Genomic DNA, 71,107 nt, shown 5'->3' with positions numbered 1-71,107 from the left:
AGTGAATTCCTCCCTCAGCTGAGTTTGCAGCTCAGAGTCCAAGGAAGGAGGAAATAAAAACCCCTGATTAGGAGGAAATGATCTCTATGCTGCTTGAACGCTCTAACGGGCAACATTTTCTAGATCTAAACAAAAGCCCTAAAGGACATATTGAGCTTGCTTATTATAAAGCTTCTGTTACCTATAGAATCTTAAGATTGGAACTCATTTGTGTGTGTGTGTATATGTTCACCTGCCAGGCCGGCTCTAGTCATTTCGCTGCCCCAAGCACGGTGGTACACTGCGGGGGGCGCTCTGCTGCTCACTGGTCCCGCGGCTCCGGTGGACCTCCCGCAGGCGTGCTTGCGAATGCTCCACCAGAGCCGCGGGACTAGCGGAACCTCTGCAGGGACACCTGCGGGAGGTCCACCGGAGCCTCCTGCTGCCCTCCCGGCAAGCGGCAGAGCGCCCACCGCAGCATGCCGCCCCAAGCACGCGCTTGGCATGCTGGGGCCTGGAGCCGGCCCTGTCACCTGCTTAACCTCATAAATAACTCTCTCTTGCTTCCTTTTCCTAGTTAATAAGTCTTTAGATAGCTTATTCTAGGACTGGTTGCAAGCATGGTCTTTGGTGCGAGTCCTAAAGTGCAACTGACCTGGCGTAAGTGGCTGGATCTCTACTGTACTCCATTCTAAAAGATCCATTTTAACATTACCATAAATCAGAACAAAACCCCTGAGAGAAAATACAGTAGAGATCCAGCCACTTACCGCAGTCCTCTGACTAGGAATAACCTGAATATTGCTGTGATCCTTGGTGTAAGGAATTCTCTATTACAAAGGTATTGCCTACCTCCCTGTCCCTTTTGCCTCCTCTGTCAGCAAGGCTGCCGACGGGGGCGGGAAGGGGTAGCAACATTAAAGCGCTGCCACAGCACTTTAAGGATGGTCCGTTCCTGTGGCAGCGCTTTAATGTTGCTGCCTGCCCCCCGTTGCAGGGACGCTGAGGGGCACAGCAGCTACTCTGGGCCCTTTAAATCAACATAGGAGCCCCAGGTGGCACGGGCTAGGTAGCCTGCAAGGGCTGGCTTAGGGATGCTGACCCCCCAGCCCTGCCCCCTTCTGCCTGAGGCCTCGCCCCTTCCAGGGGCCAGAGCTGCTCCCTTCCCCCTCCCATATCAGTAAGTGTCCTCAGTTACTTTCACCACTCCCTGGGTGGCAAAACAGATGGGAGAAACTGAGGGGACTGTCTGTTGTTCCATGTTAAAGCTGTTCTGGCACATAAGGTGCTTACACTTGATAGGTTGGTGAAATTTAACTCTAGAACTCAAAACCAGGTTGGGAGCATGGTTCTTAACCATCTGCCTTTGGTACTCATGCTCTTAAGCCACTGAAGGACAGCTTGACAGTGTCTGAGAACACAAGGCAGGATTCAAAACACAACTGACATTTGTATGAATGAGAACATCCAGAGTTCTTAGATATTAAAAGAGATCCTTATGCTTCAGGGCATATGCCAATCTCTACAGATGGGTTAGGAAGAAACTTTCTTCATAGGCAGGTTCTCCACTGCAGTGTTCTTACAACTGTCTCTGAAGCATTCCATATGGGACATTCCAGAGATAGGAAACTGGACTATATGGATCACTGGTCTAATCTAATTTGGCAGTTCCTGTAATCCTGCCTAGCTATAGCCTAGATGGGTGAGAAAGGCTTGGTAGGGATGCTCTCTGCATTGTGATTTTGTTTCTTACCCGGGGTATTGAAACAAGACTGGGCAGGATTTTGATACTTTCTGTTACTGTCCTTATCTGCATTACCAAGAGGCCCCAAATAATATATAGAGATATGCCTATCCCATAGACTGGAAGAGACCTTGAAAGGTCATCAAATCCAGTCCCCTACCTTCACAGCAGGACCAAGTACTGTCTCTGACAGATTTTTGCCCCAGATCCCTAAATGGCCCCCTCAAGGATTGAACTCACAACCCTCAGTTTAGCAGGCCAATGCTCAAACCACTAAGCTATCCCTCCCCCCAGAGCAGAGTGCCATGGTACTAGATTCTGTACAGACACATTGTGAAATTATCCCTCCCCTGAAAGGTTGACAGTCTAATCAGACAACAGGGGAGTGGGGAAATAACTTGCCCTAGGTCACACAGCAGGTCAGTGGCAGAGAAATGAACTGAAGCCAGGTTTTTCAGAATCCCAGACCAATGCCCTATCCTGTGGACTGCATTGTACAGCACATTCAGCAGTGTCATTACAAAAGACTATTGTTTCCTCTGACCTGAACTAGGAGCCCTATATCTGAAATCCTCCTTGGTGAGAATGCAAAGGGCTTTTCCGTTCATTTCAAACTTGCTTTCGTCTGTTCGCCGGAGTGAATATTCTTTCTCAGCCCATCTTAGCCAGTGAATCACATCATCCTTGCTCCACAGTGAGGGTTGGATTCCTGAAGGCAAGCAAGAACAATCTCTGAAATAAAGGCCCAGTGAGAACAGGGGTGGGACGAGACACTGATCTTGTCTAGCATCAAACTTCCATTCTAAAGGGACTATATTCTAATTACAATAAATCAGAACAAACCCCTGAGAGAGAAAATGCAATACAGAGGAGCTTGATGGATAATGTTTGGCTCTGGTATCATCCACTTACTCCTCCTAACATCACTGGCTTATAGTCTTAGAGGACTAGGAACTGTGTGCACAGTTACAATAGGAGTTGTGTGCCTAATTCTGAGGCCTGTTTGAAAATCCCAACCTCTGAGTATAACTAGTCCTATCTCCTCCCAAAGCACTTGACAGCCATTACTGCATCCTCACACCCTGGTGAGAGGAGTGACTGGCATTGGACCAACTTATTTACATGACAGTAGAACCTATAGCTCCAGCTGACATCCTGGTCCCATTACCCTAGGTTCTGTACAGACAGTAAGAAAAGGCGCCTAACTCAGAGTCCATGTAACCCTCTGGTCAGTGTTACTCCCCTTTGTCCTCATACACAGGCACATAAAAGGTAAGGTAGAGTTTGCACACCTGGGTCCTGGAAAGGTCAGGGACATAGGGATGTGAGGAAGGAAATCAAGGCAGCAGGAACTGATTTAAGAGTCCCATTTCTTGGGAAAATCACTTCACTGTTCTGTGCCTCAGTTTCCCCACTTGTGAAATGACGATGACTTACCCACTTCTAAGGTAACTAATGTTTGTGAAACGAATATGAGCACAGTGTGTACTATTCCCCCTTCTAGTGACTGGTCAGCTGGAGCATAACAGCCTACTAGTGCTATTTGTTAATGGAGTTACTCCTTTAACTCCAGGGGTAGAAGTCTTCAGTACAGTACTGAAGATCCAGAAGTCAGATTATGCTGGTGTCCCATGTAGTGGGCTGTAGCTTTTGCACAGTGCTTTATAAAATACCTCCTCAGTGATGTTAATTTGTAGGCCATTAAACAAGGCACCATCTACTCACTGAGCCTGCCTGGTAATTTGAAGATTTCGCCTTCACTGATTGGCTGCGAGAATGCTGCACACCTGGATTGTGATTGCAGTGGTAAAGAAGCTGCTGTTACAGGGCTCAGAGAAGAACTGACTGTCACTTCACCCTGAGGGAGAGAGGTTAACACGTCAACGGACAAAGAACAGCACCAGCTGTAAGTACCCTGCTGCTGGGCCCAAGCATGGATATTTTTTAAAGCAGTCTCAAACAGTAGCTTTATTCTGTTTAATGCAGGTATCCTCTTGTAACCTCCCCTCAAAAGCTCAGCAAACTTGAGCCTGGTATGGTAGGTGGAGGGGACACCATCAGGGAAAATCCACTGCAGGAACCAGTGCTGATACAGTTTAGGGTACTCTCCTCTGAGTCAGTCCTGAATCAGTGCTGTGTTCCTGGAAGTGCTATCTTACGCCCAAGACATAAAGCAGAAGTGCTAACTGTCTGTGGTGGTCAGATTCCCCCTCATTTGCTGCATGAACAGGCTAGGGAAGGATTTTTAACCCTCATGTACTGACCAAAAGTCACTGGGGCAATTGCACCCTCTCCTTAATTTCTCCCTAAACTTTAAAATTGGCTCTACACTTCTTAAGCACACCATGCTCACAGACCAGAGATGGAGGAATTGATCTGTGGGATGGAAGGAGCTATATATCTAGGAAGGATGGCCTAGTGCAGTGGGTCTCAAACTTTTTTTTTTACTGGTGACCCCTTTTGCATTGCAAGCCTCTGAGTGCGACACCCCACCCCCAAATAAATTAAACACTCTTTTCAATATATTTAACACCATTATAAATGCTGGAGGCAAGCAGGGTTTGGGGTGGAGGTTGACCGCTCACAGCCCTCCATGTAATGACCTTGGGACCTCCTGAGGGGTCCCAATCCCCAGTTTGAGACCCCTCTGGCCTAGTGAATAGGGTCCAAGTTCAATTCTTAGCCCAGCAGCAGGCTGCTTGAGCGCTCGTAGGCAGGTCATTTAATCTACCTTGTGCCTCAAAAAAAAAAACACAACAAAAAAACAAACAAAAAAAAAAACACAGAGCTAATATTTCCCTACCTCACTCAGGTGGCTGAAGGTTAATTCTGTTAATGACTGTGAGAGGCTCAGGATACCATGGCAATGGCAGCTATTTATTAGCTGTATTCCCTCTACCTCCCTTGTCAACTTCAGCATAAATGGCAGCTCCCACCCTTGTATGGCCTTATTTACCATAGTCTTCAAGACCTCACGTTCTTTAATGGGTTTATCCTTCCAACATCCTGTGAGGAAGGGCTACCGCCACTTAGATGGGAGAACTCACACATTGCCAGACTAAGGCCCAGATCCTCAAAGGTGCTGCCTGTGACTTTCCCAAGGTCCCACAAGGGGGCTGTGGCAAAGCCTGGAATTAACCTGGACCTGTCAGAATAGGATTTAATACCATAACCCCCAGACCATCCATCTGCTGTAAGAGTTCCCTCTGTATCCCCTGGGAACTGATTATATGGGGTATGCACACCTGATTCTAATGGATAATCCTTCTTCAGTGCTGAAGGGGGGAGGAGGATCATGAACCCCTGCCAATTTGCTGGAGGTGGGGGGGGGAAATATCCCAAACCCAGTCCGTCACTTCTGTTAATCCAGAACATGTTTTATTGGCCTTGTGGATGTGGGGGAAGTTGTAGACCTGAGATCCTGATCTTTAGTAATGCTTTTGCTAGTCTCCCATGACATCTTCATAGACAAACTAGGGGCAATGTCATCTAGATGAACGTACTTAAAGTGGGTGCAAAATTGGTCGAAAGACCATACTCTAGATAATGGTTTGCTGTCAAGCTGGAGGGACTGATAACTAGTCTCAGGGGGGCACTGCAGGGGTCTGTCCTGGTCCAGTATTAGTATTTTCATTAATGACTTGGATAATGGAGTCTAGAGTGTGAATACAAATTTTGCAGATGACACCAAGCTAGGAGGGGTTGCTAACACTTTAGAGGAGAGGATTAGAATTCAAAGCAACCTTGACAAGCTGGAGAACCAGTCTGAAATCAACCATCTGAAATTCAACTACGACAAGTGCAAAGAACTCCACTTAGGAAGAAAAAATCAAATGCACAATCCCAAAATTGGAGATAACCTGCTAGGTTATAGTGGATCACAGATTTAATGCAAGTCAAAAATGTGGTGCGGTTGCAAAAAAGCCTAATATCCTTCTCAGGTGCACTATGTCATATGTAAGACAGTGGAGGTAATTGTCCTGCTCTATTTGGCACTGATGAGATCTCAACTGGAGTATTATGTCCAGTTCTGGGTGCCACACTTCAAGATGTGGACAAATGGGAGAGAATCTAGAGGTTTAGGAAACTTAACCTATGAGAAAAGGTTACTGAGCATCTTTAGCCTTGAGAAAAGGAGGGACGGGGGGAAACTGATAATCTTCAAATATGTGAAGACCTGTTAAGAGGACTGATCAATTGTTCTCATGTCCATAAAAAGTAGCATGAAGAGTAATGGGCTTATGCATCCAATCCAATTTATATTGTGAAATGTGCAAGGAAGTAGTCTTTTCCCCTCCCCCTTTGAATCCCAGTAATGTGGTTCTAACCAATTGCTGAGCTGACTTTACACTGGAAAAGATTTCACTCCCTGGGAACTTTACTACCCATCCTGCAAAAAGATTTAGCCAAATTTTCTAAACCAGCCACTGATTCTGGGCTCCTTAATTTCTGGGAGCCTAGCTTGGGCCTGAGTGGTGGAGGTGCCGCATCCTTGCAGTTCCCAGTGACTTCATTTGGAGTTCGGGGTGCTCAGCACCTCCAAAAATCAGGTGCAAAGATACACAAATTGAGCAGCTCCAAATCAAGGCACCCAAAACCACCAGCCACTTTTTTAAAAAGTTGGCCATACACTTTTCTCACCTTTCCAAGCTGCCAAGGAACATCCAGACTCTAAAGCAAGGATCCTCAGCCACAGGCAGTTCCTTCACACAATCAGTATATGTCACTCTAGTTGAGCCTAAAGATGCGAACCTGGTATCAGCCAGAATGAACGGTGCATTCATGGGAGGGGCTACTGGCAATGTGAATATTCTAATCTACAGGCACAGGGCCATTCTCCTCCTGACCTGCTGCTTACAAACAGGGAAGAATCAGTAGGGGAAGTAGAAGTGGGTGGCAACCTGGGCAGCAGTGACCATGAAATGGTTGAGTTCAGGATCCCCACAAAAGGAAGAAAGGAGAGCAGCAAAATACAGACCCTGGACTTCAGAAAAAGAGACTTTGATTCCCTTAGGGAACTGATGGGCAGGATACCCTGGGAGGCTAATCTGAGGGGGAAAGGAGTCCAGGTAAGCTGGCTGTATTTTTAAAGACGCCTTATTGAGGGCTCAGGAACAAAACATCCCGATGTGCAGAAAGAATAGCAAATATGGCAGTTGACAAGCTTGGCTTAAGAGAGAAATCTTCAGTGAGCTTAAACACAGAAAGGATGCTTACATGAAGTGGAAACTTGGACAGATGACTAGGGAGGAGTATACAAATATTGCTCCAGCATGTAGGGGTGTAATCAGGAAGGCCAAAACACAACTGAAGTAGCAGCTAGCAAAGGATGTGAAGGGTAACCAGAAGGGTTTCTACAGGTATGTTAGCAACAAGGAAAAGGTCAGGGAAAGTGTGGGACCCTTAATGAATGGGAGAGGCAACCTAGTGACAGATGATGTGGAAAAAGATGAAGTACTCAATGTATTATTTTGCCCCTCAGTCTTCACAGACAAGGTCAGCTCCCAGACTGCTGTCCTGGGCAATACAGTATGAGGAGGAGGTGAGCAGCCCTCCATGGTGAAAGAACAGGTTAAGGACTATTTAGAAAAGCTGGACATGCACAAGTCCATGGGTCCAGATCTAATGCATCCCAGGGTGCCGAGGGAATTGGCTGAGGTGATTGCAGAGCCATTGGCCATTGTCTTTGAAAATTCATAGTGAGCAGGGGAAGACCCGACAATTGGAAAAGGGCAAATGTAGTGCCCATCTTTGAAAAAGGGAAGAACGACAACCTGGGGAACTACAGACAGGTCAGCCTCACCTCAGTCCCTGGAAAAATCATGGATCAGGTTCTCAAGGAATCCATTTTCAAGTACTTGAAAGAGAGGAAGGTGATCAGGAACAGTCAACATGGATTCACCAAGGGCAAGTCATGCCTGACCAATCTGATTGTGGTCAGGTATGGATATGGGGAAAGCAGTGAATGTGATATATCTTGACTTTAGCAAAGCTTTTGATGTGGTCTCCCATAATATTCTTGCCAGCAAGTTAAAAAAGTATGGATTGGATGAATGGACACTAAGGTGGATAGAAAGCTGGCTAGATTGTCAGGCTCAACAGGTACTGATCAACAGCCTGATGGCTAGTTGGCAGCCGGTATCAAGCCGAGTGCCCCAGGGGTCGGTCCTGGGGCCAGTTTTGTTCAACATCTTTATTAATGATCTGGATGATGGGATGGATTGTACCCTCAGCAAATTCATGGGTGACACTAAACTGAGGGGAGAGGTAGATGTGCTGGAGAGTAGGAACAGGGTCCAGAGTGACCTAGACAAATTGGAGGATTGGGCCACAAGAAATCTGAGATTCAACAAGCACTAGTGCAAAGTCCTGCACTTAGGATGGAAGAATCCCATGTATTGCTACAGACTGGGGACTGACTGCCTAAGCAGCAGTTCTGCAGAAAAGAACCTGGGGATTACAGTGGATGAGAAGCTGGATGGGAGTCAGCAGTGTGCCCTTGTTGCCAAGAAGGCTAACGGCATATTGGGCTGCATTAGTAGGAGCATTGCCAGCATATCGAGGGAAGTGATTATTCCCCTCTATTTGGCACTGGTGAGGCCACATCTGGAGTATTGCATCCAGTTTTGGGCCCCCCACTGCAGAAAGGATGTGGACAAATTGGAGAGAGCCCAAGGAAGGGCAACGAAAATGATCAGGGGGCTGGGGCACATGACTTACAAAGAAAGGCTGAGGAAACTGGGTTTGTTTAGTCAGCAGAAGGAGTGAGGAGGGATTTGATAGCTGCTTTCAACTACCTGAAGGGGGAGTTCCAAAGAGGATGGAGCTCAGCTGTTCTCCGTGGTGGCAGATGACAGAACAAGGAGCAATGGTCTCAAGTTGCAGTGGGGGAGGTCTAGGTTGGATATTAGGAAACACTATTTCACTAGGAGTGTGGTGAAGCACTGGAATGGGTTACCTAGGGAGGTGGTGAAATCTCCATCCTCAGAGGTTTTTAAGACCTGACTTGACACATCCCTGGCTGGGATGATTTAGTTGGTGTTGGTCCTGCTTTGAGCAGGGGTTTGGACTAGATGACCTCCTGAGATCTCTTCCAACCCTAATCTTTTATATTTTATGATCTCTCCTGGGCTCAATGTCTTCATAACACAGCCCAAGGTAGCCACACTATTACATTTGAGCAACAATTTATAACTGCAGCAGAAGATGCACCATTTCCATTTATGGAGTGGTTGTGTATTATGGAACTAGGAAGTCTCATACTTTATGTGGACAATGCTTTGATGCCTAGTGTTAATTGTGTCCAAACCAGGAAGATCCTTCCAAAATTCATCTCTGCACTTTTTTCAGCAGGTCTGTTATTAGCTATATTAGCAGTAGAATTGTTTATCTGCTTTTAAAACAAAACAAAACAAAAAAAACCTCTATTTACTAGGAGACAATCCAGCATGAACTTGTAACACTTTTTACAGCAACATGAGGCATGTTTCAGATTCATTCTAAGCAACAGGCTACAGGAAAAATAAAAGTGAAAGATTAGCAGGGTAAATTATATGTTTCTCTTCTGGAAAGACACTTTCCAACTTTGGTTTTTTTCCTCCCCTTGCTCAACTATATTGCAGCTAGATTTACCCTTTTGAAAAAAATCCAGGTGGTTGATATTCTGCCAATTTGCAAGAATTCTTGGGAGACCAGAAAAGCAGCCTTAATTATTTCATTTATTTTCTCCTTTTTAGAGTGTATGAGGTGCCTTCATTTCCTTAGTTCTCATGGGTTCCCTTCAAGGGATCTATGGAGGCTTGCTGCAGACTTCATAAAACTTACCTTGAAAGACAACCTAAATCATGGAGTATTCCTGCAGCTCTAAGTTAAGGTGATTTTGTAAAATTATGGGGGAGATATTAAAAAAAAATTCTCTGCATAATGCTAGTATATTGGTCCATGCGCTATATACTTAAGCATGATCTAGCCCGCTTTGCCTCCTTCCCCTTATGAGCTGTCCCTAAGGAAGGAAGGGGAATTCCAGTGTTTGTTAATTACAGGCTTGTACAGAGCAGGGAGGATCAGAAAGTTTCAAGATCTGAAGCCTCAGCAAGATTGTAACTGTCTGGGGGTGGAGGGCAGAGTAGAGGGGCTAGGAGAGCTTGGGGATTTGGGGGGAAAGCTATACTGAGGGGGCAGAGACTTCTAGCCAGGGTGTATGAGGAAGGTTGCTAGAAGTATTTGAAGGGGGGAATATTGCTGGGGAGGGGGGTGAGTTAGCCGGGCTGTTTGAGGGGATGGGGTCGGGAAGGAAGCCAGCGGGGGGGTGCTTGTGGGGACTGGGGAAGGAAGGCTGAGGGGGAGGGAGAGTGCACGGGGAGGTGGGTGGCTGTTGCATCAGCGATGTGGCTCAGCTCTTACCTGCATTGCAGGTGGAGGTGGGAGGTGCAGCTCCGGCCCTGGGGGGCTCCGCTCCCGCTGCTCCTCAAGCAGGCTTCCCCCAGATCCCCCCCACTCAGCCAGCTGGGGAGCGAGCCCTTCCCTCCGCCCCGGGCTGGCTGGTCCCCCACTCGCGAGCGCAGACACAGCAGTATGTGGTCGCTGGTCTGATCCTTCCGGGAAACGAAAACGAAACAAACCGGATCTGAGAGAAGCAGGCGCTCAGCCCCGGGGCAACAGCGGCGTCCCCCCTCCCCATGCCGCCCTGGCCTCTTGCCAGTTCCCAGCGGTGCCCCGCCCCGCCCTGCAAAGACCTGGGGGCGCAGGGTTGGGTGGATGGCGGTGGGATCAAGGTTGCAGGGCTTGTGCCAAACCCTGGCAGTTCCTAGTCCCGGCCCCTCTAGGCTTGGCAGTTCCTAGCCCTGGCACCCCAATTGCTTGATCCCTGCTGCCTCTTTCATTACAAATTAAGCACTGCAGGGTGGCCACCAGCTAAGCTGCCCGGTGCCAGGGAACTGCCATCTCAGGGCACAAGGCAGACACTTCTGGGCTAGAGGATTTTGACAGCCGGAGGCAGGGGGGTGTTTTACAGTCCCCCTCACACCTCTAAGCCCACCCGTAAATGGGTTGTAAATTTGTGTGTGGCACATGATGGCGAACGCCTGCCTATCAGATGTACTGGGTACCTTAATCATACCAGGAACTAGCCTTGCATATCTCTCTGCACCCAGCCCAAATATCCTTGTTATAACTTCCTGCAAAGTTTGCCTTTCCTATTGCAATGAGCTGGTGTCACTGCCCCCTACAGGATGAAAGCAGAAGTGCTCCATAGTGTCCTAGTGCCTATACTGCTAACACATATCCAGGATCCCCCTTTAGCTTAAGTAGTAGTGGCTTGCAGGTTCTATTTTAGCAACAGGGATTTCTAGTTCCTCCCTCAGCATAGCTCTGAATGCCCCTGCTGTGCAGCATAGGGAATGCTGTGAAATCATAGGTAATCAGGGTTGGTTAGTTCAACGTGAAATTGAAAGGCTGTGTATCCTAGCTTCTTGAGGACCAGCTTTGATTTACAAAGGGGGTGTGTAAGTAACTCTCTATTTGTACAGTACCTAGTACACTGGGGTCCTGGTCCACACCTGTAGCTCCTAGGTGCCAAGATAATACAAACAACAAATAGCTGGTTAGAGTGTATCCGCCCCTATCTAATATGGATAGCATCAGAATTAGACAACTGACATAGACCCCCTGCTGCTAGAAGTTAACTGAGATTCTCCTTTCCTTCAAGTGGAAGGGGCTTATCAAAAATCCTTCGGACAGCAGGGAAAGAACTCTGAGCTTTCTCTAAAAGTGCAGGCCCTTATCACTTCAGCTAAATGAGTAGGATCTGATTTCTAGTGACAGTTCTTGTGATGTTCTAAGTAGCCATATTATGCAGCTCAGTAACTACCGTAAAGTCCAAGGGGGTCAGAATGTGTCTCAAGGTCTTTCTAACCCTCAATAAACAATGTATCTGTATAAAAGAATCTCCCTTTATTTACCAGGTTGAGAGAGTTCTGTGTTAATCTGGTCTGTAGATTGATTCCCTGAGCATCTCTACTACTGTTTTACATTTTCAAAGCACTGAACGACCATTTGTTGGGATTCCCTCACACCTTTTCCATTCAGCTTACCTAGAACAAGCTAAGCCAGCCCTACATGGGATAAAAGGGAAGGTCCTTTCATGGATTGAGAACTGGTTAAAAGACAGGGAACAAAGGGTAGGAATTAATGGTAAATTCTCAGAATGGAGAAGGGTAACTAGTGGTGTTCCCCAAGGGTCAGTCCTAGGACTAATCCTAGTCAATTTATTCATAAATGATCTGGAGAAAGGGGTAAACAGTGAAGTGGCAAAGTTTGCAGATGATACTAAACTGCTCAAGATAGTTAAGACCAAAACAGATTGTGAAGAACTTCAAAAAGATCTCACAAAACTAAGTGATTTGGCAACAAAATGACAAATGAAATGTAATGTGGATAAACGTAAAGTAATGTACATTGGAAAAAATAACCCCAAGTATACATACAATATGATGGGGGCTAATTTAGCTACAACGAGTCAGGAAAAAGATCTTGGCGTCATCGTGGATAGTTCTCTGAAGATGTTCACGCAGTGCACAGAAGCGGTCAAAAAAGCAAATAGGATGTTAGGAATCATTAAAAAGGGGATAGAGAATAAGACTGAGAATATATTATTGCCCTTATATAAATCCATGGTATGCCCACATCTCCAATGCTGTGTACAGACGTGGTCTCCTCACCTCAAAGAAGATATTCTAGCACTAGAAAAGGTTCAGAAAAGGGCAACTAAAATGATTAGGGGTTTGGAGAGGGTCGCATACGAGGAAAGATTAAAGAGGCTAGGCCTCTTCAGCTTGGAAAAGAGGAGACTAAGGGGGGATATGCTAGAGGTATATAAAATCATGAGTGATGTTGAGAAAGTGGATAAGGAAAAGTTATTTACTTATTCCCATAATACAAGAACTAGGGGTCACCAAATGAAATTAATAGGTAGCAGGTTTAAAATAAATAAAAGGAAGTTCTTCTTCACACAGCACACAGTCAACTTGTGGAACTCCTTACCTGAGGAGGTTGTGAAGGCTAGGACTATAACAATGTTTAAAAGGGAACTGGATAAATTCATGGTGGCTAAGTCCATAAATGGCTATTAGCCAGGAAGAGAAAGGAAGGGTGTCCCTAGCCTCTGTTCATCAGAGGATGGAGAAGGATGGCAGGAGAGAGATCACTTGATCATTGTCTGTTAGCTTCACTCCCTCTGGGGCACCTGGCATTGACCACTGTCGGTAGACAGATACTGGGCTAGATGGACCTTTGGTCTCACCCGGTACAGCCGTTCTTATGTACACCATTACCTGGTTAATCATTGTAAGATAGCTGTGAGGAAGGTAAATAAGTATTACCACCTCCACCTGACAGAGGGGAAGATGAGGGTCACCATGCCCAGAAGTAGCCAGTTGATTTCGGGTACCCAACCTGAGAACTTGGGCCTGATTTTCAGAAATGCTAAGCACCTAAAATCTCGATTCTCAATGTTTGTCTTTGGCACCTGAAATCAGCAGCCAGTCCTAAAACTTGTTGCCTAAATGAGTAGCTCAAAACCACACAGCCAGTGCGTGGAAAAACTGGTACAATAGCAGAAGGCCTTGACTTAACAATACTCTGTATGAGGGGTCCTAGGCGGTAGTATGAAGACACAAAAGCAAATCTGAAACAGAAAGAGGGTCAACTTAAATGCGGTAAGAGGGAAGCTGACATCAATAGCAGATCCCTTTTGTGGGCCTTGCAGCAGTTCTTCACAAGTAAATATAGATCTGAAGTGAAAGGCACGAGGGCTGTCATTTGCTATAGGGCAAAGGGGGCAGGTGCCTCCCAATCTTATTTTTCTCCCCGTTTCATAGGTCAGTGTCATAAACAGATAAGTAAGAGTTAATAGAACAGAAGTACTTCATCTCTCTTTTGCCTGTAAAGGGTTAACAAGATCAGTGAGCCAAGCTGTCACCTGACCAGAGGACCAGTCAGGGGACAGGATACTTTAAAATCCTGAGAGAAGGAAGTTTTTGTGTGTGCTGTTGTTCACTCTGGGGGCTCAGAGGGATCAGACGTGCAACCAGATTTCTCTCCAATCTCTATGATACAGGCTCTTATAAGTTCAGAATAGTGAGTACTAGGTAGGTAAAGCGAGTTAGGCTTATGTTTGTTTTCTTTATTTGCGAATGTGTATTTGGCTGGAAGGAGTTCAAATTTATATTTTGCTGAAAGGATTTTAATTTGTTCTTGAATACTTAGGCTGGGAGGGTATTCCCAGTGTCTATAGCTGAAAGACCCTGTACATATTCCATCTTAAATTTACAAAGATAATTTTTATTGTTTTTTCTTTCTTAAATTAAAAGCTTTTCTTCTTTAAGAACCTGATTTTTTTTTATTCTGGTGAGGCCCCAGGGAACTGGGTCTGGATTCACCAGGGAATTGGTGGGGAGAAAGGAGGGAAGGGGGAGAGAGAGGCTAATTTCTCTCTGTGTTAGGATTACTGTCTCTCTCAGGGAGAATCTGGGAGGGGAAGAGAGAAGGAGGAGGGAAGGTGCATTTTCCTCTCTGTTTTAAGATTCAAGGAGTTTGAATCACAGTGATCTTCCACGGTAACCGAGGGAGGGGAAGCCTGGGAGAGGCAACGGTGAGGGAAAGGGTTTACTTTCCTTTGTGTTAAGATCCAGAGGGTCTGGGTCTTGGGGGTCCCCGGGCAAGGTTTTGGGGGGACCAGAGTGTACCAGGCTCTGGAATTCCTGGTTGGTGGCAGCGCTACAGGTTCTAACCTGGTAATTGAGCTTAGAGGAATTCATGCTGGTACCCCATCTTTTGGACGCTAAGGTTCAGAGTGGGGAATTATACCATGACAGTCAGTATGTTCCCTTTTTTTTTTTTTTTTTTGCTCCCCTCCCCCTGACTTTGCAGGATGTAATATAATCTCCTATAACATTAACACAAATTTGCCCCTCCCTATCTCTTCCCCTCCAAATTTTTCTGAAATTATGCCCCTGAAAGGCACAAGTCTTGACAGAAAGGACATAGGTGTTGCTTGCTTGCTTCTTTTTTTTTTTTTTTTTTAACCATTGATTTGTGGGTATGTTTTCTGCTGGCAGCCAATCTTTCCTCTCCTCTTGTTTTTTGAATCCGCTTTCCTTTCTGTGACAGTTAGCCCACTAGCAGTGAGCACCTCCCTTTATGTGGTTGCTATAAAAGTAGATCCTAGTCTTCTTGTCTCCTAAATGGGCTCAATTTCTGCCTTAGGAAGGGGAATACAATGAAATTTTGGGGTGACAGTGAGATTTTGGTGGATTCAATCCGAATTAAATTTTAGCCTAACCCATCCAGAAAGTAAGGCCTTGTCTACAGTGCTGAAACTTTCTCACTCAGGGGTGTGACCCCCTCCCAAGCGATGCAAGTTTCAGCACTGTAAAGTGGCAGTGTAGACAGTGCCACAGCCCTGGGAGCCATACTCCCAGCCCTGGTAGGTACTCCCCTTGTGAGGGTGGATTTTTTAACAGCACTGGGAGAGCTCTCTTCCCACTGCTGGAGCTGTGACTACACAGCCATATTGCAGTGAGGCAGCGCTTTAACAGTGGTAGTGAAGACATACCCAGACAGTGAGAAACTGGCCGGCCAGGAGCTGACTATCTTCCTATTGCCAACACCTTCCCCTGAGGGCCCAGCACCTCCTTACAGACAACTTCTCAAAGCCTGTGCCAAAAGATGATTTATACAGGCATAACTACTGTTCTGAGTTGTGCTTTGACAACCCCCCATTGCTTCTCCAGCTGTAACTAACATGTGGGATGATACATCTGAACCACATTCAGGGACAGGATTACATTTGACTTCATTAACAAAAGAAACATGAAACATTAAGTGCAAGTGGTAAATGTTTATTTTTCATAACTGAATAAACAAATAAATGTGGTTAGAAACTTCTCTATACTTAATCCTGAGCTTTTTAATAATAGAAACAACCATAAAGCACCCCAGCATAGAACAAAGAACACAATTTATGATCCAAGTAGGCATTTTTTAAATAATTGTATGAAACATTGACCTGTAATTTTTATATTCTGCCACCTTTGTTCCCTCATGACTTCTCCCATGCAGATTAAAGCTAATGCACTGTTACCACATGAAGGAATGGCCCTCACAGGCAATAATTTCAAATATGTTTACACTTTCTGACTCAAGAGCTACTTTTAGAAATTAACATTGACTCTGTAACATGTTGGTGGGTTTAGGTGATAGAACCTGTGTGCTGAAAAACACCATTATGAACATATTTGTTACCGCAACAGCTGCAATGTACTACAGTATTCTATCTGCTGCTTTAGTGTGATCATGGCTTTAAACATCAAAGTAGTTGCTACGCAGAATATACTGCCACATAACCTGGAGGTTTCTTCAAACTAACCGGAGACTGACGCTTCCTGGATACATAACAATTTAAAAAGTTCAAACTAAGATTCATAGCCAACGTTTTCCAAGCTGGGTGCCAAACATAGGCTCCCACCTCCATATCTAGGCATCTAAATGAAAGTGGCCTGATTTTCAGATGTGCTGAGCATCTGCAAATCCCAAAAAAAGCCAATGGAAGTAGGAGGTACTCCACACCTTTAACAAGTAGATCACTTTTCTTTCCATGTGTAAATAGAGGTAGGCAACAAAAATGTGTGTATTTGTGCATTGGCATTCAGATTTATTGACAAATGATTGATAAGGAAGTCTATATGCTGTGTATTACTGCATCCACCATTAATTTTTTCAGGAGTGGTATAAGGTGTGGTTAAAGGTGACTGTCTACAAGAAAAACAATTTACAGAATTTGCTTTTTAACTAAATATAGGCCCAGTCTTGTAAACATTTATGCAGGTGAGTAACTTTACTTATGTGCCTAATCCCCTGAATTCAGTAGGTCCTATGTGAGTAAAATTACTAAAATGATTGTGTTTGCAGCATCAGGCCCTTTGTTACATACATCACACTGTAAATCTAGCCCAGAAATAATGCAAAACTTCGTAAAACTTTCTAAGCAAGAACAAAATAAAGTGAGCTGTCTCCTCTCTGAAGTCTCTTGGTTCTCCCAGATGTAGGCCCTGTGAAAACACACATGCCAAGGTGTCATAAACAGATAGTTAAGGGTTAATGTCTCTTTTACCTTTAAAGGGTTAACAAACAGTTAAACCTGGAACACCTGACCAAAGGACCAATCAGAAGACAAGATACTTTCAAATCTCGGTGGAGGGAAGTCTTTGTTTGTGTGTTCTTTCTTTGTCTGTGTTCTCTCTGGGTTCTGACAGGGACCAGACATGTAAGCAGATTCCTCCAATCTTTCTGAAAAAATCTCTTCTGTTCTAATTTTAGTAAGTACCAGGAAAAAGGCGAGTTTAGTCTTTTGATTGTTTTCTGTATTTGCAAATGTGTATTTTGCTGAAAGTATTTTAAATTGGAATTTTGCTGGGGGGAGGCTTCTCTCTACTGTCTATAAGCTGAAAGACCCTGTAATATACCATCTTGAATTTACGGAGATAATCTTTACTCTTCCTTTCTTTTATTAAAAGTTTTCTTTTTAAAAGACCTGATTGATTTTCCCCTTGTTAAGGCTCAAAGGAAATTGAGTCGGTACTCACCAGGGAATTGGTGGGAGACAGGAAGAGAGAAGGGGGAGGGGAAAAGAAGAGGGGGAAAGGTGCATTCCTCTCTGTTTTAAAATTCAAGGAGTTTGAATCACAGTGATCTTCCAGGGTAACCCAGGGAGGGAAAGCCTGGGAGAGGCAACGGTGGGGGAAAGGGTTTACTTTCCTTGTAAGATCCAGAGGGTCTGGGTCTTGGGGTCCTCTGAGAAGGTTTTGGGGGGACCAGAGTATACCAGGCACTGCACGTCCTGGTTGGTGGCAGCACTACAAGATCTAAGCTGGTAATTAAGCTTAGGGGGATTCATGCTGGTACCCCATCTTTTGGACGCTAAGGTTCAGAGTGGGGATTTATACCATGACACAAGGTATTAAACAACATGCTGGGAATGCAAATGTGAGAAGTATCAAACCTTCTGCCTGTAAACAGAAAACATCAGGGGTCTAATCTTGCAACCTCTTGGCTTCAGTAGGAGCCAATCCCAGGAGGGAGGACTGCCGGGTTGGACCTCAAGAAACACCGGGTCAAGGTGTTTTTAAGGAAAATAGCAGATTCCTCTTCCTGCTGCTGCTGGGGTGTGTCCATGGATGTGACGCTGTAGTTATAGAGCGCTGTTCAATGAACATACGTGGTGCTTCTCAAGCATGACCAAGAACAGACAGTCCTTGCTCAAAGAAGTTTGCCATTTAATTCAGACAATTCTTGCATACAGAGCACAAAGGCCTGTCCCCCCAATCTCCCTCTACCTGTTCAACATCCTCGTCTCGCTCAGCACGCTGCCTAAACTCTCTGACAATCCTGTGATCAACGGCATCCCCAATGCGAGCCAGCTGAAGGGCCAACTTCTGGCACAGTTCCTCTTGGCTACTGCTCCTGGAGAGAAGAGCTGGTTGAGGAAGAAGGGTAAGGTGACCTGGACAGGGGTGAGCACAGGTTAAACAACAGAACTGTGGACACAGTCGGCTCGCATTGCCTGCATGGAACGTAATCCTGACTGAGGCACCTGCAAAGGTATAATTAACGGGCACCACACCTTCCCCTCAGGGCCAGGAACATTTCCTGGTCCCAAGGAATAAACCCTCCTCTGTGTTAGACAAGGCCACTCCACTCCACTCCCTCCCCCAATCCACTTGTGTGCCAGAGATATCACCCCTCCCCACTGAGTTCCTTCTAGGGAAATTCTCCAATAATCACTCCCCATTCTTTGGGTATCAGGGACATCCTCCCATCACTCCCCCAGTGGAGTACCAGGGACAATCCCTCCCCCACCCCCAATCCTTCCTTGGGATACCAGGGATGTCCCTCCCCGTTCTTTGGGTATCAGGGACATCCCCCCATCACTCCCCTCTTGGGGCACCAGGGACACCCTCCTACCCCCGTCACTTTCCACGCCCCACCGGAGAGCCAGGCTGCAGCCCTCTTCTTTCTCAGATCTGATTGGCTAGCGGTGTCATGCCAATGGGCCAATCAGGTTGAGGAGTGGTTTGGGGCAGTGAACCCGCCCGCTGGACATCGAACTGGAGCGGCCTGCGGCGGGGAGGAGGTAAGAGAGGGAGGGGGCGCTGTCCCCTTCCCCCGAGTGACTAGGGGCTGGGGCTGCCTCACACACTTTGGGGGGGGGTGTCTGGGGGTGTGAGGGCCTGGGGCTGCCCCCCACTCTGAGGGGGATCTCTGGGGGAGCCAGGACTGCCCCACTCACACACTCTGAGGGGAGTCTCTTGCAGAGCTAGGAGCTGGGGCTGCCTCCTCACACAATGTGACACCCCCTCGCTTTCATAGTATCATTTACTCTTCTGCAAGGGGTGCAGAATGTTACCGAATCACAATTCTGTACTTGCACTGGTGGTGGTTTATGCTCACTTGGCACAGATGTAAATAACTACACAAGGTGCAAGGCGGTCAGTTATTTAGTGTTTATCTTTAGATTTACTGTCTATGCACAGAGTTGCAATGGTTTAACTATAGGTGTGATTTTTAAACCCACTGAGGCCAGGTTTACAGGCAGTTTCTGTACGGGTATAACTATTTTGGTTAGGGATGTTATCCTTTACCATAGGAATAATTACTCAGTGCAACCTAGTGTGGATGCAGTTTTATCAGTATAAAGGCACTTTAAACTAGTATAGCTTATTTTGTGTTAAATCACTCAGGTCTGTTTCAATATATGTTAAATCAGTTAGGAACGGGTTTAAACTAAACTGAAATAAAACATGCTTAAACAAAAATAAGAATCTATGCAGGGGTGTGCACTAGCTTTGCTAAACTGGTGTAGATTTATGGATAGACAGCCCCTTGTTTTGGGTATTAAAATTATCTTTGGAAAATATGTTTTCATTTTCTTCCAACTTTGCCCCAAGCTAATAGTTCTGAAATATTTTTGCTTGGGTTGAGGTATAAAATACTGTTATATTTATATGTGGGAAATACAGCATAGATCAGGCCTGCACAACATGCGGTCCGCGTGGGCTCACTGTGTGGCCCACGGGTAAGCAGCGGGGTGGGGCTGCTGGGTTTGCCCCCTGCCCAGGGGGGCCCCACCTCACTGCCCCATGTGCGCCACGCTCCAACCGCCCTAACGGCCAGAACCGCACGTGTCTCCATCTCCCGCTCCCCCTGCCTGGTGTAGAGCAGGTATGTCACTTCTGGGGCCTGCTGAGGTGAGAAGCACTGGGCACGAGGCAGAGCGGGTAAGTGCCGAGTGAGGGGAGGGGCGTCCGGCCTGGGCTCAAGCCGCAGCTCAGGGGAGGAGGACTGGAGCTGAGACACCCCCCCCCTCCCCAAACCTCCCTTCGGTTGGGGGCAGGGTGGCTACTGCGCTGGTTGGTCCCAGGGCGGCCTCTGTAGTGATCGGGGGTGGGGTTGGGTTTGAACTGTCTGTGGGCAGCCAGAAAATCCCCAGGGGAGACGCATACACGTGTGTGTGTGTGTGTGTGTGTGTGTGTGTGTGTGTGTGTATTTTACACTTGCCCTGCCCTGCCCTGCCTGCTGCCCCCTTCCCTAGTCCAGGGACCTTCCCCCTCCCCGGCCCCTAACACATTCCCCCCCCACCCGGGCTCCTTGGGGCCCCGGTGTTTGTGTGTTGGACAGTCCCATCCAATCCCTTCACACTGCCCCCCTTTCCGCTCCCCTTAGTTCATAGCCTCAGAAATTCTCTTCAAACTGTCCCCCTTTTCCCCTCCCCTTATTTTGTGGGGGGATGACGAGCCAGGTGGGCAGGCAGCGGTGGCAAGACTTTATACTTGGGGGGGGGAGACGAGGAGGCAAGCGGCGAGTCGGTGGCTGGAGGGGATATCTATTTTCAGTATTTTAATTTTTGGGACTGCTGTGTGCAGTAATATAGTGACCCCTGGGGGGGTTGAAGAGGGGTGTGATGGTGGGGCTGAGTGGGGAGGGGGAGGGTCCTATTTTACTGCTGTGACCTGGTCACCCTATGCACACTGTTTTTCCTCCCGCCACCTAAAAAACCCTTCCTTTTCGGCCCACAGCTGTTTCAGTGGGGCAGCGCTGGGGAAGGAGGGTTTGTTTCCCTGGGGTGGGCAGCATGGGGATGGAGTGTTTCCGTGGGGCTGAGCGGCGCTAGGGTGGGGGGGGGCTGGGCGGCACTGGGGGGTGGTTTTGGCAGGGCCAGAGGGTTTCAGCCCTCAGCTGTTTTCTTTGGGGTAATATGGCTCTTGCCGCTCTATGAGTTGTGCAGGCCTGGCATAGATATTTCTAAGGCCTCTTATCTTGTGAGTGTTCTGTGCAGGCAGATGCCTGGCACCTGAGTGGAGCCCCATTGACTTCACTGGCTCCATGAGAGCACAGGGATTTGTCCACGTGGAACTCCAAAGGGCCCAACTCCCTGTCTGTGCTACAAGTTCAGCCATGTTCAGAAACTGATTTTCGCAAACACAGTTGTGTTGGACAGTGTGGTTGGTATATAACTGTGGATTATTTTTTTTTTAATCCATTGAAACTGGTCTCTGAGGAGGGGAGCAAGGAATACTGGTCTCAAACTGTTTAAATGTATGCCTAATCCACCATGTTAGTGGGAACCACTTTCAAAATAATTCTCAAAATGGCTACATTTGTAGTGGTAGATGAAGCCGAAGAGAATAGATAACTGTTTACTTTGTTTCACACTCCAAAGACTGTGGTCCTAACTTCATACCCTTTTACTGATTTATGCATTGTGCTACCCCCCTGCTACATGGCCTGTAAGTATATTTAGGGGAAAGGATTGAGAAGCAGTTTTATCTCATCTGATCTGTTTGTAAATAAATTCTTACCTGGGTTTCTTGCCATATCTGAGGCCTCTTCTTTTTGGCGTGTTCAGTCTTGCCTCTGAGAGGCATCTGAGAAAAGGGCTTCACTGCCATCAGCTTTTATTTCTGTTGCCACTTTATGATTGATACAACGTAACATTTTTGTTGGTTAGATGCAGTCTGCCATAGCTCATCAAAAACAACCATTGTATGTTTCTTTTATTGGGGTGATGGTTTATAGTCTACTAGCATAGAGAGTTCGGGGGCATGCTAGGACTTGTTGATCATTTGACCTCTCCTTAAGCCACCCAGAAGTGTCTGTTACATTTTTGTTAGTATTTCCCTACTGCTGCCCCTTTTTTCACACTGGCCTTATATCAGTGGGTGGGATTTTTCCAAAGGGTGCTAGGGATATAGATGCCCAATACCAATTTAAAGTCAGTGGGAGTTGAACACCTTTAAAAATTCCACCCAGTGAGCCTGAAGACCCTAGTGCAGAAAAAAAAAACATATATAAGTTTAAATAATATTTTGCATTTCACAGTAAATTGGATGCCAGGATCTTACAGTGCTCTGTGAAAATGAACTAAGCCTCAACACCACTGTTGCACAAACTGTAAACATTGTAATGTAACTGCAGTGTCCAAGTCCAAGGAGGTAGCAGTATCTTATTTGCGTTACACTGATGACTAGAGGCCTCAGCCAAGATTAGGGTCCCATTGTGCTAGGTGCTGCACATACACATAAGATTATGATAGTTTGAGGGGTTATGTTAGTATGCCCAGGCTGATTTTGTGAAAAAGCATATTGTATGTCAATCTCCATTTTGAGTCACCTTGATCGCATGCTGAACTGTATATTGCTAATGTTAGAATGCATCATCCCTCTTGTGCTGGGGAAAGGCGCTGCTACCTAGGTGTCTGATCGTGAATAACAGACATTAAGAACCACCAGAAATTGAATAGCTTTGCTCTAGCAAGGGAGGCTACCGTCAAAGACTTATGACTAGGGCCCTACCAAAGTCACGGCCATGAAGAAAGCATCACAGATTATGAAATCTGGTCTCCCCCCATGAAATCTGGTCTTTTGTGTGCTTTTACCCTATACTATACAGATTTCATGGGGGAGACGAGTGTTTCTCAAATTGAGGATCCTGACCCAAAAGGGAGTTGCAGACAGGTCACAAGGTTATTTCAGGGGAATCGCAGCATTGCCACCCTTTATTCTGCGCTGCCTTCAGAGCTGGGCAGCCAGAGAGCGGCGGCTGCTTACTGAGGGCCCAGCTCTGCAGGCAGCAGTGCAGAAGTAAGGGTGGCAATACTATATACCGCCATCCTTACTTCTGTGCTGCTGCTGGTGGTGGCTCTGCCTTCATAGCTGGGCTTCCGGCCAGCAGCTGCCACTCTCCAGCTGCCCAGCTCTGAAGGCACATCCTGAAAAGGGGTATTAGACAGGGGTTCAGTACCCTGGGATTATAGAGGCCAGATTTAGATGCAGTGTCTAGATGCTGATCAGACCCAGTAGGCTTGAAAATATGTGGGATCCAAAGATTGGGTGTATCTGACCACAATGAGGGAACTCAGCCAGTGCCAAAACATGTAACATTCCCATCCTGAAGATCTTAGAGTCTAAATAGATCACACAGGTGGGTGAGGCTCTGTGGCCTGCAGTGTGGAAGAAGTCCGACTAGATGATCATGATGGTTCCTTCTGACCTTAAAGTCTGTGAGATAAAGGGTAGGAGAAAGAGAGATTAAGTAACTTGCCCAAGCATGCACAAATGGTCTGTGGCAGAGCCAGGAACAAGATCTAGATCTCATGTCCCATTCCAGTGCCTTATCCACAAGACCATCTTTCCTCAGTGTGTTGCACTGTTGAGTAATTCAAGCAATTGGATTAATATCTCTGGTGTTGAAGTTGAAGCTAGCTTAGCAATGGTATGAAACTATGCATTGTTTGGTCTCAAACCCATTGTTGGTAGGAGGTGACATGGACTTGGTATAAGTTATTCCCTCCTGCGGTGGAGGGTCTGGAGACTTGTGCATATTTCTTGAAGAAAGCCAAATTGTTTGGAGGATTTTAAAAAGAGGCCTGACTAAAACTTGATCCAACGAGATCCAAGTCTCTCTCTGAAATGCAGTCTCGGAGATAGGTAGTTAAGCATTTTTAAGACCACTATTAATCACTGTTAACATGTTTTTGTACCTGGGTGTGCAACACAAGGAGAGAAGCTGTAGGACCAACCAGGAGACAAGACTTGGACAAGAGACAAGGGGTCCAGGTCCACACCTCCCATAATGAAAAATGTTGCAAGGGAACTTTGTAGATATGTGAAATAGAATAAAGAGTCAACTTTGGACTGATTTAGACTCATTGAAATTAATGGTTTTGCAGGGGTGTAAATCAGCACAGAATTAGGCACAGAGGGAATAAGTGGATTGAATGGGACCAAATTAATCTCTGGTACAAAGTGCCTGGGGCATCTCTGCAGTTTACCCCATGTGAATATCACTTTTCAGTGTACATCTTTAAGTACCAGAGTGTTGTTTAGTTCTTGGCTGTGGGAATTAAGGGAGCTAAATTTGTCCAAGATAAACTCAACTAACACTTTATACTACCCAGATTAATTTGACAGTGGAATAACCTGCCAAGGGACTATGTGGAAGTAATAGAAACAAGTTGTAGACATGTTTCAGTGGAATCCTTGTTAGTTCTCTGTGAATACTTTTCTACAGTGGCACATAAGGGGTTGGAATAAATGATCCAACAGCAGCTTTTTACTCTGGCTGGGAGTGCCAGCGTCATTCTCTTCATATCTTGATGGGGAGTAGCATTATAAGGTCCCATTTTAACAGAACTTTCTCAAAATAGACTTCTGTGATTTTTTTTTAAAGTAAATAGCTTACACATTGGACATGTTCTGGAACTTCCTCTTTCTGCATAATGCTTTATTTCGCAATTGCAAAACAGTTTATTACAAAGCCAAACCTAATAAATAAAGCTGAACTGTTCCTTTAATGAACACAAGGTGGCAGATAAAACCAACTCCAGAACAGGCTGACTTGGATCTTGGTATTCCTCTGCAGCCAATTATTTATTTCATTTGGAAATCTGTTCCCGATTTGTTGCTCTCTTCCAAATAAAACCTGTAAAAATATGCTTGTAAAATCGGCTGCCATCTGTCTAATCTGATCAAATTTGTAATGTGCCCCTTACTGTGGTCTCTGAGCTATTTTTTGCCCGATTGGAGTGACATGCTTCAGTTTAAATGGGCTATGCCATTTTGACATTTAATGTCCAATTATACCTTCATGCCTCTCTCTGTGTTTGTTTTGTTTTAGGACGGTTTGTGACTGGGATGATTTAGTCGGGGTTGGTCCTGTTGTGAGCATGGGGTTGGACTAAATGACCTTCTAGATCTCATTCAACCCTGATCTTCTATGACTTGGGAATGAATTGGGGCAAAACCAAGATCTGTAACTTGGGTCAAAGTGAGCTACCTTTTGTGTTGGTTTGAAAGAGATTGGGCAAAGAAGAGGTAAAAAGGGAAAGATTGGTAGAGGAAGAGGCAAGATTAAAAAAAAAGAGAAGAGTATACAACAGGAGATTAATTATTATTTATAAGTAGGCTTGGCAGAATTCCATTTTTTTTATCATTTTGACATTTTAAAGCTTTTCTAACTGTTAAAACACAAAGTGTTAACAACACATGTCAAAATGTTGTCCTTGCATCAAAATCTAATATGTTCTCAAGCAACAGGGTTTTTTTTACTTTGCTTATCAGTAAATTTAGATTATTATTGGTGAAAATATTTTTTCATTGGTTTGTGGGTACAGTGAAATTGATGTTTATCAACATTTACAATAAATCAAATCCTTCCAAGCCTATTTGTGTGTGTTAATTTTTCAGGAAAGCAAAGATATAGTGAAACATCAGAAGAGAAGGAAACAAAATAGTGGAAAACAAATAAAGGTGTGACAGACACAGCAATTAGGTTAATGAAATTTTGTTTTATTTATACATCTGCTTTTAACATTATTGTTGTGTTTTTCTGGAAAGTGTTCCACAGTTCTCTTCTTTAGGGGAGGGAAGTGAAGGCTAAATGTTTTTGGATGAGTCTGCAGTCATAGGTCTAAGTAACATTTCCACACTTAATACTACACAGACTTAATAATTTGATATGTACATATCCCACTCTAACTTAGGGTGCTTTGTAAAGGTTTTTTGGCTGTTGCAAGAGCGTAACGTTGAATTGAACAAGGTACAAAGTCAAATACACTGATAAAGGAGACTATCACAGAGCTAGTTGAGCGCCCCCTGCTGAATGCTCACCAAGCTGCTGCATTTGAGTCCCACCATACAGGATCCATGTGCCTGTGAGCTTTCCTTGGACTGGGTAGGCTCCAGCATTGTCTCTTTCTTTGGCTTCTCTGGCATGCTCGCTCTGCGCACACTGTTATCCCTTCACAGCACTGGGACCTCATGGACCAGCTGCTCTGGTCCCCAGAACCAGTGTGATCACCACCATCCCCAGACACCCGTGTTGCTTAAATACATCCTTTCCTGAGCTTCCAACCTTGTGGACATTCTGGATTACAGTGTACCACCTGAGGAACACGCAGTAGTTGAAACACACAACACAGAAACTTTGCAGAAGGTTCCAAAACGAATCACTCTTTAGTTTAGATGGCACAAGCAATATAGCTATCTAGATGAAATGATAAAACACCTCCGTTTCTCTCCTTGAGTTTTCTCACTGCTCTTGGGTGTTCTTTGGCATTTGGTCAGAGTTCTTGTGAATCTCTGTCCTGTACATGGTTTCTCTGAATCATGCAGCCAGCTTCCTTCTTCCTTGGCTGGTTTAGCCGTTAAAAAAGGTTGCCTCTGCTATGAAAGCATGTCCCTTTGTTCCTCTCTTGCCCCAAGTTTCCTTATAGTCTTTTAAAATCAATGCTCTGTCACCTCTGCCTCTTTGTTCTGTTGTTTGGGGATTTTTCCACTCTCCATTTCCCTGTTCCTGCCAATAAAGTTAATCAGAATTGTTTTCCAGCTCAGGCATGCTCCGTACAATTTCTTTTGTTTGTTCAGTAGCTCCTTCCAGACAGGGTACATAATACTGCGTCAGGGACCTCATCAACCTATGGCTGAGTCATTAGACATTAAGGCATTCAATGACACAGCAATTACATAAAATTAACTAAAATGCCTAAGTCATATGTAGATGCCCCAAATCGTCACAAAGACAAACAAAGGCCATGTCTACACTTACAGTTTTGCAGCGCTGGTAGTTACAGCTGTGTTAGTACAGCTGTATAGGGCCAGCGCTGCAGAGTGGCCACACTTACAGCAACCAGCGCTGCAGTATGGCCACATTTGCAGCACTTGCAGCGCTGTTGGGAGTGGTGCATTGTGGGCAGCTATCCCACAGAGCACCTCGTCCCATTTCGGCGCTGTGGCTTGTGGGAAGGGGAAGGAAGTGAGAGTGTCTTTCCGCTTCCTGTTCCAACGCCCCGTGGTGCTTTGCTACACATTCCGAGCAGTTTGGCGGCATTGTGATTCTACAGCGCTTTTTCTGCGATTTTTGTTATAAATGGAGCCTGAGCAGCTGACGACCTTATTGATGAATGTTGCCAGCACATCACGCATGGCAGTGGAGCTATTCCTTCAGTTGCAAAGTGAGAGTGACAGTAGTGACAGTGAGGAGTCAGACGATGATATTGAATTGCCTCACTGTGAAGACAGTAAATTGCTTGTGGCAGTAACAGACGTGCTCAGCTCCGTGGACCAGCGCGTTTGGGCTCGGGAAACCAGCACTCAGTGGTGGGAGCACATCATCCTGCAATCCTGGGATGACGAGCAGTGGCTGCAGAACTTTCGGATGAGAAAAGCCACTTTCATGGCACTGTGTGCTGAGCTCGCCCCTACCCTGTGGCGCAGGGACACGAGATTGAGAGCTGCCCTGCCAGTGGAGAAGCGGGTGGCTATTGCAATCTGAAATCTGGCAACTCCAGACTGCTTCAGATCGGTGGCAAACCAGTTTGGAGTGGGAAAGTCTACCGTTGGAATGGTGCTGATGCAAGTTTGCACAGCCATTAATCGCACCATGCTAAGAAGAACCGTGACTCTTGGGAACGTGCAGGACATTGTGGATGGCTTTGCAGAAATGGGGTTCCCTAACTGTGGAGGGGCAATAGATGGGACGCATATTCCTATTCTGTCACCACCCCACCTGGCATCAGAGTACGTTAATCGCAAGGGGTATTTCTCCGTGGTTCTGCAAGCGCTTGTGGATCACCGTGGGCGTTTCACTGACATTTACTCAGGATGGCCTGGAAAGGTGCACGATGCACGCATCTTTAGGAACAGTTCCCTGTTCAGGAGGCTGAGGGCCGGGACTTTTTTCCCAGACCGCAAGATCACAGTAGGGGACGTCAAAATGCCCACTGTGATCCTTGGAGACCCCACTTACCCCTTAATGCCCTGGCTCATGAAACCATATACAGGGAAGCTTGACAGGAGCAAGGACCGGTTCAGCTACAGGCTGAGCCGGTGCAGAATGACTGTGGAGTGTGCTTTTGGCCATTTGAAAGCACGCTGGCGCTGTCTTTATGGGAAGCTAGATTTGGTGGAAAGCAGCATCACCGCTGTTATATCCGCGTGCTGTATCCTCCATAATATTTGTGAAGGGAAGGGTGAAAGATTCAGTGAGGAATGGACCTCCGAGGTTCGACGCCTAGAGGATGAGTTTGCTCAGCCAGAGAGCAGGGCTAATAGGGAGGCCCAGGAAAGGGCTTCAAGGATTAGGGATGCTTTAAGGGAGCAATTTGATGCTGAGAGCCAACAGTAATGTTTGATGCATTTGATGTGCTTTGCTTTACCTTAGTGTATAATATTTACCACTTCCAGCAATAATATAACGTAGTGAAAAAGAAAAAAAACCTTTATTCAACATACAGTACATAACAGGCAAGGGGGTTGGGGTGGTGGACTGTACATTCACAGGTTTGAATATGTCCTATTTTGATCACTATTCAGTGTCTGCTGCACTTCAGGATTACTATGCTGCAGAATAATGGGGGTGGAGTGAACAGGGTAAGAATTATAGTTATCAGGGCTGGTAGGTGATCGTACAGGTGTTGGGGGCAGTTGGGGATAATAAGGAACTGGCTGCTGGAGAAAGTTGTTTTGTGAAAATACTGGGGAACAAGGAAGAGGGCTTTGGGAGGGCTGTGGGTTACCACGTTACATATTTGTCTGCATGGCTACAAGAGACTCGAAAGACTCAGTTTGGCGAGCCAGGAGGCTTATCTGCTTTGTGGTTTTTTTGGCAGTCAATTCCTTTCTCCTGCTTTCTGTTTGCCTCCATTCATGTACACTCTTTCTCCATTCATGTACACTCTCTCTCCATTCATACGTCTTCTCTCTCCATTCCTGTGTCTTCCTACTTTCTCTGTTGTAGTGGCTCATAACAGATTTGATCAATTCCTCTTTTGATTTTCTAGGATTCCGTCTCAAGTTCTGCAACCTACGTGAGGCCGGTGATCCGGCTGCAGTAGTCAAGGTCACTAGAAAAAAGAGAGAGAGAACCATGTAATACACAGAGGCTACATTGTTTATTATCACACGTTGAAGGACTTTTTAGACTTTTGGTAGCATCCTTCTCACATACCTCACATAACACAGAGAGGGCAGGCAAGCTAAGTCATGGCGAGCAATGGGGTGAGTGGTTTTGCCCCGATTTCCCCTTGGGAGTGGGAATTGACCAATGGGTCACTGAGGTTTATCAGCAATGGGTACAGGAGGTAGCTGGTGTCCTGAAGAGGGGACAGTAGTGAACAGGAAGGTGGTGAGCTGCTTGGGGGGGGGGCGTTCTTTGGTCCGCGTTCACGCCATCCTGCTGGTGGGGGGGGGGAAGCACCGCGGTGCTGGATGCCTGCTTGGAGGTGGGAGGGGGAACACAGGAGCACTCCGCGGTGCTGGATGCCTGCTTGGAGGGGAGGTGCCTTACACCGGAGCACACCGCGGTGCTGGATGCCTGCTTGGAGGGGGGGGGTGGGGAACACAGGAGCACACCGCGGTGCTGGATGCCTGCTTGAAGGGGGGGGTGCCTTACACCGGAGCGCACTGCGGTGCTGGATGCCTGCTTGGAGGGAGGGTGGGGAACACAGGAGCACACCGCGGTGCTGGATGCCTGCTTGGAGGGGGGGTGGGGAACACAGGAGCGCACCGCGTGGCTGCCTACGTGCTGGGGGGGGGGGTTAACAACAGAGCGCCTTGGGCTGGGGAAACGCGAACCTGGCGCCCTGCACTCAATTATCCCTAAACTCTCAACAGGGTTTCCTACTGCCAGACATATCACTGCTGCGTGTTACCTGGGAAGAGAGGGAGGGTCTTCTACAGGAATGTGGATACCGCCCTGGGCCCTATGCAGCTTGCCTGTGTGCAGCCATGGTCCCCACACCCCTCGCTGCACAGTGGATCGGACGAGTTAGCCTGACCGGGACAGGGACCACGGTGGCTCTCCCGATCAACTTGAGAAAGCAACTTGCAAACGCTCTTGCTGCAACTTTTCAAGAGATTACCGAGGCAGATTACAGAGACGTGATAGAGCAAATCAATGGGCTATTCCATGTTTAGGCATGCATGCAGGCAGCCATAACCAAAACCCTCCTCTCCCAAAACATAAAAATCTACTTACCCCGAGCACGATCCTCAGTTTCTTCCTCACCATCAACTTCCAGCTGCTGCGACTGGCTAGCCTCCTCCTGGCTTGAGAAGAGCTCCTGGCTGCATGTGTACTGGGACTCCGGGGTGTCTCCGTCCACGCCAGTAGCCTCACTGTCGCCGTCCTCTACAACCTCCCCCACTTCTCCCTGCTCTGAACTCTCCATCGTGCTCCTAGGATTGGCAGTGGGGTCACACCCAAGTATGGCATCCAGCTCCTGGTAAAAACGGCAGGTCGTGGGGGCAGCTCCTGAGCGGCGATTTCCCTCACGAGCTTTGCAGTAAGTACTCCTCAGCTCTTTAATTTTGACCCTGCACTGCAACGCGTCCCGTTCATGGCCCCTTCTCATCAAGGACTGCGATATCTGCCCATAGGTATCATAATTTCTCCTTCTGGAGCGCAGCTGTGCTTGCACAGCCTCCTCTCCCCAAACACTTATGAGGTCCTGCAGCTCTGCATTGGTCCATGCTGGGGCTCGTTTGGTGCGTGGAGGCATGGTCGCTGAGTGATTGATTGATTAACTGCACTCCACACCTGGCTGAGCAAACAGGAAGGGGATTTTTAAAATTCCAGGGGCATTTAAAGGAGGGGTCAGGTGAGCCCAGGGCAGAGGAGTTTGCATGATTACCAGAGAGGCTTCTAAGGTATGCTGGGATACCTGCTTATGCCACGGAGGTCAATAAAAACGCTGGTGGGTGTCTACACTTGCTGACCAGCGCTGGATCACCAGCGCTGGATCCTCTACACCCGAGGCTCGACCGGGTGTACAGCCAGCGCTGCAACCAGGGAGTTGCAGTGCTGGCCGTGCTGTGCAAGTGTGTACACATCCTAAGTTGCAGCGCTGTAACCCCCTCACCAGCGCTGCAACTCTGTAGTGTAGACAAGGCCAAAGACTGGGAAGAGAAGCACCGTTTAAGGACAGGAAGAAGTGGGAAAACAATTATGTATCTTGCACCTGGATTGTAACTGTTCTATTACTAAACAATGGTATGGAGTCAGATTTATTCATCATAACATATGAATTTGCCATTAATAGTTTAACGGAACAATAATGCAGTTTCTAATTGTCTTTCAGAAAATGAAAGACTACAATTTCAAGGCCAGATTCTGCCATTTTAATGTTGAGTGTGGTATCTTACTCCATGAATAGCCTCACTGAAATCAGTGGGGCTACTTGCAGTGTCAAGTACTGCTCTGCATGTGTAAAAGTAGCAGAATGGGCCCTTATGCTTAATTCCCATGATAGACTAGGAAAGGGCATGAAATGGTACAGTGGAAATCTGTTCTTGTGGCCACTGTCATGGGAAATGGTATATGAGCAGTACATTCTCACTGCAGTCTTGTCATCTTTCTTGTATGCAGTGATCTGGCAACATTATGCGACTGACAGATTGGATGGATGATTTGCATTTCTCATTCATGGAACTCAAAGCCCTTTAGAAAAATAGGTAAGCAATATTAACCCCATTTTACAAAGAAGATAACTGAGGCGTAAGAGTTAAATGATTTGCCCCAGCGCACGCAGCAAATAAAAACAGTGACGTTAGAAGGAGAATCCAGATCTCTCAACTCCTGGCCCAGTCCATCAGCAGCCATCATCAATTGCCCATCACATTTCCTAAACTTCAGCTACAGAAGAGCTGTGAGACCAGGACGAATTTCAAAATGGCCTATCAGCACTGCCCATATTTGAAAACCTTGGTCTTCCTTGTGTTGGTGAAAGGCTCCCTTTAACTACTGCAAAAATTTTATAGTAATAATCATTGGCTGTAGTCATCCATCTGGGATGGTTTAGACACAACGACTCCTGCATCTTGGCAAAGGGTTAGACTAGATGACCCTTGTGGTTACTTCTTACCCTGTGATTCTATGAATGTATTTTTAAAAGTGGTATTTGTACAAAAATGTTTATTCCGTATACAACATGTTTGACTGTGACTGCTATTCTTGTGCTGTATATTTAGATACCATTGTGCAACTGGAGTAAGAGATCAAATAAAAGGGGAGGAGATAGTGACAGGAAGAGAGAGACCTTGTTTCAGCTGTGAATATAAAGGCTGCAGCTTTTTGGTAGAAGTGACTAGTAGAAGAGGAAGATACAGTTTATCTGAGCAAATTTTACAACCGTCTCCCAGGTTACGCAAAAGTAATTCCATCCACGGGAACAGCTCAGCTTATGTAGGATAAATGGGGGAAGGAAAATAGAGAATGAAGAACCTTAAACCTTTATAAAAGCAGGAGGATTTGTTCTTCCCCGCTGTTCTGCCTGAGAGTGGATTAAAAGCATGTTGTTATATAACACCCTGTCACAGGAAAGGTTACTACAGTCTAGTGTTATCTACAGTAGTAGTTAATAATTATGAATGAGTGCCCCTAATCCACTGATATTAACAGTTTGGCACACATTTGAAAACTTTCTGTAGTCTAATGCTCACTGGGATGATTGGTCTTCATCAGGCGAGTGACTGTGATTGCAATACAGACCCAGGAGACAGAAGCTCACAGTATCAAAGGCATTTTAGACAGACAAGATAAAAACGCGTCATATTTTGTTACATATGTTTTGAACCACACTTTACTTTTGAAAGGGCTTGTGTCATTGATTTAATTCAGTGTATGCCTAGATCTTGTAATCCCCTGTGGTAGCTTTGTTTGTTTTATAGTGGAAACTGGATAAACTGATCATGATTTAAATTATAGTACATGTTCGTCTAATATGCTGTTGTAGCTACAGAATGTTAATGTCTCAGTTCATCTGTAGTTTCAATGTTATCAGTATATGTTTACAGTATTTGTCCCCCGAAGGGCATTTTCTAATTGCTATTCATTGCATTTTTTTTTTTTTGTCACTGCACTCATCCCCTTCCCTTCAGCAGGACCCGTGCAAGGAAGTTTTGTGCCCTAGGCGAAACTTACTTCCACCTTGCACCCCCCACCCAGCTATCCCCGCCCCCCCCCATGGCAGCTAACTCAACCCCCCACCCGGGGAGCCCCTCCACAGCAGATACCCCCCCACCATGACAGCTAACCCCTCTCCCCCCCGTCCCCCCATGGCAACTAACCCTGCCCAGGGAGACTCCCCCTGTCCCCCCACGGCAGCTAACCCTGCCTGGGGAGACTTTCCCCCTCTCCTCTCCCCCCGCCCCTGTTACGGCAGCTAACCCTGCCTGGGGAGACCTCCCCCCCACGGAAACTAATCCTGCCTGGGGAGCCTGCCCCAGCTCACCTCAGCTCTGCCTCCTCCACTGAGCACCCCGACACTGCTCTAATTCTCCTCCCTGCCCAGGCTTGCTGCACTGATTGGAGGAGACTTAGAGCGGGGACTGTGTGTTCAACGGAGGAGGCAGAGTGGAGGTAAGCTGGGGCGGGGAGCTGTTCCCCTATGCGCCCCCCCCCGTTACTGCGGGCAGCCCTCCCCGCACCCCCCCCCAGCTCATCTCCACTCCACCTCCTCGCCTGAGGGGACTTTTAGGAGCCCCCAACCACTAGGCGCCTTAGGCGGCCGCCTAGTTTGCCTAAATGGTTGCACCGGCCCTGTCCTTCAGACAGACCTAGTGACCAGTGTTGAGAATCATTAGCTGATTCAATGGTCTTCAGATCACAAATGGTTCAATATAAATTTGTTGAAAGTTTTTAGTTTTATAGTAGATGAACTGTTCAAAATTTCTCTGACAGTCAAGTGGAACAGTTTCCTTACACAAGGTCAGTTTCACTAATCCTCCAAATTTCTAATAGATCCATTCGTACGGTCTGTTAATTAGTGCAATGTTTTGGTGGATTTGAGCTAGACAGGTTTTAGGTTTTTTCCTCCTGGTACTGCATATCTGTGGTATAAGCAGATAGTACAAAAGTGCTAAAAATCTTCGTATATTGTCAGTGTGATTCAAGGCCATTCATTCTCACACTTTACCAGTGGAGCAAAATATTGACCATCTATGTATTTATGTAGGCTACCAGGCACTATATTGGGCAGATAGGGAACTGTAATAACCTTAGTCCCAGTTTTGGACCTTAGCGTCCAAAATATGGGGGTTAGCATGAAAACCTCCAAGCTTAGCCACCAGCCTGGACCTGGTACCTGCTGCCACCACCCAAAAATTAGAGTGTTTTGGGGCACTCTGGTCCCTCTGAAAAACCTTCCCTGGGGACCCCAAGACCCAAATCCCTTGAGTCTCACAACAAAGGGAATAATCCTTTTTCCCTTCCCCCCTCCAGGTGCTCCTGGAGAGATACACAGACACAAGCTCTGTGAATCCAAACAGAGTGAATCTCCCTCTCTGTTCCCACTCCTGGAAACAAAAAGTACTTTCCTATTCCCCCAGAGGGAATGCAAAATTAGGCTAGCAATCCAACACACAGATCTCCCCTTGACTTCTTCCTCCCACCAATTCCCTGGTGAGTACAGACTCAATTTCCCTGAAGTAAAGAAAAACTCCAACAGGTCTTAAAAGAAAGCTTTATATAAAAAGAAAGAAAAATACATCCAAATGTGCTCTCTGTATTAAGATGATACAACACAGGGTCAATTGCTTAAAAGAATTTTGAATAAACAGCCTTATTCAAAAAGAAGACAAATCAAAGCACTCCAGCACTTATATTCATGCAAATACCAAAGAAAAGAAACCATAGAACTTACTATCTGATCTCTTTGTCCTTACACTTAGGCCACGTCCAGACTAGGAATTAAAATCGATTTTAGATACGCAACTTCAGCTACGAGAATAACGTAGCTGAAGTCGAATTTCTAAAATCGAGGTACTCACCAGTCTGGACGGCGCGGCATCGATGTCCGCGGCTCTCCGCGTCGATTCCGGAACTCCGTTCGGATTGATGGAGTTCCGGAATCGATGTAAGCGCGCTCGGGGATCGATACACCGCGTCCAGACTAGACGCGATATATCGATCCCCGAGCAATCGATTTTAACCCGCCGATGCCGCGGGTTAGTCTGGACGAGGGCTTAGAAACAGAAGATTAGAAAGTAGAACTACTTCTCCAAAGCTCAGAGAAAGCAGGCAGGCAGAAAACAAAGACTCAGAGACTAAATTCCCTCCACCCAAAGTTGAAAAAATCCGGTTTCCTGATTGGTCCTCTGGTCAGGTGCTTCAGGTGAAAGAGACATTAACCCTTAGCTATCTGTTTATGACAGGAACATATTTAAATGGTATCCCAAACTGTCTATTGCTGCTATTATGAAATGTTGTTTGGAGAGATCAGACATGTTAAAAACCATTTTAAAAAGCTGTGTTTTGAGCCTATCGCTACCCAATCTTGACCATGGTTTCTAAAACTGATTTTAATATGGCTTAGCATTTGTATAGTCTTTTAAACCATTTTATCCCAAAATTGTTTTAAACCACTTCAGGAAGCACTGTATTAATTTATATACATAAAGGTCATCAAGTCCAGTCCCCTGCCTTCACTAGCAGTGACCAAGTACTGATTTTTGTCCCAAATCCCTAAGTGGCCCCCTCAAGGATTGAACTCATCACCCTTGGTTTAGCAGGCCAGTGCTCAAACCACTGAGTTAACCCTCCCTCAAGGCATAGGGTGTTGTGTTTTTTTTTATTCTACTGAGGTTAAACCATTGTTAATGCAGGATATATATTATTCCCCAGTCTTACAATGAGCTCCCATGCCACTTGATGTTATTTTCATTAGGATGTCTGCCACCTCTAGTAGGATGAGAAATAACTTAAAAAAAATGTTCTTGTGAATTTACTGCTGCTGCAAAACACCAGATTGACAGCTGTTGGATTGAAATCCTCCATTTATCCACAGAACAAGTGGAGCTTTGACAATTACCATGCCAACTCCATCATGTTTCTCTACCAATGCACCTCAACTCTAAATGGGAGGGACCATCCACCACTAACAGTGAGAGGGTGTTTAGGCATCTTGCCCATTTAGGCCTCAGTCTCTCTGTCGAGGCTGCCAACAAAAAGGCCAGTTAGTGATGGTGACAAATGTGGACGTTTGTCTAGTTAGTAACTGGCCTGAGAACATCAAACTGATTTCACACAAGCCACAAAACAGCCATTAGATGGCAACAATTTTTGGCATTACTAGCCTGGCCTGGATTAATATCTGTAATTGAGGAGTAAAGAGAGATTATATACATTACTAATCTCCTGAGCTATCCAGGCCCCTCAATAAAACCTATTTTAAATTAAATCTTTTACATAGGTGTCCCGGCTTATATACCAGATGTGCTTCTCAACATGTGAGCCCATCAGACTGCTGAGCAGAATGGTGCAGCTTTCCTTATAAAACAAGAGGTTTTAAAGATCAGATTTTCCTTTCATCCTTCCTCAGTGAGGTAAGAACTCACAAAACAGGCCTTAATTTGGACCTAAAAATTGGCATAAAATGAACGTTGTTAGATCAGATATTTAAACTTAGCTTAAATGGATTGTGGTGTGTTCCGGAGTACACTAGAGTTTAGCAACTTTTAGTTTCAAGAGCAACAGTATTGAGAAACCACTGTGGGCATCCACTTTGTTGTCACTTTATATAGGCACCTATTTATACGTATTGGAGTAGGTCTCATCTTGGATTTCTCAGGTTTGGTTTTTGCACAATTCTCAGTCTTTGTGCATTTCCAGCAACAGATTTCTCAACAGATTTTGCTAAAAACAGTTATGCTAACTAAATATTTTTACGTGAGAGGATATTTATTAGTCCTATAAATAAGGATGTTATGGAAATATTCCTGGAAAGTATATATTATTTATAAGTGCGCTATGTCAAATGTTCATTCAGTCACGTAAACAAAGCAAGAGGTCTGTTGCCAGTGCACTGTAGTAAAGCTTAGCTATTATGAAACAGGGAGCAAAAGACTTCCAGCTATTAAAAACAAAGGGTCAAATCCTCGGCTGTTGCAAATTGGCTTAACACCATTGGTTGGAGCCCAGCTGAGGCTGTGGCCCCAGAAAAATAAATCAGCAAAACATGTGATGTTTCCCTGTGACAGCTGAAATTGTGCTAAATAAAACGGTTGTGGTCATCTCGTACCAGAATAAACAAAATATTACTTACACTGTTTGTCAACACTACCCATACTTTTTAAAGTAGACTCTATGTTCTTTTTGCTTTTTATAACTGTGTCACTTTGCCATTCACTTGATTCAGCTGGTTATTCCTAGAGTGCCCACTCTAGTGACTGCTTTATCTTTTTACACTCAGAACTTTTCCTCTACTCATTCAGAAGCCCTTGTTTTTCAAGTTATGAAGCCTTTGATTTCAGAGACATTTTAGTTACACAATGTGGTATTTCCCTGGCTTGCTTTCAAGAAATCTAACTATGCTCCAGAGTCACAAGGGGTTTCTACAATTAATGGCCACATTAACTTTGACATAGCTTTCTAGAATCTGCCTTTTTATTTTTGTTTTTCTCACGTAGTTGGTTAAAAAACAGTGGCAGTTAGAGAGTAGCTGATGAGACAGGAATGAGTTAGCAGTTACTTATTGGGATTCCTTCCAAGGAGAGAAGGTGGAGTTTTAAACCAATCACAATCGTTTTAAAATAAGAGTCTAGGCAAGTAACTGTTGTATGCTGAATCTGTGGGGAAACCATCGAAAGACACTTCATAGGAAACCAAAAATCTCAGTGAGTGATGAGAAGAAATTAGGATTTTTTTAAGGTTGTTTTTAGAGATTTTCCTCATATGACAGATACATAAACACAATGTGGATATTAAAAATATGTTAATACATTGGTTCTGATCTGCCTTTATTTACACTGTTTCATACAGGGGTAACTCATTGACTTCAATGGAATTACTTCTGGTTATCCCTGGTGTGAGAGGAAGAGTCCTGTTTTAGTTGTACTGTGCAAATATGTGTGCATGTTACAGTTTGCGCTAAATATAGACATGTAAAAACTCTGAGAGCAGCTGTACATTAATAGTACTGTAATAGCAATGACCTGATATCAAATAGTCATGATTATAGTCCTTGCTTCTTCAGGGTGAATGTGATAATAGACATCATAAAACTTGAATTACCTAAAATAAAGTTGTACTTTTCACATTTTAAAAACTTCTCCCGATTGATTAGTCCTTTATAGGGACTGCGCAATTTGTCCCCAGAACAAAAATACTACTTAATATTTACAATGCAATTCAAAGCACATTACAAAAATGCGGTTAGTAAGTTAATGACAAGCAGCTAGATTTTACATGGCAGATGTTTTGATTCTTTAGATAAGATTTTTTTTAATTAAATTGAATAATATATCTAGTGTGTGTTTAATAGTGCATCAGATTTAAAATTTACCTGACGAATAGCCATGTGCTTTACCACTGATATGAGTCAGAGCAAAAATTTTAACTTCTTCAAATTTTATAATATTGTATTGAAATGCAAATATTTTACCATTAGTTTTAGCAGTAAAAGACCAGTCCTGTAGTTCTTGTCAATGATGCTTGCATTTGATTCTTTCTGAGAAATCCCGTAATGTGTCTTATATGAAAGTATCTAGGAACAACGGATGTTTTTTATTTAGGGCCTGATCTTCTAAAGGGTAGAATTTCAGAACCACGTGCAGGAATGCCTATGGAATTCTGTGTGCAGGTACCACTGGGGTGGGTGTGTGTGTGTGTGTGTGAGAGAGAGAGAATCGGATATTTGTAGCTCTCTTGCTGAGTGTCTAAATTGTCATTTGCACATGCAACTGTCTGATTTATCCACAGTAATTGTGCATGCATATTGGAACCATGATCCAAATCCAGTGGAGTCAATGAAAAGGCCCAGGGTGCATCATTGCATGTGTATTTATGTGTGCAACTGCATAATTCTGGCCTCTTCAAAATGTGACCCTTAATTCCTTAATATCTGGATTTAGCATTTGTAGTGGGAGTGGACTAGGGTATGCTGTAAAGTGAAATTGAAAACCTAACCCTAGGGGATCAGGAGCTGTATCTTTCCTACCCAGCTACTAGTGGAAAACCAGCACAAAACAGGTGTCCAAAAGAATGTTTTAAAACATCAGGTTTGGAAGAATGTTATTTCTTAGCTATCTGGCCATATTTAAACTAAATGTACATATTCTTGTATATGCAAACGTTTTTCTCTCTCTCTCTCTCTGGGGAGTGAGTGTGTGTGTGTGTCTCTCCCTCTCATATATATGCTGGGCAAGGACTTTTAATTTGAAATAGTAGTATGAATCAGACATCTGGCTTTTAGGGGAGGAGCATTTGTCGCTGCAGCATAAACAGTTCAAACTCTGGAGCTTTTTTATGACTTAGCTTTTTATTTTTGTTAAAGGTGGATTTCAGACTGCATAGCGCTACCAGGAACATATGAACTGACAGTAAGTAATTGGGTATATTTCATTTGTCTGTCATAATGAGTGTTTGTATGAGAGCTTTACTCCAAGGTTAGAATTAGAATCATGCATATTTCTTTCTGTTGTTTTACAATTTTAAATGTTGCAGTTAGAGGCTAGAGTACAGGACTTTTCAAAAATAGGCTGCTGCTGTTCTGGAGTTTTTCATAGAGATCATATAAAGAAGGGGTTTCGTGGAATGTTAATTTAAAAATCTCAGTCTGAATACTTAAGATATTTTTATGAACTGAAACAAAGTGAGGTGCCAGTGGTTACTAACGAAGAGAATGTAAAAGAGGAAATACCATTTTAAAATATAAAGGGATTTTAAAAAATCCTGCTTTATGCTATGTTGAAGTATAACTTGAGTTTTTCTGTAGGCTTTGTAAATAGTTCTGTTATAAAATAGGTGGATCACAGAACTCAGGATAAAACACCATGTTATTGATCCTCTCAAGATCCTTTAGTAAAAAGCTTTTATGTTAGGGTTTTTAGGTTTATCCAGTAATATAGAGGTATAGGATTGTTAATTAAAGTCCCTGGTTGTAATTCTGACCTCACTTAGGTCTATGACTATATCTGAAAGCAAAAATTGTTTTCTTGTAGCAAAATGTGGACAAAACTCTTATATTTGGAGCAGCTCCATTTTCGCTGGTCCTTTCTCCTAATGTAGTAATAACCCAGGTACCTTTTCTGTCTGGTTGGGAAAGAGGCATCACTTTCTGAAGTGATGAGGCTAACTTTAAGTGCTAATTTATTTCAAAGATAATTCTTTCACCTAGTGATTGTTACAAGGATTTATGAAACTCCCATTCCTGTGGTATGTAGATGCTCTTTACAAGGATTAGGTTTAAGAGCAAATATTTCTCAAAGGATTAATCCCCAAGTAATTTAAACAATGGAAACAGCATTCATATGGTGGTGCCCCTGCACCTGTCCATGCATCATTGGTAACACTGTCAGTTCTTGGGCAGAGATAAATGTGTGTAGCAATATATTGACAAGGTATGTTACCGAGGCATTTTGGCTTTTTGTGGGGCATCCGGTATAGATCACTATCAATGTCTAGGTGGATATTAGTCTGTTCTAGTTTGGCAATATCTGTGATCCTGTGATCTGCTTGTTTTGGAGAAGTTTAGTAATCACAGAAATGCAGGGCTGGAAGGGACCTTGAGAGGTCATCTAGTCCATCCCCAGCACTGAGGCAGGACCAAGAAAACCTAGACCAGCCCTGACTAGTTTGTCCGTCCAACCTGTTCTTAAAAACCTCCAGAGATGGAGATTCTACAACCTCTGGTGGAAGCCTGTTCCAGGGCTTAACTATGCTCATAGTTAGAAAGTTTTTCCTAATATCTAAACTAACTCTCCCTTGCTGTCGATTAAGACACTACTCCTTGTCCCACCTTCAGTGAACATGGAGAACAATTGATCAGTGACCTCTTCCTAACAGCCCTTAACGTATTTGAAGACTGTAATCACCCCCAACTTCAGTCTTCTTTTCTCAAGACTAAACATGCCAATTTCTTTCATCCTTTCCTCATAGGTCATGTTTGAGGATAATGAGGTAGCTTTGTGGTTGTTTACTGCTTCAGCAGCATTCTGAATAGATAGCGAGCAGGGCACTGCATTTGCCAAGGCCAGAGAAAACAAGGTTGCAGTAATTGAGACAGGAGAGTTTAGCTGCATGGATGGCTAGGAAAGGCTGTTCTTTAGCCACATTATACAGAAAGAAAATGCAAGATGTAATCATAGCCTGGATGTGAGGACCTAGAGAGAAGTTGATGTTCAGGATGATGCTCAGCTTATGGACCTGAGAAACAGGCAGAATTATGGTGCTGTCCACAATGATGGAAAAAGGAGGTAGGGTGGAAGGCTTGGGGGAAATATCTACGAGGAAATGGCAGAGACACAGGCTGAGATTTTAATCTGGACATTAGGAAACAAGTCTGGAGAGGTGTGGTAGAGCTGTGACTCATCAACATAGGGAGGTAGTCGAATTCGTTTGTGGATGACATTGTCCAGAGATAAGGGGCCAAGGAAACAGTCCAATGGAACCCCCATAGAAAGTTGGAGTGAGGGTTGAGGAGGATCCTCCTAGGGACATGCTGAAGGAGTGATTAGAGAGCTAGGAGGAGAACCAGGAGAGGACAAGGGAAGACGAGATTTCAAGAACAACACAGTCAGTGGTGTCAAGGAGGAAGAGGATGGGGTACTGGTTCTGAACTTTGGCTAGGGAGAGATCACTGGAGACTTTTTGGCAAAAGCAATCTCAGTGGTGTGTCCCAAATCTCTGCCTTCCTGAAACCTTCCTTTCCCATTATTATTGGATCCTTCCTGCACTCTCCAACCTTTACCCTCCCAATATCCCCACTCCCAGGTAACCTGGATCGCCTCCCCAACCTACAGCACCGATGCTGGGCCCTCTGCCCACTTTTCCCCATTCCCAGTCTCCCACTCCCCCAGCCCACCCCACTACCAGTTCCCAGGCTCCCTCCCTCCTCTTCCTTCCACTGTACCACCTTCCCTGATTTCCTCTAGTACTAATCTTCCATGCACCCTCCCCTTCCTCCCACTGCTTTCAGCCCTCTCTGCTTTGTGACATGCCAGGAGTACCAGCTCCCCATCATTTTCTCCCTTCACACTGCTCTCTGCTCATTCTTTTCCCAAGCACTTCTGAAAGCATAATTAGTTACATACAATTAGATACGTCCCAGTTAATTTTCATTGTGTGTTAAGTTCTCCTGCTGATCATGTGTTGCCAAGAAAATGCTGAAGAATCTGTTCCCTCTGTTTCTGTAGAGAATTGATGTAACTGCCATTAATAGTAATAATAGTTTTGTGTTTAAATTATCCAACCATCCGTGGGAGAACGGGGTGTTTCAGTATTAAAGGTAAAACTGGCAAAGCATGGCCCTTAAATCATGGTGTGGCTGTCCTGTGTTGAACCACTAAAGCCATATTCCAGACCATAGTTTCAGATTACATTTGTAGAAACAGCGAATTTCTATTAGGACTCAAATAAATGAGAAATGCAATAAACCTTGCTAACAGTAAAGTACTATACGCAGAATAGAGGGAAACAATCAGGCATTTCATCAGACTTTAAAATGTAAAGTCTGTTGCCGGAATTTTGGGGATTTACTGAATTGCATCAATCCTGGTGGACATTCTTTCCTTCTATAATTCTAACACTGTTGGCAAAATGAATCCACTGTGTATTAATAGAGCTCTTTCATAAATAAGGAAAGTCAATTTTTATTATGTGTGCGTGCTGCTTCATACTGTAGAAGTGCCCTTTTATTACCTGGCTGTGATTGTGACTGTAGTAAAAGAGAAATTTCAATGTGCCATCTAGTGTGTATCCAAAAAAAATCTGTAGAAAGAACCATTGTAATATCAAGATATATTTGAGATGTATCTTTTTTGGTTGCTTTGGATCTGATTGCATGAATTATGAGAGAAGAGGAGGATGTGCAATGTTTTGTATGTAAAAATGTGCTCCAGATAATTTTTGGCTGTCATGATCACGGTCATAACTAATAATTTGCAGTTTGTACATATGTTGGATCTACTGTATATATCTGTATATATGTCTTTAGTTCAAAAGAGAAGGAATTAAGAAGCAAGGGCTATGTCACTGCTATTCTGCTTGTGTGTAGAGATCTTAATGTGAAGTACTGTACCATTACAGTGTTCCACAAAAATGTGAAAAATCCTCTATTTAAAGAAAAAAATCCACCAACCCCAACAATCCTGGCAGTATGCCTGAATCTGAATCCTTCTCATGCTGTCAGATATTGCTTATGGCACAAACAGGGCTCTGCCATCACTGTCTATCCTGGCTGCTCATTGCATGTTCTCTATTAAGTCACATAAGTTTTCCCTCTCTGTGTAGCATTTGACAGAGGGATTCTTTTCATAGAATCATAGAATATCAGAATTGGAAGGGACATCAGGAGGTCATCTAGTCCAACCCCCTGCTCAAAGCAGGACTAATCCCCAGACAGATTTTTACCCCAGATCCCTAAATGGCCTCCTCAAGGATTGAACTCACAAGCCTGGGTTTAGAAGGCCAATGCTCAGACTTTTGACTGGCCCCTTTTGGGTGTTCCTCCAACTGCCCAATGGCACACCTGCAGATGCTTTGGCCTTATTCTTAACACATGTCCCAAATATTTCCATCATCTTTTTTGGTTAATTTTAATTTTGAATCCCCATACTGTTAAAGTATGTAGTATTAACAAAGCTTTTTGTCTGAGAATTTCCTAAACGTGTATAAACATTTTAACAATTGTTTAGTGACAGGAGACCCTGTGGATCTGAGAAACTGTTCAGACTGTGGAACTTAGCTGAAAATAAGGAATATGGTTTGAAAGCAGAAGTCAAAGGTGTTATAGGTCACAAAGCAAAATAAAATTCCTTCACATAGCTCACGTGTAAGGATTTGTTGTCCAGTATTACGAAGCATCCTAGAGAGGGTATTGTGCAATTTATGATTGTGTAATGTTCATAACAAGGCTAAAAATGGAAAAGCGCAGCATTACAGGGCGGACATATTGAAGGCAAAAGTTATGTAGTGGCTCTGCAATTTTTTGTAATTTATTGAAAGAAGTTACTTTTAAATAATGAATATTTGAAGTAATTACATATTAAATATTGGGAATGACAGTTGGCAATAAAAATATGGGATTGAAAATATAAAAGATCAAATATCAATGTTATTGTGTGCATGAATTATGTAGAAATTTCAGTAACAGTAGCTTCAGATTTGTAACAAGTCACTTTTTTGCTGTATGTATTTGAGAGGCAATTAGTTTTTTCTGTTTAATGATAGCTCCACTTACTGACTGTAGGCAGAGAATCAGTGTGATTTACACACTGCATAATATGGTATTACTGCAAGACAAAAACCTCCCTCCTCTATTTAAAAACCATATATTATTGGCACTGAACATGAAACCCTGGACTCACTTTTACGCTTGAGTGGATAAAGAATGCTAGGTTCATGTTTATTCTGACTAGCCTTTATGTATAACAAATAGAAAAGCAGCCATTTCTCCCTCTTTATTAGTTTGATACAATTTACTGTGAAGATTTGTTTTGCTGATGTAGTTTTAATACGTATGACGTATTTATTATTATTATTTATTATTAGAAAGGCCCTCCATCATGGAACACAGAAAGGAGCAAAGCAGACCAAAAAGAGGGAAGTTCAGAAAAGGCAAGGAGCAGAAACAATATAGCAGGTTTCGATTTCTCCCAAGCCCACTGAAACCCCTCTGCACCAACTCTGTTTTGTTTGTTATGACACCAGGGGCATCCAAAGTGCAGCCAGAGAACCAGTGCAGTCTGGTGGTACCTCCAGTTTCCTATATTTTAGCTACTAGATATGATATGAGAGATGATATGATTTGGGGAGCCTAATAACTTTAACTGGCCAAAACGCCAGAAGTTTGATTCTGATCTAATTTATATCAGTTAAACTCCATTGGTTTCAGCGGAGTTCTGTCTTTCTGACATTGGTGTGAGATCAGAACCAGGCCCCTGATCTGCTATTCCCCTCTAATGGAGCTTTGTGTGTGTGTAAATTTTTTTTTTTTTAGATCATATTATGATTTTATTCTGTACAACGATCTGGAATTATTTCCCTATAACTGCAGGCTCAGAAGACAAAGTTAATGAACTCAGTTGAGAAGCAATTTTTATCTCCCTCTCAAGGAAGATATGAGCATATATTGTGGTTGTGATGTGCTCATTTTTTGACTAACAGTTTTGTGAAAATGAGTGCAGAGATTGGGCTGCTGACAGGTTGCCAAGATGGCCTTTTAAATAGCAAATTTTAGGTCCCCCTGTATTAATTCCACGTTCCTGGTTTTTCATCACACTTTTCTGAATCCCATCATTCTCCAAGAAAAATCTGTTTCTGCAGTACAGCCAAATAATCCGTATCAAAAAGGCGTTGTCGGGCTAGCAGTTTATTGAAACACAGATCAGCACAACTGGGGGCAGGGCTGATGTGGGTGATGACCTATTCACCACTGTCAAATGGGGGAGGAACGTGTAACCTCAGGCCACACCGCACCACACTTCTCTGTAACCCACTGAAATCAGAGATAGGGCACTTACAATCAGCCAGCAGGGCTTGTTCCCCCATTCTTGGCCCTCTCCTGAGTGGTCCATAAATTTCACCATTCCTCACTGAGACTCCTCGCCATTCATGAGGTTCTGCTATACACAGTGGAATTGTCTACTTTGTCCTGCTGTCAGACCCTGGGTTTGGAGTTCCATCTTATCCTCTCCTTCCGAGCCAGGTCTTTCTCAGGCCTGTTGTTTTGTCACTTGAGGATATATTCCTTCTTGTTCTCTTGCCTTTCTCTCCTATGAGTTACAGAAATTATTTATCTGCCACATCCCCTCACTCTTAAGTGATGCTAAGTGTTATCACCCTCTTCCCTTTGATCCCAATTGTGCTATATATAGGAATAGCCTTGTGCTGAAGCCACACTGACCTCTGGAGACCTCAGGGAAGAATTTCTTGCCATAGTTCTCCAACACACAGAGGGAGCATTGCTACACCCCTTCAGAGGGTGCACTATACACCAAGGGCTTGTCTACATCACAAAGTTGCAGCGCTGGTGAGGGGGTTACAGCGCTGCAACTTAGGAGGTGTACACATCTGCAGGGCACCACCAGCGCTGCAACTCCCTGTTTGCAGCGCTGGCCGTACTCCCGTTTTGTCTCGGGTGTAGAGGATCCAGCGCTGGTGATCCAGCGCTGGTAATCAAGTATAGACACTTACCAGCGCTTTTCTTGACCTCCGTGGAATAAGCAGGTATCCCAGCATACCTGAGGAAGCCTCTGGTAATCAAGCTGGTCTCCTTCCCCGGCTTGCTCTCGCGTTCCCCGAACCCCGAGCAAGCAGGTCTCCTTCCCTGAGGTTTGCTGGGTGGTTCCGGGAATGCGAGAGCAAACCACAGCGAAGCTGGTCTCCTTCCCCGGTTTGCTCTCGCGTTCCCCGAACAAGCAGGTCTCCTTCCCTACGGTTGTGCAGGGTGGTTCAGGGAACGCGAGAGCAAACCGCGGCGAAGCTGGTCTCCTTCCCCGGTTTGCTCTCGCGTTCCCCGAACCCCCGAGCAAGCAGGTCTCCTTCCCTGCGGTTTGCAGGGTGGTTCGGGGAACGTGAGAGCAAACCGCGGCGAAGCTGGTCTCCTTCCCCGGTTTGCTCTCGCGTTCTCCGAACCCCCGAGCAAGCAGGTCTCCTTCCCTGCGGTTTGCTGGGTGGTTCGGGGAACGCGAGAGCAAACCGGGAAAGGAGACCAGCTTCGCCGCGGTTTGCTCTCGCGTTCCCCGAACAAGCAGGTCTCCTTCCCTGCGGTTTGCAGGGTGGTTCGGGGAACGCGAGAGCAAACCGCGGCGAAGCTGGTCTCCTTTCCCGGTTTGCTCTCTCGTTCCCCGAACCCCCGAGCAAGCAGGTCTCCTTCCCTGCGGTTTGCAGGGTGGTTCGGGGAACGCGAGAGCAAACCACGGCGAAGCTGGTCTCCTTTCCCGGTTTGCTCTCGCGTTCCCCGAACCCCCCTTGAAGCCGCCCAACAGCGCTGCAGTGTGGCCACATCTAACACCATTTGCAGCGCTGGTTGCTGTAAGTGTGGCCACTCTGCAGCGCTGGCCCTATACAGCTGTACTAATACAGCTGTAACAACCAGCGCTGCAAAATTGTAGATGTAGACATACCCCAAATCTCTACCCACCTCTCACTGTGTAGTCAGCCAGCTGTGCTCACCACTGCTTCAGGGACTGCAGTTGTGCCTGGCTGCTGAGCAGAGGCCCAAGGTGCACGGGCTTCCCCCAGTGTCACATCAGAAACCAATTCCGTCGTGTTTACTGCTTCCTCCCTAGGTATAGATACAAAATACACAAAAGTGGCCCCAGTACCAATTATTGCAACATGCTATTCCTTCTATATTTTTTTCCTCATTCATCTTAACCTCTTGTGCAATCTCCCTTTTACTCTCCAAACTAGGAATTGTAAAGGCATATCCAAATGTGCAGCTTCCTTTCATTTTGGCATGTTCTCAGGATGTATCTTAGGAAATTACAGCAAGGATAAACCTTTAGAAAGACGTGCAATTAGAGTACACATATATTCCTGTTCTAAATTGTTATGTAGCATAGAATTAGGTCAGGCACACCCATTCTAAGTGTGTATTTCCTGCTTAACTCATGTTTCTCAGCCTACTTCCATATGGAAATTTCTTTGCGAATTTAAAGGGACATTGCCACCTTAAAACTAAGATTTTTTTTTTTATTCTTCTTTTTTACACTTTAAATTATTACGGTTGGAAGAATTCTAAATGAGATTGTTTGTTTGTTTTTTTGCCTTTAGCATCTTGAATGGCGAATTAAACTAGTCACTTTTGCTGTTTTTATTCAGTTTTACATTTACTTTTCCTGCTGTCATGCAAAAAGCACAGTGCTGGGGCGGGATTGCCAACATCCACAAACATGATGCAAATATCCATGGATATAAAGCAGATATCTTCAGATTTGCCGGGCTCTAAATACAGATGAACTTTTGTTGCTGGATATTTATTTTTGTGAACATACTTTAACTATTTTCCATTGCCACATTCTCTGTTTACCATTATTTTTTATTTTGCTCTGTAATAGGTGGCCCAGTCAACCCCTCTAATATCTGTGTAAGGGGACTATGTGCTGTGAGGGGTGATCCCTAATATCACAAAGACAGAGAAGAATAGTGTAGTAGAGGCAGCTAGCCACCCTTCCCCCCAGTCCAATGCACAAAAGGGAAGATCCAAATGGAGGGTGTGACAGGTTTGGTCACAGAGACCCCCTTGGGACTGTCAGCTGACGTGCTGGAATTACCTCTGAGCCCATTTTCTCTGCCAGCCTGGGACTCCAGAATCCTGTCTTGTTGAGCCAGACACGCTAGCCTGCTGTAACACAGACCCAGATCTGGTCCACGCCCCCAAAGCTGCAGACTTTAACCAAAAACTGCTCTGCAGGTCACCTATCTCCAGCGCCCAGACACCCAGCTTCCAATGGGATCCAAACCCCAAATAAATCCGTTTTACTCTGTATAAAGCTTATACAGGGTAAACTCATAAATTGTTTGCCCTCTATATCAGTGATAGAGAGATTTGCACAGCTGTTTGCTCCCCCAGGTATTAATCACTTACTCTGGGTTCAAAAATGATTTTATTAAGAATAAAAAGTAGGATTTAAGTGGTTTCAAGTAATAACAGACAGAACAAAGTAAGTCATCAAGCAAAATAAAGCAAAAAAATGCCTAATACATTAAGGAACTATTTACAGGTAAAATCTCACCCTCAGATGTTCCAATAAGCTTCTTTCACAGACGAGACTTCTTCATAGTCTGGGCCCAATCCTTTCCCCTGGCACAGTCCTTGTTAGTTCCAGCAGACATCTTAGGTGGAAACTAGGGCTGTTCTCATGACTGGCAGCCCCCTTTGTTCTGTTCCACCCCCTTTTATAGCTTTGGCACAAGGTGGGAATCTTTTGTCCCCACCCCTCCTTCTGAATGGAAAAGTACCAGATTTAAGATGGATTCCAGTATCATGTGACATGGTCACATGTCACTGTAAAACCTTATTCTTTATTACCCACGGGCTGACCCACACCTCCACAGGAAGGCTTGCAGGTAAATAAATTATCTACAACCAATTGTCCTAGTCAATGGGAGCCATCAAGATTCTAAACCACTATTAATGGCCCACACTTTACGTAGTGACACGAAGGACCTCAGAGTTGTACTTCATATTTCTAGCTTCAGATACAAGAATGATACATGCATACAAATAGGATGAACACACTCAGCAGATTATAAGCTTTATAATGATACGAGAGACCTTTTGCATAAAGTATATTCCAGTTACATCATATTCACACTCATAAGCATATTTCCGTAAAACATTATGGAGTGCAACGTCACAGAGGGTCCTATCTTATTGAGAATCATGTGGAACAAGCATCAATCTGATTGTTATTTAATTCTGCAGAGTGTTTTGCAGGCTGTCTGAAAGATGCTGTACCAAATGAAGCTGTGTCAGTTTTCACTTTAAAATGTAAAAACTGTACTTCCTTATTCCCTGCCAGACTGCCTTTGTAGCTTCTTACAACCACATTCCTCAATGAATCACTACAGATAACCCTGCACCTTCCAGTTTTGTAACCAACACAATTTTTCTCTCAATCTCTTGACTATTGAGAAATGTTTTAATTTTCTAAGTTATTTTAAAATGGAGATTTCCTTTTCCAGGAAATGGGCAAATGTCCCAAGCCAAGTATACCAGCCCTGTAAATCTCCCCTTGCAGGATATTCAGTAGGCTGCTGTGTGGGGGCCTCACTACGTAGGACCCATGTGCTCTTAAACTTCCCTTGAACTGAGTAGGCTCCAGCACTTTCTTTGACCGCTGACACACTTCCTGGGTACAGACTCTGTTACCCCTTCCTGGAAGTAGAACCTCATGGTTCAGCAGCCCGAGGCCCCCAGGAGCAGTGCTGACCTGTTTTCTCCCTCTCCGTGAAGAAATCCCAGTCGTTTAAGCACACTCTTTCCCAGAGCTCCAGCCTTGCAGGCCCTCTGGTTTACAGTTTATCTCTTCAGTAACGCATGATAGTTGAAGCACATAATGCACAGGCTTTGTAAAGGTTTCTAACAGAATCACTGTTTACTTTGGATGGCACAAGATACACAAATCTAGACAAAATCATAAACCACTTATATGCCTTTCCCTGCCTCAGTTTCCTCACCACTCTTGAGCATTCTTTGGGATTTGAACAGAGTCCAGGACCCCACTCCTGTATATAGCTTCTAGAACTAATAGAGTGAGTTTGTCTCCTGCAGCCAACTTCTTTATTTCTCAGCAGATATCTCAATCAAAAACGGTCCCCTCTGCTCTGAAAACATGCCCCTCTGTACCTCTCTCTTGCCCCACATTTTCTTTAGTCTTTTTTAGCCCCTGCTCTATCACCTCTGTCCCTTTGTTCTCCTGTTTGGGGATTTTCCATTCTGCACTCCCTGCAGATAAACCTGATCAAAGTGGTTTTCCAGCTCTGATACCCTTCTTTGCATATTTTTTGGCCAGAGCCTAATGGTTTTCTTTTTTCTGAAGCTTCTTCCAAACAGGATGGCTGACACCAGGGACCTCACCAGCCCATGACTAACTCTCTGTGCATTGAGACATTCATTGATACAACAATTCCATATAACTAAACAGATTTCATAACATGCTCATAGGCAGGTTCCCCAAATTGTCACACCAAGTAAAATCAAATGCTAGGTACCAGACCTGAGTTTTAATTTTGGCTCTGGCACTAACTCCCTTGCAAGGTCACAGCCTTGATGCCCAAAAACTTGTTTTGGGTGCTGAACTTGAGACATGATGGGCCTGATTTTTAGAGGTGCTCAGTACCCAAAAGTCCAGTTAAAGGCTGAAGGCCCTCAACACCTCTGAAAATCAAGCCCAAGCTGTTTCAGGTTGGGCACTCAGAATCCATGGCCACTTTTGGAAAAGTCCTTGTCTTCCCTGTGCCCCTGTTTTCTATAATTAAAACACATTCTGACAGTGTCTCACATGCGTGTTGAAAGGATTAATTAGTTAATGTTTGTGAAGAGCTTTGAAGATGAAAAGTGCTAATTATTGTGTATATATGCTTGTTCCTGTCATGGCAAGGATTAAGGTAATGTACCTTTACCCCAGTCAGGACATTTAATGAACTGAGAGGACTTCAATATAGGCTTGTTATATGGCCTTAAGAGTCATCCATGTGTGGTCATGGTTTAAAATGCTGGCTCAATAACACCCATTTTGTTAATCCACCAAAACTGGAGTTCCGTCACGTCTATAAGATACAGACTCTTGTTGGGGGAAGAGTGGAGCCATGCTGCCGCAGTGGAAACACAACTGGCATTATTCACATTTTGCCAGATTTTCAGAAGGGCCAAGCACTCACAATTTCAGTTGAAATCAATGGGGAACACCAGCCACATTTCCTCTAAGAACTCGCGGGATTGATAGTGGTGTGCACCTGCTGCTACATCTTGAGGGCCATTGGTCTGGTACCTTTCACCAGCACTAAATTCACTTACTTGTGTGGGAGGAAGAGGATGAGAAATAAGGTGTCTGAAAACCAACTTCTTATAAAAAGCACATTCATCATGATAACTAGAAAGTAAAAAAGCTATCTTAGTCATCTTAAATTCATTGCAACTTACAGGTGTCGGGTACATCTAGCTTTCTCTTTCATAACACTGGTTTATAAGAAATTATGAGAAAGGATTGGGTTATTTCAATGCAGGCTCCTACAGAGTGATGGAGATCATGGAATCTCTGACGTATATGTGTATTTAATCTGGAGCAAAACTGACGGCAAGATTTGTTGGTTGACTGACAAAAATTCAGTTGAGATTTGATCACAGCAGCTATTTGATAGTTAAATGATTATGATCAATAGGTACCAGTATTTCCTTGTCACCTGTCATTGCTTAAATGTAGCGTATTTGGAAGGTTTGATGTAGATTTATAGAGTGTGAGGTCTTGTCTACGCTAGAAACGTTTTGCTGTGGTATAGCTATACCAGCAAACCCTCCTAGTGTAGACACATCTTATATCAGCAAAAATGTGGTTCTGCTGTCACAGCTCACACCAGTTCCCCAAGAGACATTACGCTATGCTGGCAAAGTCATTTTTATGCCAGTCTAAGTGTGTCTACAGTCGAGCTTATACTGCCATAGGTATGCTGGTGTAAAAACCCGAACAAACTGCACTCCTAACCAGCTGCTATGCCAGTATAGGTTTTACATGTGGAACAGGCCTAAAAAATATCTGATAAAGCTTTTGTAATCTTCAATGATTTATTTTTAAACATATGCTATAGATTTGTATCAAAACGAGTTACAAGACTTGCTGTGAATTTTTATGTAGTTTGAAATTAAATGAAAGTTTTGCAATGGCGTTGGCAGGTTTATAGTGTGCTTTGCTGCACTTTGTGGAGATACATATTCCGTCTTACTCCAGGCAGTAAGTTGCTAGAAACAGAATTGTGTTCATTTTAAATGTGTTCATTACTTGGAGATTAATTTTGTAATGTGTTCATTACTTGGAGATTAATTTTGTCATGCAGCAGTATGAGTCTAGACAAATTCTAGTAATTGGTGATAGGAGTTCTGTACTGTGATCTGTTAAATTTCCTCAAACTAAAATGTCCTTGTGATGGGTTGGATCACAGAAACCCCTCTGGGAGCTGCCAACTGATGTGCCAAGACTACCTCTGCTCCTGTTTTCCCTGCCAGCTCAGGACTCCAGCACCCTGTCTTGCTGAGCCAGACACTCCCGTCTGCTCCAACAAAGACCCAGGGTCTGAATTACTTGCCCCAAAGCTGCAGGTTTACCTGAAAACAGCTCACAGAAGTGTGCTTGCCTTTAGCATTCAGATGCCCAACTCCCAATGGGGTCTAAACCCAGATAAATCCGTTTTACCCTGTATAAAGCTTATGCAGGGTAAACTCATAAATTGTTCGCCCTCTATAACACTGATAGAGAGATGCACTGTTGTTTGCTCCCCCAGCTATTAATACATACTCTGGGTTAATTAATAAATAAAAAGTGATTTTATTAAATACAGAAAGAAGGATTTAAGTGGTTCCAAGTAGTAACAGACAGAACAAAGTAAATCACCAAGCAAAATAAAATAAAATGCGCAAATCTGTCTAATCAAACTTAATACAGATAAGATCCTCACCAGTTCCAGAATGCTCCCTTTTACAGACTAATCTCCTTTTAGCCTGGGTCCAGAAATCACTCACGCCCCTTTGTTCCAGTTTCTTCCAAGTATCCTGGAGGGGTGGAAGCTGAAGACCACATGAAGGGGTCTTCCAAGGGTTTAAATTGACTTTCTCTTCTGCCTAGACACCCTTCCCTCCCCCTGTGTAGAATCCAGTCACAAAATGGAGATTCGGAATCATGTGGGCAAGTCACATGCCCATGCATGACTCAGGACTTGCAGATAGCAGCCATTACCCACATGCTACCTTGAACATCCTCAGGTAGACTTCTTATGTGGATTGGAGTCTTTTGAGCTCTTTTGTCTGTAAGTGCTTCCTGACTGAGCACTTAACTTGCACATTCCTTTCCCAAGAAATGACCAAATGTTCTAACTAAGGGCTTGTCTACATCAGAAAGTTGCAGCGCTGGTGAGGGAGTTACAGCGCTGCAACTTAGGAGGTGTACACATCTGCAGGGCACCACCAGCGCTGCAACTCCCTGTTTGCAGCGCTGGCCGTACTCCCGTTTTGTCTCGGGTGTAGAGGATCCAGCGCTGGTGATCCAGCGCTGGTAATCAAGTATAGTCACTTACCAGCGCTTTTCTTGACCTCCGTGGAATAAGCAGGTATCCCAGCATACCTGAGGAAGCCTCTGGTAATCAAGCTGGTCTCCTTCCCCGGCTTGCTCTCGCGTTCCCCGAACCCCGAGCAAGCAGGTCTCCTTCCCTGAGGTTTGCTGGGGGGTTCCGGGAAGACGAGAGCAAACCGGGGAAGGAGACCAGCTTCGCCGCGGTTTGCTCTCGCGTTCCCCGAACCACCCTGCAAACCGCAGGGAAGGAGACCTGCTTGCTCGAGGGTTCGGGGAACGCGAGAGCAAACCGGGGAAGGAGACCAGCTTCGCCGCGGTTTGCTCTCGCGTTCCGCGAACCACCCTGCAAACCGCAGGGAAGGAGACCTGCTTGCTCGGGGGTTCGGCGAACGCGAGAGCAAACCGGGGAAGGAGACCAGCTTCGCCGCGGTTTGCTCTCGCGTTCCCCGAACAAGCAGGTCTCCTTCCCTGCGGTTTGCACGGTGGTTCGCGGAACGCGAGAGCAAACCGCAGCGAAGCTGGTCTCCTTCCCCGGTTTGCTCTCGCGTTCGCCGAACCCCCGAGCAAGCAGGTCTCCTTCCCTGCGGTTTGCAGGGTGGTTCGCGGAACGCGAGAGCAAACCGCGGCGAAGCTGGTCTCCTTCCCCGGTTTGCTCTCGCCTTCCCCAAAACCCCTTGAAGCCGCCCAACAGCGCTGCAGTGTGGCCACATCTAACACCACTTGCAGCGCTGGTTGCTGTAAGTGTGGCCACTCTGCAGCGCTGGCCCTATACAGCTGTACTAATACAGCTGTAACAACCAGCGCTGCAAAATTTTAGATGTAGACATGGCCTCAGGCTACTTAGAAATCAAGCAAGTATACAGCCAATGTTCATAACATTCATAACTGAATACAAAATGATACATGCATCCAAATAGGATTAATACATTCAGTAGATCGTAACCTTTACGCCAATATGTATGGTATGTAGCATAAAATGCATTCTAAGCATATTTCCATAAAGTCTTATGGGAGATACCGTCACGGTCCTTACTAAGTCTCTCATGTTGCTGTGTATCCATTGGAGCCAGTTGTACCTATCTAAAATAGAATTGCTATTCAGAAGAAGGTGCTGTGGTTGCCAAAGAGCTATTTTTTCCTCATGAATACTACATGAAGCACAAGCAGAGTCTTTTCTAAAAATATGCAGAAATAAATATGTTGCTAAATTAGTGTTTACATTTAGAAAAAATAATTAGTTCCTGCTTTTGTTAATTTCTAATTAGGAATGAAACACTTCCATTGAGCTGCGCTAATGACAGCCCTGAAACCCTTATTTCAGTTCCGCTGTACTGCTCATTAAGACCATCCCTCTTGGTGCATTAAGACTGAAAATCTCCCTTGCTATTATTTATTAGTAGCTCGTTGTTTCATTATCTAATATATTTTATTCACTAATTCTGTAGCTTGGTACATGTTATATCCTGTTTTACAGAACAGTCTTGAAAACATTAGACTCTAACTGAGACAAAGGCAATACAACTAAATCATAGTTGAAGCTAGGAAGTGGTACACCTCATTAGTGAAATCAGCGTAGGAAACTAAGGCCTGGTCCACACTACAGCGTTAAATCGATTTAACGCTGTACCCGTCCACACTACAAGGCACTTTAAATCGATTTTAAGGGCTCTTTAAATCGATTTCTGTACTCCTCCCCAACGAGAGGAGTAATCCTAAAATCAATATTACTATATCGATTTAGGGTTAGTGTGGACGGAAATCGAAGTTATTGGTCTCATTCTTTTACTGAGCTACCCAGAGTGCACCGCTCCGGAAATTGATAGTAGCCTAGGACCATGGACACACACCACTGAATTAATGTGCCCTAGTGTGGACGCGTAAAATCGATTTTATAAAACCGGTTTTAATAATTTCGATTTTATGCTGTAGTGTAGACGTGGCCTAAAAGAGGGATTTGAAGGATCAAAGGGAGGGGAAGTTGTCTTGTATCAGGCATAGCATGAAAGAAAGTGTCAAATTGAGAATGGGAGAAAGAGGTAAAGGGGAGCAGTTGGGAGAGAATACAGTGGGATTGGGTGAAATGCTCTCAGATATATGGGTAGAGCTTTAAAGATCATGACAAACAAAGTGAACCTAATATGGAATAAGAAGAAACCAATGACTAGATACAAGGAGTAGGGGTGATGGGCTCAGAATGGTAAAAGTGGGAGAGTGTACACGGGAGGGAGGTTGCATTAATTAAAGCAAGAGCTGATGAAGGCCCGGATGAGGGTTTGGCAAACACTGTACGCGATACGATTATTGGGATAGTTACTGTCCGATTGCATTGGGTTAAATATTGGGAGGTTTAATATGTGGCAGCATTGGGTTAAATGAACAGGGTTGGGAAACCAATAGGAAGGCAACACAGTGGTTTGAGATAAGACATCTCCTGGCAAACATTTCCAAGGGGTTAGGAGACAATGCCTGAGCTATTAACTGTGAAGATCGTACCTTCTGGGCTCCAGCCAGGTTACAAAGCTTGTTTTGCCATTGCTGGGAACCAACAGATGAAAAAGACTATAAACAGTTAAAAGGACTCTGTCCAGCAGTCAGTCAGTTGTTTGAGGGCTCTTTGGGGGTGTCATAAACAGATAGCTAAGGGTTAACATCTCTTTCACCTGGAAAGAAGTAATCTGAAACACCTGACCAGAGGACCAATCAGGAAACCAGACTTTTTCAGGTCTGGGTGGAGGGAAGTTTGTGTGTGAGTCCTTTGTTCTTGGTCTTCTGCCTGTCCCTCTCGGCTATGGGAAGGATTTTTCTATTTCCTGCTTTCTAAACTTCTGTTTCCAAGTTGTGAGTACAAAGATAGGTTTTGTTTGGTTTTTTTTTGGTATTTACATGTATGTAGTTGCTGGAGTGCTTTAAATTGTATTCTTTTTGAATAAGGCTGTTTATTCATATTCCTTTTAAGCAATTGACCCTGTATTTGTCACCTTGATACAGAGAGACCATTTTTATGTATTTTTCTTTCTTTTTATATAAAGCTTTCTTTTTAAGACCTGTTGAAGTTTTTCTTTAGTGGGAAACTCCAGGAAATTGAGTCTGTGCTCACCAGGGAATTGGTGGGAGGAAGAAGTCAGGGGGAAATCTGTGTGTGTTAGATTTACTAGCCTGACTTTGCATTCCCTCTGGGTGAGGGAGGAAGAGAGATTAGCTCTCGGTACTTCTGTTTTCCAAGGCTGGAAACGGGGAGGGTGGAATCCCTCTGTTTAGATTCACGGAGTTTGCTTCTATTTATCTCTCCAGGAACCCAGGGAGGGAATACCTGGAAGGGAAATGGTTTATTCCCCTTTGTTGTGAGACTCAAGGAATTTGGGTCTTGGGGTCCCCAGGGAAGGGGTTTTGGGGGGACCAGAGTGCCCCAAAACACTCTAATTTTTTGGGTGGTGGCAGCTTTACCAGGTCCAAGCTGGTAACTAAGCTTGGAGGTTTTCATGCTAACCCCCATATTTTGGACGCTAAGGTCCAAATCTGGGACTAGGTTATGACAGGGGGACAGACTGATACACTGGGGGGGCTATCTGAGGAAGTTAGGCCTTTTAGGTTCCCTTCAGGGGGGATGATAACCCTATAGATAAGATAGACATGTATAGACCATTTATTGTTTTAAAAACCTATTTTTCTCTTGTGTTATGCTTTGTTTGTATAATTAAGATTAAACAATATGTTGGTTTAAGAAGACACGCTGATTACTATTTATCACTGGTCACAGACTCCCAAAGGGAAGAACTGCAGATGTCAAACCCAGCTGGACCTGCTGGCTTAGCATAGTTGATAGCCTGGGCCACAGTACCCTGTGTAAGAGTGAGAATTGCATGGCTCCACCCCAGGAGAGGAATGGCATGAGGCTCGTACCCGACGGGTGCACTCAGACCAGAGAGAGCACCAAGACACACTTAGCCCTGTGACTATGAGACAGGGTTTTAGTAGGAAGGATGGAGAGGAAAGGCTGGATTATTAAGATATTTTAGATGAAGAAGCGACAGGTTTAGGTATTGCATATGAGGGTTGGGAAGACCTCGTGTGCAAGAAGGTTCAAGGGGAAAGCAGGGATAAGATGGCGCTACACAAATATTGAGAGGAGATTGTGTGATGGGGGGGAGAACTTATTCAACACTGAACAAAAATGTAATGGCACTAACTCTTCAGAGAGTCAAGCTACTGAAGGAACCTCTAGAGGACACTGTGCTCAGAGGAGGGAGGGTTTGTTTGAGAGTTGCCATTAGTGAATCCCCAATGGTCCTCCCTTTTCTCTCCTTGGAACCCCATTGTTGTCCCCGGTGGCTGCAGTCAGGTATGCAGGAAGCAGAAGGCTCTCTACCTTTTGGTGCTTGGCATGGATGGGATATGAAAAGACTGCGGAGGAGAGAGGGAGCAGGCGTGAGGTGGAAGTTGGGACCCTTGCTGAGGGTCAAAAAGGTTCATCTAAAAATGGCAAGTTTAGTTTAAATGTAGGACAAGCTTCCTGATGGTAAGTGTAGTTCTGCAACAGAACATCTGCCAAGGAAAGTCACTGAGACGTTGGTGAGCCGTTCAAAATGAGATGAGATAAAACTCTCCATGGACTAGAGTAGGTCTTAAGTCAGTGGAAAGAGACCCATTGACTTGAATGGGCTTTGGATCCAGCTTTAGGTAGAGGGAGTTGAACTCAATGACCTATGAGGTCTTCTTCCTACCCTACTAGCCTGTGATCCTCTCTTATAGGACCTCTCTAAGGACCGGCAGTCAGTTTGCATTACAGAGGCCCAGCATGAATATTAACTGTGCCAGTGGGACTGACCAGTCAAGAAATCAAGAGTCTAATCACCCTGCAGAAAATATAACTCCTCCAGTCCATGATCCAGAAGAAGATAGCCTGGCCCTAGACAGCCAAACCCCTAGCATTTCTGCAGTGCCCAGGGATGATGGTAAGGATGGTGGACACATTTATTTTGTAAGAACATGTAACTAAGGGAGACATGGTTTCAAAGGTCCTTTGATTCCTGGGGAAGTGTTTCCCAGGATCCAGAAGGCAATTCAGGATACTGAAGGACACATTTTCAGCTGGGCCTTGAAATGGCCTGCACTTGTGAGTGTACAGAATTGAACGTGCACATACATGTGCCCTTACTTAGTTATTTGCACTTGCAAAATCTGTGTTAATCATGTCAGTATGAAGGTTCGCAATGGGGTCTGGGATAGTGTTGTCTTCGAAAGATGATCACTACATATATAATTCATATTAAAAGCTGTTTCTCAGTTAATATTTATCAAGTAATGGACATGATCCAGTGAGATGTTCTGTCCTCATCACCAAACTTGACTTGAGTGGGAATGGAGGGCACTCGGCATCTCACAGAATCAGACCCATTCTTTACGTTCATACCCCAAATATTTGTTACTAATGGTACATGACAGTTAGGCCCTATATATTTATACCCAAATGTCTGAGCTCTAATGATTTATTGCTTCGGTAAAACCCTTATTAAATGACGGCTGTGTCTCAGAAAGGAAATAACATATGTGTATTTAATATCTCAGCTTAGAAGCAACTCTCAATTAAAACCAGACCTATTCTATACCGTTCTTAAAAGAAGCCACCCTTGTTTCAAACTTGCCCTTGCAGAGCTGGGTCATGGAGGATTACTTGGAAGCGGTGGTACGACGGCCTTTTTACACGCCACAAAATTATAACATTTATATCCAGTTTAAACCGCACATCCATTGAGAGGGCCCCTGGAATTGCAGAGTTCACTAGTGCCAACAGCTGGCCTTGTTTAGTTCACTGGACCTTTACCACACATACCACAGGGGAAGGTAATTAAATGGAACCAGCACAAGAGGCTGCCTTGATTATTGTGCATCCTATCTCAAGTGACATCTCCAAAGTATCCTCAAACATCCAGAAATAAGAGTGTGATTCTGCTCCATCTTCAGTCCTTTGAGCAGTTGCTTAAGACAGGTATCCGTGTATTTTCTGTGTCTCATTTTAATCTTCATGCTCCCATTTTATCCACTTAAACATCCACGTTAAGCAGAGCTCCCTAGAACTGCAGGGAAGTTTGCATCCGAATATAGGTCAGATGTCAGGCCCATCTGTAGCATGAAGATGTAGTATAGTGTTACATAATATAATGTCCTGTAAAATGCTATTCCATATATTGACATCCCTTTTCAGCTCTGAGTGTTGATGTCGGTCAGCAGCTCTTCCTTCTTGCATGACCCAAAGCTTTTCTATTTAATTGTTGGGTTTTAATATTAACTGTGCTTATCCAGCAAATAGCGTTTCAGTCTCACAATATTTGTTTGTGTTGGGTTTAGATACCGAATTCAGATACGCTTCTCGCCCAGCAACTCCCCAGTTCAGTAACATGCCTGAAGATACAACTGGCACTAATCCCAAAGCTGGGAGTAAAAGACATCTAGACCATTTTACTGCTCAAGAAAGAAATGGAAGCAGCGCCATGGGCTCCACCAGTAGTTCACAATCCTCCCAGGCCCCAGAGAAAGTGACTCTTGTTGTAGATGGCACTCGATTTGTGGTAAATCCACAGATTTTCACTGCTCATCCTGACACCATGCTGGGAAGGTAGGTGATTTCAATAACTTTAAAGATGTTTAAAATGGGACAAACGCTTTCCGAAAGCGACTAGAACGTGAGATCTCAGCCCTCATAAGCTAAGCGGAATCAGACTGGTTCAGCACTTGGCTGGGAGACCTTGTAGATTAGAGCCAGCAAGAGGGAAATTGATGATTTGGTAGGTAGTGCTTCCCCCTCTGAGTCAGTACTGAATCAGCAGCAAGTATGGCAGTAGGAGACACTCCGCTGGCTCACTTCAACCCCTGCCTTTCTGCTATTTATCATGTCTTTCACTCCTCCCCAGTCCTGCTGTGAGTAATTCAGAGGCTTAGTCCCCCAACGGTCCCAGGAGCCCTCTTCCAAACCCGTATAATGTATTTTATTATGCAGATAAGTGACCTGATCGTAAACTCACTAGCTTGATTACTACTAGCCAAAGTATATATACTCTTTGCTACTTCACCATCCTTTTTCCCCCTCAAGCTGGACCTCAGTGGGAGGGCGTTGGTAGCCAAGAAGCGTTTATCTGACCCAAGGTTGAATGCCAGCCTTCACAGAACAGTGACCGCTACTTCTTCCATACAGTGGAATGGTTCAGTTATGGACACGCAACTCTGCTACAACAGGGCCTGTTTGAGATCAAATCTCTTAAAGTCACAATAAAATAAAGCATTGAATTTGGGCCTCCAACTGTAAAGAACTGGGTTTTTTTTTAATTGTTTTTAATGTCAGTGCACCATCTGGTCTACATTATGAATGTATTAAATATATTTGTATATGTGTTTTTATCTTTCAGAATGTTTGGAGCAGGTAGAGAATATAATTTCACTCGGCCAAATGAAAAGGGAGAATATGAAATTGCAGAAGGAATTAGCTCCACTGTATTTCACACAGTGCTGGTGAGGTCACATTTTTAGCTATGAAAACCGTTGTTCATCATGTCTGCAAAGCTGCGCTTCCTTCAAAGCAGCTGCATGCCCTTTTGAATTTTACGTTCCAGAACTATTTTACATTCGGATTATAAATCTTAATCTCTTTTTTCTTATGTGGATCAATCTGCCATCTTGTAACTTGTGTTGCCACTTCTTTTCCCTGCCTTTGTACCATTTCAGTTTCTGAGCGCTGCCCTCAGTCACCCTATTTCTGCATACATTAATTGCATGAATAATTCCTCTGTTGCACGGCAAAGCTGCTTTGTCTCTTTTTTTTTTTGCAAGCTAACAAAGTTGCTCGTGACTGTCTGCCAACAGAACGATAAACTAATTAACAATATTTCCAGGTTAGCCTGACATTTTTTTAAAAAAGAAACATCATCTTCCTCCTTAACAATTTATTTACAGGATTATTACAAAACTGGAATCATTAACTGCCCCAATGGAATTTCTATCCCTGATCTCAGAGATACGTGCGATTACCTCTGTATCAACTTTGATTTCAACACAATCAAATGTCAAGACCTAAGTAAGTACGGGGGAGAGGACATTAGCTAGAAGTTAGAGCTTGATCCTACAAGGTGCTGAGCACTTTGGCCCCAATCCAGCAAAGCATTTAATCATGTGATTTACTTTAAGCAGTTTTGTTCCATTTGCTCCAGTGGCACTACTCATGTGCTTAAAACTAAGCATGTGCTTAAGTGCTTTGCTGGACCAGGGCCAGAGTGCTCCACATCTTGCAAGATCCAAAGTCTTGCTCTTCTCTTTTTGTGTGTGATTGCAAATAATTGCAAGAATTTAAATACTGGAGGGCTATTGCTGGAAATGATGCTGTGATGAGGTAATATGTTTGTGACCCCGGTGTGGGCCTCAGTTTCCCTTATGCATTGCACGTTAGTGGGAGGAAGACTATTTGCTCTCAGAGCAGGCCGCGATATCGGTATAAGTGACGCCTAGCTGTCTGAGCCTGAATGAGTCATTCAAAAGGACTGGCTGACACTGACCTCATATCTATGGTGAATCTGAGAAGAAAATAGCAAATCCAATCACCAGGACATTGACCCCTACGCCACCTCTACACGAGCGAGTTTACAGCGGCACAGCTGTGCTGCTGTAAGGTCGTTCGCGTAGCTGCTCTAAGCTGACAGGAGAGAGCTCTATAAACCTTGAGCAACATAAGTTTTGCTGGCATACGTAGTCATGACTCTAGCAACCAAAGGCTCAGAGGCAGATGGATTTCCCTGCCTCCCAGCAGGGAAGCTGGGCAAACTTTCTCAGTTTGGGAACAAAGGACTGGGAAGATGTGAGGTGGCGGGTAAGAGTGGGCTGCTGGAAGGAGTCTGGGCTCTCGCCTGAGATGTCACAAAGGAGGTCAAACTAAGGGCTTGTCTACAGCAGCACTTTAGTGTAGACGCTACCTACGCCGAGGGGTGGGGTTTTCCTGTGGGCATTGGTAAGCCACCTTCCCAGGAGGTGGTAGTTAGGTCAATGGAAGAATCCTTCTGTCGACCTAGCATTGTCTACACTGGGCGTTAGGTCCGCTTGTACTGCTTTGGGAGGCGTGGATTTTTCACACCTCTCACTGATGTAGCTGGGTCAATCTAATGTTTAGTGTAGACCAGGCCTCAGAGCTAGAATAATGGGGTTCACTACAGCTTGGCTGAGCTCTGGGCTAACCAGAATGGGCAATGCTTTAACCTTCAGCTCTCTGAGGTAGCCTGAAGACTTCCTGTGCTGTGTTCCAATTAACTAACTAAGTTGAGTGTCACTGCCAATGCTTGGTGAGGTGCATTAATCCCTGAAGAGTGTACAAGTCTCTGCCAGGCATCTGTCTCTGCTGGACTTGCTGTGAAACAGGAGTGCTGGTGCCCCATAGGTTCAGGCTAAGGAGGCAGTTGAAATAGCATGATCTACCCTGTGCACAAAGCGTGAGACCCCTTTGGGTTTGGCAGGCACACCAAAGGGCTTCCTCCTACAGACTGTTCGAAACCTGGGGTGCCTACCACTGATCCTGTGGATCTGCGACAGATGCATACATTTAAATTCACTGTAAGAATTCATGATAATCTATTATTAATTCTCTGTTATGATTTTATTATATTGATTGGATCTGGGCTTTTTTTTTTTTTTAATCATTCTTTGTAATGGCCCTAAAATTTAAATCAACTTTGTGTTTTATTTTTGCTGTTGCCAGCATTGTGCTCTGGGAAGTGGACTAGAGATATTGTTCGTATGAATGTATGTTTTTAAGGTGGTTGTCAAAGGTGTCCAGGGCCTTGGGATGGGTACTCGTTTATTGTAGATATAACTATCAATAAGGCATAGGGTTGGGATGTATGTTACATAAAATGGTGAGATGGTGCCATGGTTAAAGGGATTGGGATTTATGGGCTCTGCCAGTGACTGTGTGTGAACAAGCCATTGAGTCCACGCTTGGGTGCCTAAATCTATCTACAGGTACATAAATACATGGCCTGAGTAAACACAGCTGCCATTGACATTAGAGATCTGTGCATGCTCAGCACCTCTGAAGATCAGGCCACCTTCATTTAGGGGCCTAATTATAAATTTACAGTAGGAGCCTTGTTTTTGAAACATTTGGCCTTGATTTTTTTTTCTACCCTCAGTTTCCCATCTGTAAAATGGGAACATCACTTTCCTTACTTGGAGGTTATGAGGCTTTATTCACTGTTTATAAAGTGCTTTGAGATCATCAGATTGAGTGCCACAGAGAGGCAAGTGGTGGTGGTTTTAAAACCATCTTACGGAGTCAGACCCTGCAGAAATGTGTGTCCTAGTTCAGTTTGGTATAAAACACAGTGTCAAATCAGTAATGCTGACTTATTTGTATTTGATTCGTCTCCTTTAGGTGCTTTGTTGCACGAACTCTCTAACGATGGAGCTCACAAGCAGTTTGATAACTACCTGGAAGAGCTTATTCTGCCCATAATGGTGGGCAGTGCCAGGAAAGGAGAACGGGAATGCCACATTGTAGTATTAACAGATGAAGACACAGTGGACTGGGATGAAGACCATCCACCTCCAATGGGAGAGGAATACTCACAAAGTAAGAACTGGGAATTGGTTTAAAAAAACAATCAAAAACATTTGTTGAATGAGGTGATAGCCAGTCACTGGAAGCTTTCTCAGGAGCTCTATTTGATCCTAGGCAAGGACATTTCCTTCTATTGAAAAGACGATACTGGCTTGATTTTCAGAGCTCCTGTATCTTCCACTGGAGTTGTGTGTCTGATCAACATTTGGGAAGATCAAACCCTGACTGTTTACTTCAGAATGCTTGATTCACATCAATATCAGATTTAACACAAAATAACTGATTAAATTGTTTAATTTGTTAAATCTGATATTTTTCTGTTGAATTTATTAGTGGGGGAACAGTTTACCACGGAGTGAGAGATTTCATCAAAAACTTGTAAAAATTTATTTTAAAGACAATTGCCTCATTAATATTGACCTGGCTAAGTGTTTAGTGACGAGCCATATGGCAGATCTTGATTCCAACCTTTTGCTGTCAGCGTCTGTAGGAGTTCTATGAACATATAGAAAGCAGAATACTCCAATGAAGATTGGTTGTTTGGCTTTGCCATTAGATTTCTGGCTTCAAACAGAGACTTTCATAGTGGAGCAAAAAAACATAGTATATTTTTAAAAAAAAAACAGAAAATATACTATTTTCTATTTCCTCTGCTTTTGTCAGTGGACCCACTCGTGTATCCCTCCTTCACTTAAGATTCGTATTGATATTAATGAGAGCTTTGATGGCAGGATTGCTCTCAAATATTAGTGTTGGAATAAGTGTGTCCTTTCTTACGAGCTTGTCTTCTCCTTGTAGGTGCTAAGGGCCCTCCTACAGAAAACAATCTTGTTTCTGTGACATTATAGCCCGATAGAAGGGAGCGGGCTGTGTGGTCTCAGGTTTAGAAGCAGATGAACTGTAATGTAGAAAAGGGAAATAATCTGCTTGATAACAACATTGTAGTCAGCAATACTAAGGAAGGGTAATTATAAGGTAAATGGATCTAAGTTTAAAGGAAGCTATTGTGTATCCGACCATTTTCCCTTGTGTGGGGACGAAATCCCTCTTTAGTAATGGAAGTTGCATCATCCTTGCTTGACATAACATTTTAATCAAACAAAGGCACAAAACATTTGTATTTCCCATTTGCAGTTTCTTGGTAAACGTAACAAATCTTGTCTGTCTGCTCTATCCAACACTAAAAACTGGCAAACGATCAGTGATATCCAACAGCCTATAGTTACAGGAAGAGAGCAGCCGCCAACCATTCATGTTTGAAGATGTGATGGGTGGTTGTTATTGCTTGAGATGCACTGCTGCACGCTGATGCAAGAAGATGCTACTTACATAAAAGTCTTGGGGACAGATTTATTAGAGAAGATGCAATATTCACTGGGTTTGCAAAATGAATGAAACAAACAATCAATAACAGGGTAGAACTAGTGAAAAGATAACACAACCCCCCCCCCCACACACACACTCTAACTTGCATCCTTTTCTTAATTTGCATTTCCTGTAAAAACTCCTGTACCTTCCCCCCCCTCAAAGAGTTGTATTCGTTTTTACCTAGCCACTGAAGTGGTAAATTCAGGTAGATTGGTGCAAGTTACCATTAACTGTTTCCAGACCCATTTTTACCCACCCTGTATCTTGTATCACCCTGCACGTCACCAAGGAATTTGGGCCCTTCTGTTGCCTGATGATAAGCATTAAAAGTAGTTCTGAAACCCCAAGGCTGACTTTTCCAGCACGCAGACTGCAAAGGGCTACCCACAGGCATCACAAGAGAAATATCCCAGCCCCTACCATTTACACCAAAAGCTAGATGGAGATGCATGTCTTGTAGTGACTAATGAATCACTGTGTTTCTCAAGTTCTTTACAGTTCCAAGCTGTACAGATTCTTCAAGTACATCGAGAACCGTGATGTTGCAAAAACTGTCTTAAAGGAGCGTGGGCTGAAAAATATTCGAATTGGCATTGAAGGTACATTTTATTTCCTAAACAACAGAAGCCTTAAATAAAGAGAGAGAACAATTGGTTTGGACATCAGTAGTACTACTGCCAGTTTCAATACACGGGCTCTGGGGGAGCTGGTAGAATCTGAAGATCTGTACTATAGTCCCAGTTCATTTTTACAGAGTCTAAATGAGAGCACTTTTCCACCTAGTGCTAGAGGTGTTGTCCCAGCTCTACCCAGTATTCGTGCCGGGCCATAACTTGTTCTTTAGGGTTCCTTTTGTTTGAGCAGTGCTGTGATGCATGCAAGGGGTGGATTGGGACTGACAGGCTGATTGTGCTTCAGGTTATCCAACATGTAAAGAGAAGGTCAAGAGGAGACCCGGAGGCCGGTCAGAAGTTATATACAACTATGTGCAACGGCCGTTCATCCAGATGTCCTGGGAAAAGGAAGAAGGAAAGAGCCGTCACGTCGACTTCCAGTGTGTTAGAAGCAAATCTCTAACAAACCTGGTGGCAGTAGGTGAGGATGTTTCAGAAGACCAGGAACTTCTGATGCATCATCCACCCCAGGTAGATGAACTTGATAGGTTAAATGCACCATTCTCACAAATGGCTCCTAACGATCTGCCGGATTAGTACAGACTAAGGGGTCTGCAGCTTCCCAGTAGCTCTGTGCTGGGAAATTTCTCAGCATCGTTTCATCCCAGGACATGGGACACGCTCTCTTGCAAGGTGTTTTATCCTTGTAGTCGCTCTTCTTATAGTGGAGTATTTCAAGCATGTTAATAATGAGCTCTGGTCCCTACATCTAACAGTGCAATTGCAAGGACAATTGAGAAGGAAGGGATGGAAGGAAGCTCCTTGCAGCCGGAGGCTTTGAGATTTCCCCAGATGCCTGTGCCCACGTGGATTGGTGGTGGTTGAGCTTTACCTAAACCTGTGAAAGAACAGAAGTGTTTAAAAAAAATAAAAAATTCATTGAGAAGGGAAATGCTATGAGTATTAGCATCAAAAGAGAATTATATTGTAGGCGCTTGCCTTTGTTTTAACGATAATCACTCAGTTACAAAGGGACCAACCAGCACCGCAAGACAGATTCCACTTTTCCATCCAAGCGCAGATGGGACACCATTGTGTCAGTAAAACGCCAGGGGTGAAGGAATCTGTTTGCACTACCAGTAGGCTTGGCATCCAGCATGTATACTACTGTAGTCTAGAAAGGTGGAGATGGTTTAACAAGTAGCATTTGGCTGTTCACAGGCCAATGCCCATTTACAGTTCTGTGCAAGTCAGAATCACCTCTCTTTATTAAGGACACGGTTTTACTGTTGAGCTTAACTAGAGTAGAAGGTGGTGTGGAATGACAACAAATCTAGATAATATTTTGCCAAATAAAGCAGTCTGACTTAGTCTGTGAAATGTGTGAAGCTCCTTTAGTGATGGCTCTGTAGCCACGCAAACTGAATTTACCTTGGCAGAACCTGTAGGTAGTTTTGTCTTCCTCTTTTACAACTGCTGCAGCTATTTGTTGAAAATTCCCATTGGCTTCAATGGGGGCACCCCACACACATCCAGCTGCAGAATTTGGGCTGCTGTGCAGATTTCAAGGCAAACTCCTTCCTTCCAACTGATTTGCCTGTTTGACAGAATAGAGTTACCCAAAAGACTGGGGGGGGGGGCGGGATTTTAGCAGCATTTTGTATATACACAGTAAGAACAGCTTTGTAAGGAAGTAAATCTACAGCTGAGAGAAAATGTTTCCTGCTTTTCCTGACTTGTTTTGGGAGGTGGCATGTCTGCTAAGGGCCCAGTTCAGACTGGATACAAGAACATACGAGCCATGACCGTGTTCAAACATGGTTGCAGCCAGTCCAGTCTGAAGTCCTAATTTTTTTAAAGGGGTGCAAATGTTCAGTTCTCCCCATCCAAACAACTACACCTGCAGATAATTGTGGTTGAAACTCATACCTCTTACACATCTGCCTGCCTACAAAAACAGAGCCCAGTTTCTTGAAAGCAGCCCCTAAAATACTAAACTAAGCAGCCACTTTCAGCATTGCTTCTTTCCTCTTCTCTCCCCACCCCCAACCCACTGTTTGATGAAAGCAAAGCATTTTTCCAAGCATATTTTCCCTTCATCTGTTTGCAGATTGTAAACTAGACACTCAACTATACCTTTAGCAGCAAGAGAATTTTTTTCTCACCATACTAAACTTGATAAGCACAAATTGTCTTACGCATTTACAAATGCTGCTTTAGTTTAAAAAGAGAGATACTTGCTGATGTATATCTAGTTCCCATTTGTATCTGTGCTTGACTATCTCTGAGGCCAGGTTCCCATATTTGCAGTGACGCTTTCTTGGCCTCGAAAGCAAACAGATTTCCTCTCCTTACAAGTGCCTAAGGGAAGGAGATTTTCAGAACTGCCTACTGAAAGTCACTAGGCTGGGTGTTCCGAAATCCCTTTAGGTGCTTTTGAAAAGCTCCTCCTAACTCTTTAGGGCAGGACAGAAAAAAGTGTCTTTAACCATTTGCTGGCAGGACAATAGACATTTCATGCAATCGCTTTCTACTGTTAGTTTTAATTTCTTTCTGTTAAATGCTGGAAAACTTTTACATGGCATGTGAAAACAATGTGCCTGCTGGACAGCCCGATTGAGCCCTTTCCTCAGTTTGGAGGGAGGTGCTCACATGAGACGACCCGTTGACTTCATTTGGAGTATCACCAGTTTGGCCTTATGGGTTGTCTATTTCTGCACCACCTGCAGTTTTAAGTAAATTAGATATACTGGATAGTTGGTCTGGAATTTGAGTTCACATATTTCTGTACACACACAGTGCCCTCAACTCCCCTTGTCCACATTGGAGTATCAGGGGCTGAGCACTGGGCACCTGAACACCTTACACGGGGTCAGACCCTTTTAGATTCAGTGGGTGTTGAGGGCACTCAGCACTTCGTGTGTTAGGGGTATGGAATACAGCTAATTAAGAAAGGGTTTACATAAACTCTTCTGTTCACCCACAATTGTGTCGTTTCCCAGATACAGTTTTGGAACATTCTAAAGCAAATTCCACTGGAACATAGTTTAAAACTAAGTAAATGGTGACACTGAATGTCACCGAGCATTCAGGTACAAGATCAACTTGTTTTTTATGTTTTATATTTGGTTCATTGTTACTCATGGTGTTTACAGGATCCTGCAGTTGTAAAGTTTCTTTTCTGTAATAAAGTGTTATAATTTACATGCAGTCTCTATTTTCTCTAGTAAGCAGAAAGGGAATTTTGAATGACCAAGCTGTCCATCAAGCCTGCAGCTTTCCTGAGTCCCTTGAGCTGCTTTCTACTGACAGTTTATTCCTTTCACTACTCAAGATCCCACTCACCCTTTATACAGCCCTGAAGAGACCCCCCATTTTCCTCTGCTTTACCCTCAGAGCCCACTGTTGTCCTAGCCAAGAAAGATTGAATGCACTTCTGGAGCCTGTCAGTGGAAGGCCTTAGCCCAGGGATAGGCAACCTGTGGCACGTGAGCTGATTTTCAGTGGCATTCACACTGCCTACGTCCTGGCCATCGGTCCAGGGGGCTCTGCATTTTAATTTAATTTTAAATGAAGCTTATTAAAAACCTTATTTACTTTCTATTTACAGCTACTGTATGTAAAGAGACCTTCTAAAAATGTTAATGTATTACTGGCACATGAAACCTTAAATTAGGGTGAAGGCTCGGCACAGCACTTCTGAAAGGTTACTGACCCATACTTTAGCCTGAGTGGGTAACAAGAGGGGACCTTCCTTTGCTCCAGGGGCTAAGCTGCCCTTGCCCTTCTCAAGAGCTGGGACCCAGGATCTGAACTTTGTCTGCCATGCAGCACTTACCCTTAGCAGCCAACCATTACTGTTAGGTCACATCTGTTTAAAGAGAGTTTCCCAGGCTAAGCTCTCAAGGGGCAGGGTTTGAGAGTCTTTTCAAAGAAAGGCCAGGGCTGTCACTGACCAGTGATGAAATCTCATCCTTCCCTGGCAAATTGAAGGGCTTGGACTGCTCTTGAAATTCAAACTTCCGATTTTGGGATTAATGCCTTTGGTTCATCTAGCACAAACGGTCATAGGCTCAGGTTGGCTATAACAAGTTACACAGTAAGATTTAATGTGCCAGCTTTAAACATCAGCTCATTTAATGCTGGTGTAAGTGATGGCTAAGATTTTCAGACAGGGCTAGTGATATTGGGGCTCTCAGTTCTTGGGGGCCCAACATGACAATTTCCAGAGTGTAGGTCTTTAGGTCAGAATACCCCGAGCCTTGTCTAAATTTGAATGTCCACTCAAATTTCACAGCAGGCATGCTCATTCCATAAAGAACTGTACCTAACACTCCACAATCCAAGTAGGCCCCCGCACTGCAGCTCCGTTCCCACTCTACATACAACAGGGAGTGAAATAAAGAGGTGGCGCTCAGATAGTCTGACCCACTAAAGGAAAAAACTGAACTCCTGCGTGTTTTCCCTCTTCCATTTG

The 71,107-nt window shown here is 44.4% G+C and overlaps 3 protein-coding genes across 7 annotated transcripts in view; 1 reads left to right on the top strand and 2 right to left on the bottom strand.

The window, feature by feature from the left end:
• The window catches only part of ETV7 (ETS variant transcription factor 7), a 16,865-nt gene extending 6,555 nt beyond the window's left edge, over positions 1-10,310 (bottom strand). For both annotated transcript variants that reach the window (XM_050956374.1, XM_050956376.1), the window contains exons 1-3: positions 10,127-10,310; positions 3,449-3,581; positions 2,268-2,432 (exon numbers count right to left, since the gene is read on the bottom strand). In XM_050956374.1, the coding sequence (XP_050812331.1) occupies positions 2,268-2,432; positions 3,449-3,581; positions 10,127-10,132 (304 nt within the window). In that variant the 5' untranslated portion in view covers positions 10,133-10,310. The remainder of the gene's footprint in view (positions 1-2,267; positions 2,433-3,448; positions 3,582-10,126) is intronic.
• Positions 10,311-28,534: 18,224 nt separating this feature from the next.
• On the bottom strand, positions 28,535-30,875 carry LOC127052577 (zinc finger and SCAN domain-containing protein 29-like). Its single transcript, XM_050956400.1, has 2 exons — positions 30,311-30,875; positions 28,535-29,177 (listed from the first exon to the last, which is right to left on the bottom strand). Exons 1-2 carry the CDS (start codon positions 30,831-30,833, stop codon positions 28,855-28,857), a joined length of 846 nt encoding a protein of 281 aa, XP_050812357.1. The 5' UTR covers positions 30,834-30,875; the 3' UTR covers positions 28,535-28,854.
• Positions 30,876-39,535: 8,660 nt separating this feature from the next.
• On the top strand, positions 39,536-68,000 carry KCTD20 (potassium channel tetramerization domain containing 20). 4 transcript variants are annotated; one of them, XM_050956313.1, is made up of 8 exons: positions 39,536-39,648; positions 58,807-59,009; positions 60,403-60,670; positions 61,458-61,560; positions 62,002-62,122; positions 64,463-64,660; positions 66,505-66,615; positions 66,935-68,000. In XM_050956313.1, exons 2-8 carry the CDS (start codon positions 58,853-58,855, stop codon positions 67,225-67,227), a joined length of 1,251 nt encoding a protein of 416 aa, XP_050812270.1. In that variant the 5' UTR covers positions 39,536-39,648; positions 58,807-58,852; the 3' UTR covers positions 67,228-68,000. The 4 variants fall into 4 exon arrangements, with proteins under 4 accessions (XP_050812270.1, XP_050812273.1, XP_050812272.1 ...); XM_050956315.1 differs by lacking the exon at positions 58,807-59,009 and adding an exon at positions 44,819-44,884 and having other exon boundaries at positions 39,550-39,648; XM_050956314.1 differs by lacking the exon at positions 39,536-39,648 and adding an exon at positions 44,866-44,884.
• The last annotated feature ends 3,107 nt before the right edge of the window (positions 68,001-71,107 follow it).

The sequence above is a fragment of the Gopherus flavomarginatus genome, chromosome 5 (assembly GCF_025201925.1).
Source record: "Gopherus flavomarginatus isolate rGopFla2 chromosome 5, rGopFla2.mat.asm, whole genome shotgun sequence".
In the NCBI taxonomy this organism is placed as follows: Eukaryota; Metazoa; Chordata; order Testudines; family Testudinidae; genus Gopherus; species Gopherus flavomarginatus.
This window is presented reverse-complemented; position numbering and strand designations above follow the sequence as displayed.

Coding starts and splice junctions, on each gene's coding strand:
- LOC127052577 (XM_050956400.1), bottom strand. CDS start 30,833: ATGCCTCCACGCACCAAACGAGCCCCAGCATGGACCAATGCAGAGCTG. Junction 29,178..30,310: donor AACTGAGGATCGTGCTCGGG/GTAAGTAGATTT, acceptor TCTTTTTTCTAG/TGACCTTGACTACTGCAGCC.
- KCTD20 (XM_050956313.1), top strand. CDS start 58,853: ATGAATATTAACTGTGCCAGTGGGACTGACCAGTCAAGAAATCAAGAG. Junction 60,671..61,457: donor CCTGACACCATGCTGGGAAG/GTAGGTGATTTC, acceptor TTTATCTTTCAG/AATGTTTGGAGCAGGTAGAG. Junction 62,123..64,462: donor AATCAAATGTCAAGACCTAA/GTAAGTACGGGG, acceptor CGTCTCCTTTAG/GTGCTTTGTTGCACGAACTC.